This window comes from Abrus precatorius, unplaced genomic scaffold, assembly GCF_003935025.1.
Source record: "Abrus precatorius isolate BTA unplaced genomic scaffold, Abrus_2018 Scaffold7, whole genome shotgun sequence".
Lineage (NCBI taxonomy): Eukaryota > Viridiplantae > Streptophyta > Magnoliopsida > Fabales > Fabaceae > Abrus > Abrus precatorius.
The window spans coordinates 21007122-21078992 of record NW_020874417.1 but is presented as its reverse complement, the minus strand read 5'-3'; the positions used below and the strand labels follow the sequence as shown (position 1 = coordinate 21078992).

The 71871-nt window shown below is 34.0% G+C and overlaps 6 protein-coding genes, 2 non-coding genes and 1 pseudogene across 8 annotated transcripts; 4 read left to right on the top strand and 5 right to left on the bottom strand.

Annotated features, from left to right (window-relative positions):
* Window positions 1-1106: 1106 nt before the first annotated feature.
* On the top strand, window positions 1107-7254 carry LOC113872923. The gene is made up of 4 exons (XM_027510813.1): window positions 1107-1286; window positions 5603-5952; window positions 6185-6519; window positions 6907-7254. Exons 1-4 carry the CDS (start codon window positions 1169-1171, stop codon window positions 7034-7036), a joined length of 933 nt encoding a protein of 310 aa, XP_027366614.1. The 5' UTR covers window positions 1107-1168; the 3' UTR covers window positions 7037-7254.
* Window positions 7255-30264: 23010 nt separating this feature from the next.
* On the top strand, window positions 30265-32880 carry LOC113872561 (60S ribosomal protein L18-3). The gene is made up of 5 exons (XM_027510199.1): window positions 30265-30356; window positions 30447-30536; window positions 31308-31436; window positions 31537-31719; window positions 32511-32880. Exons 1-5 carry the CDS (start codon window positions 30354-30356, stop codon window positions 32667-32669), a joined length of 564 nt encoding a protein of 187 aa, XP_027366000.1. The 5' UTR covers window positions 30265-30353; the 3' UTR covers window positions 32670-32880.
* Window positions 30582-30681, top strand: LOC113873969. Its single transcript, XR_003506033.1, has one exon. It is a non-coding gene; the product is annotated as a small nucleolar RNA snoR69Y (small nucleolar RNA).
* On the top strand, window positions 31008-31091 carry LOC113873970. The gene has a single exon (XR_003506034.1). It is a non-coding gene; the product is annotated as a small nucleolar RNA snoR53Y (small nucleolar RNA).
* A 6236-nt stretch (window positions 32881-39116) lies between the features above and the next one.
* On the bottom strand, window positions 39117-41191 carry LOC113872416 (epoxide hydrolase A-like). Its single transcript, XM_027509954.1, has 3 exons — window positions 40709-41191; window positions 39875-40119; window positions 39117-39366 (listed from the first exon to the last, which is right to left on the bottom strand). The coding sequence occupies exons 1-3, from the start codon at window positions 41180-41182 to the stop codon at window positions 39117-39119; spliced, it is 969 nt and encodes a 322-aa protein (XP_027365755.1). The 5' UTR covers window positions 41183-41191.
* Window positions 41192-53379: 12188 nt separating this feature from the next.
* Window positions 53380-56051, bottom strand: LOC113873556 (annotated as a pseudogene).
* A 1904-nt stretch (window positions 56052-57955) lies between these two features.
* Window positions 57956-60027, bottom strand: LOC113871609 (probable pectinesterase/pectinesterase inhibitor 21). Its single transcript, XM_027508704.1, has 2 exons — window positions 58998-60027; window positions 57956-58665 (listed from the first exon to the last, which is right to left on the bottom strand). The coding sequence occupies exons 1-2, from the start codon at window positions 60025-60027 to the stop codon at window positions 57956-57958; spliced, it is 1740 nt and encodes a 579-aa protein (XP_027364505.1).
* Window positions 60028-61377: 1350 nt separating this feature from the next.
* On the bottom strand, window positions 61378-63366 carry LOC113871608 (pectinesterase-like). The gene is made up of 2 exons (XM_027508703.1): window positions 62463-63366; window positions 61378-62078 (listed from the first exon to the last, which is right to left on the bottom strand). Exons 1-2 carry the CDS (start codon window positions 63364-63366, stop codon window positions 61378-61380), a joined length of 1605 nt encoding a protein of 534 aa, XP_027364504.1.
* A 2156-nt stretch (window positions 63367-65522) lies between these two features.
* Window positions 65523-68932, bottom strand: LOC113873143. The gene is made up of 8 exons (XM_027511141.1): window positions 68706-68932; window positions 68520-68637; window positions 68025-68426; window positions 67563-67841; window positions 66611-67131; window positions 66388-66512; window positions 65683-65848; window positions 65523-65589 (listed from the first exon to the last, which is right to left on the bottom strand). The coding sequence occupies exons 1-7, from the start codon at window positions 68885-68887 to the stop codon at window positions 65757-65759; spliced, it is 1719 nt and encodes a 572-aa protein (XP_027366942.1). The 5' UTR covers window positions 68888-68932; the 3' UTR covers window positions 65523-65589; window positions 65683-65756.
* Between the last annotated feature and the right edge of the window lie 2939 nt (window positions 68933-71871).

The following is a 71871-nucleotide window of genomic DNA, read 5'->3' as shown; positions in this document are numbered from 1 at the left end:
AAAATTAACTTTAACCAAATTAAAATATACAAACTTTGACAAAAACATGCAATTACTGTTTGGATCAAAAGTAGAACCCACAATTTCCAACCGCACGTATGAAGATTATTTTATTGGGAAAAACTGTATCTACTTTAATAATCTCTCCTCTCATCTAAAAAATATCTAAAAGATCCACACACACACGCAAATAAAAAGCCAATTGAAAAATCAGAAACTACCAAAACTTAAGATCCACTGCTCTTCTATAAACACATTATTTGAAAGTTAATCAAATTCTCATTGGAGTTTCATTGAAAGTGAAGGAATTAATTTGTTAGAAAACTAGGAAATTTTAGTTCAACTTTTTATTAGGAAAGAGACATTGATATTTAATATCTTATTATATCTTGAACAAAATAATTTGACGTATGAAAGATATATGAAAAATCAATGAAATATAAATAACTAACGCCATCAAATTTTTAAGCACGTTAATTAATGTCTATCAAAAACTTTCTGTCAAGAAAGAGATATTATACTAACTATAATTGAGAAAACAAATTGTTAACTTGTTGGGATAGTTTATTGTAAGTAACAAATTTTAACAAGTTGAACAATAAATGTTTAAATCTAATTTAAGTTCACAAAAATTATATTTAAGCCATATTAAAATTTTAATTTTTTGAACTTTTTGTAAGTCTAGCTGACATAAAACTTAATTAGATGAAGTTAAAAAGTTTTCATTTTAATTTGAATTCAAATTTAAAATATAAACTCTACATTTTATTTAACAAATTGGAAGACAAACTTATTTTGTTGCAACTTTGCTAATTTTTCTGCCTTAAAAATGATTAATTCTTACCGTCAGTTAGAGGGTATTTTTTTTAAGAAAATAATAAAATAAAATAAATAAAATTGACGGGTTTCGTTCGGTCTTGACTGTGGGCTCGCAGGTAATATATATAGTGGCCCAAATCAGTGGCATTTTCATTATCCAGGATTAGAATAAACGACCAACACACAATATTTCGCTTAGTTCCGTGGGTCCTCTTGTTGGGTTCAGCCTTGGGCTGGGCCTATAGCCTTTTTAAGCCTTGATGTATTAACAAAACAGAAAAGAGTTGAGAACTTCGGTTCGGATTCAATTGCACCGTGTTTGGGTGCAGTCGCAAGTTTTGGAAACCCCATGAAATCAAGGTCACACTATGGTGGTTTTGCGGGTATGGAGTTCCACTCCCGGCTTGGACCTAAGAATATGGAATATGGCTTCCTGATTTTGCTCCTCTTCTTTCCTCACACCTCTGGTTACCTTCTCTCTCTTTTAACTTTTTTTCTTTTAGATAAATAAAAATCATATTGATTTGCAAATTTTATTTGTTATCAACAATTGTCTTTTTATTCATTATTTAATCACGATAAGTTATAAGCAAGGATACACGCAGGAAAACAAGAAAGGAAATTTTTTTTCTCCTTTTTGAAATAGTGTGTAGTTTCAGTAGTGAGTAGTGTGATAGTTTAGGATCGGGGCAATTCTTAAATTTGTTCCTTTCTGATGCTCTGGCGTCGTGGTTGTGTGAAATCCCTTCCTAAGTTGTTTTGTCTTCTTAGAGAGACACAGATTTTTGTTTTTGAATTGGTGTTACAAGGTTCAGTTTTTATCAGTAGTAATTTGACGCTCACAGGGAAGACATTGAGTGGTTTATTCTTTGATCTCATTTTCATGATTGATAACGTGTTCTGTTCTATTAGACCCAAGTCATCCAATGCTATTTTGGCGGTCCATTGAGTTGGTGAAGTATACTCAAAAGTCAAAACTCAAAGGGCAATCTTAATGGAACTAATTGATAAGCTCAGATTTGGATATAAAGCTTGCATGGGCTTGTGGAAGCTAGTTATATAAACTGGCTTTAGAACCAGAATCCCGAATAATGTCGAGATAAACTTTTGTACCCTGGGTTTAAACTATTTACGACTGTTTCTGCCTTCCTTCTCACGGTACCAATGTATATGTCATTCAGCTTAGCTTTTAGGGATCCTTTTTTCATCCTAGTTTCTGCACTCTTCTTTGTTCAACTAATGCTAAAATGGGCATGCTTAATGTATATCTATAACAACAACAAACAAGTCTTATTCGACTAGGTGAGGTCGATTATACAGATCACATAATACTATCAATTAAAAGATACTTTTTAATAACTTCCTCTAGGATTCTTCTAAGTCTCTTTTGTCCTTTTTTTTACTAGACTAAAAGTTATGTCATTTCCGTTATTCATTGATGCCTTTAAAGGTCTTATCTGTATGTGACTAAACCATTTAAGACAATTTTCATTCATCTTTTTCACTATAAGTGTTATTTTAACACTTTCATGTATATAATCATTTCTTATCTTGTCCTTTCTCGTGTGATCATTTATCCACCTTAGTAACATTATCATTTTTTTCACTCTCATTTTTTTCTTGTGTTGTGTTTTTAAGATTTATCATGCATTACCATATAGGATAGATGATTGTATTATAGTACGAGTACGTTCAAACTTTATTTTCTGCATAATGAGTACTTTATAGTCTCAAATAATTTATTTTTTTCACTTTAACCACCCAACTTTTATTCTATGAGTAACATCTTTATTAATTTTTTCGTCATTATGTAGAATTGATCCTAAATACTTGAACTTAGAGACGTGGTATAATATCATCTTTAATTTTAACTTTCAACGCATGACCTTCAAATTGTTTTTTGCTCAAACAAAAATCGTTAAAGTCTCTCTCCCTAACTAAAATTTAACATTAACCTTTTCTTTGAATCCACAACCAATACTATGTTGTTTCTAAAGAACATGCATTTATGGGTAATCTTTTTAATGTCTCTTGTAAGTACATTTAGGACTAGGTTAAACAAGTAAGAACTGAAAGTGAAGCTTTAGTCTATCCCATAGGAAATTTTTATATACACCTTCAAAAATTCTTACACATAGTTATCCCTTTATATATGTCTTGTATAGCTCAAATATATGCACATAAATCCTTTTATGTTCTAAAGCCTTCCATAACGCTTCTCTTAGTACACAGTCATATGTTTTTTTCAAGTTAATATAAATCATGCGAATCTCTTTCTTTACAGCAATACCTTTTCATCAATTTTTGTGAAAGATATACAGTTTTTGTTGTAGACCTTCCTTGAATAAAACCAAATTAATTTTCTGTAATTCAAGTTTTATTCTGTAATCTATGTTTGATCACTTTTTCCTACAACTTTATAGTGTGATTCATAAGTTTAATCTCTTTATAATTTGTACAATTTTGGATATCACTCTTATTTTTTTATATAGGGACCAAAGTGTTCTTTTTCCATTTATCTGACATATTCTTAGATCTTTATTAAAGATCTTAGTAAATTACTCAATTCCTTGTTTTACCAAATTTTTTCAAACTTTAATAGAGATATTATCATGGATAACTGCTTTATCATTATTGATCTTGTTAAGAGTTTTCTTTACTTTTCCAACTTGAATTCTATGTTAATATGCCAAAGTTAGATCATTCACTTGAATTTCTAATTTTTCTATGTTTCCATTTAGTCCTCGTCTATTGTTAAAAATTTATAGAAATAGTTCACCCATCTATCTTTGATATCTTGATTTGAAATCAATATTTTTTTTTTCATTCTTAATATATTTAACTTGATCCAAATTTCTAGATTTTTTTCTCTACTTTTGGAAAACTTATAAATATTTTTTTCCCCATATTTTGTCCTAAAATCTTGATAGAACTCCTCAGAGGCCTTAGAACGTGTTTCATTCACTGCTTTTTTTTGTCTCATTTCTTGTTCCAATACCTTGCCCAATTTTCAGCATTGTTACATACATGCAAAGTTTTAAACACATCCTCTTATTTTTCTACTATTCTTTTGCACACTTTTATTTCACCATCATGATTTCTTATCTTTTGGTCCATGATGGTAACACTACCTTATGCATTCAAGCTACCCTCTTCTAGTAGTATCTGCTTCTAAAAGTTCAATTATTTTTCACCTTTAAGTAGCTATCACTTGATTTGTGAAACAATAACTTGTTAAATTCTCTATTTACTAGTCTTGAAATGAACATTAAGGACGAAGACCCTATACTGTGTAGTAAGACTCTCTTGGAATCACTTTATAATCCTTGCAAATTCTTTTGTTTAGATTTCTTACCAAAAAAGAAATCGATTTGCAACCTTGAGACCCTACTCTTAAAAATGATAAGATGTTTCTCTCTCTCTCTGCTCAAAAGAATTGTTGATAATCTTGAAGTTGTAACCTATTAAGAAATTAAGGATAAATCATCCTCCCTTGTTTAATTCTTTAAAACTAAAACCATTATAAACTTTTGCAAACTGTCTTGTCTCACAACCAAACATGACTACTTAAGTCTCCGCCTATGAAAATATTTTTGGCTTGTGAAATGTCTTAGATTGACCCCTTTAAACCATCTCAAAACTTTGCTTTCAAAAGAGCTTTTGAGCCATCTTATGGGGTATAAGCACTAATGATATTAATAGTATCTTGTGCAACCAATAACTTCAAAGATATGATCCTGTCTCCAAATTCTTTTAAACTCTAACACATTATTTTTCCAAGTGTTATCCATAATTATGCTTACTTTGTTTTTTTCTTTGACTTTTTCTGTATACCAAAGTTTAAAATCTATAATATTGAGTTCCTTAGCCTTATATTCAACCCACTTTGTTTCTTAAAGGCACATGGTGTTAATCTTTTTACAAATCATAGTCTCTACCACTTTTAACAACTTTCCTATCAAAGTACCGATATTCCACCAACCAAACCAAAACACTCATTCCTGAACTAACTTTTTTTATCCACATTTGTCTAGCCAAATGTGAGGATCGTTGGTCATTTTAACACTACATCTAAGGGCCAGTGCAGTGGCTCTAGGCTCTAGCTCATTTGACCCTGCGCCTGAGCTATACAACAGATTGCTTTTGCGTAATGTAATGACCTAACCCTAGCATTATATCATCGTCAGTGATCTGTGTAAAAGATTTTGACAAGTTTTACTTTGGCTGTCGAAAGCCTAACATAACCTTTCTCCTTTACTCAGGATTGGGATGGACTGTGGGGCCATAGGCGGAGTTATAATGCACATTTTTGTTGAAAAATTATCATGGGAAGAAATCCTGATAAAAGAATTCATAATGAGAAGTGAACAACTTCATCTTGTGTAGGCATATTGTAATTCATATTTGGCAGAATATTGTACAGGTGTTACTTTTCTGTTATCACAACCTGCCTTGTAATTCAATCTTTATTCCATTTTCCACATTTTTTGTTTGCAAGAAATAATGTGTTTAATGTACATAGTAACTGAGTAGAGTTTGCCTCTATAGAAAATTTGGGGTTTTAATGCACCTTGTTATCAAATGTTGTAACAATCTGCTGGTTGTGCAATTGTAAAAAGTATCTACTCAAGTTAGGTATCTTATAAATTATTTTGGTAGGTCAAAGCCAAAGTTTATCATTTCAATTTTGCTTGTTACTGCTTCTTTGTTAAATGAAATTATAGCAGAATAATATTCGTGTATGCCTGCGGTTTTCAATTCTCTTTCTCTTTTGTGGATGCAGGTAAATCCAGTGGAGTGTGTGTTTCTCAAGGGGGTCGTTTCCCTCCATTCAAATTTGAGGGAAACCCTCCCAGAAAGGGTCCTAAAGATTTGACCCTTTGCCGTGTTTTTCGTAAAAAGACTTGCTGTGATGTAACCCATACATATCCTGCACTGCTGTCTGTAAGGAAGCTTGCTTCTACTGGGGAAGCTAGCCAAGAGTGCTTGCACTTATGGGAACTGTTGGAATGTTCCATATGTGATCCACATGTTGGTACCGAGCCTGGACCTCCTCTTATTTGTGCATCTTTATGTGAGAGAATTTACGACGCATGTTCAAATGCTTACTTCTCTATGGATGTTAAAACACAGGTATATGGGCAATTATTTCTCTTTTAAAATTTTTATGTAAGATTATGCAAATAAGTTGAGAGTGCTGCATCTACTGGTATAAGAACAAAAGGTTACATTTTTTCTTCTGTTTTGTTTGGAGTCATTTGTCAATAAATTATAGCAGAACATTGTTTAATTTATTAGATCACCTGTCTTTAGTTTATTTAACATGTTTCCTTATGTCCATTTTTTTATTGACTTGAAACCCCAGATTCTAGCACCTTGTGGAGTAAATGACTTTGTATGTGGTAGGGCTGCTGAATGGGTCTCCAATGGTACAGATCTTTGTCTTGCTGCAGGTTTTCGAGTGAAGCCATCCGGTATTGTACATATTGCCTCAAAAGAAGATTCCTGCTATGGTGATAAAGCAAGTCTAGGTTCAGTTGCTGATTCGTGGAAGGCTTCACAGTTTGAGTTGACCAAGCAAGGTGAGGGCTTGAGGATGTTTGATGATTTCCAACAATGGGTAAGGGAAATGCCATTCGGTGAAAGAGTTTCTTGGGCTATCGGAGGGATGGTTCTGACAGCAGGGTTACTGTTTATAAGGTCAGAAAGCTGTCTTTTTCTTTCCTATTTTGAGTAGCTGTGCATTTTGTATGCCCTTGTCAGGTCAATCTTAGGCATGTTAAAAAGACACAACTTGTTACACGTGAATTATCAGGAGTTGTTCTCCATGTTCGTTTTCTATGTATCGTTTTAATTCCATATTCGTTTTACTCTGCATATTTTGTCTAACTGTGAAAAGCTGTGATGGAATTAATATTTCCCCGTAACATATTACCAAAGTCAACCAATTACAGTAATACAGTTGCATCTTAGCTTAGCAAGAATCTTGGAATTTGTTATCTATTTTGTTTGTAGTGTACATTCATTTTCTCGATTGTTGAAATGGTGCCTATTTTATATTTATATCTATATATGTTAATGTTGCAGCCAAAGGAAAAGCCATAGCCAACGCCAGAAACTAGCAGCTATAAAGCGAACTGCAAGGAAGTTGGAAGGCAAGATGGCGGAGCAACGGTCTTCTAATGCACAAGAACATAGGAGAAGAATTTCCAGATGAGTGTTCCTTGTATGTGATATTGTGAACATACTTAATCGTGCTAATCTGTGGGTGAATCTCGAGTTCTTATTTAAAATAATTAAGTGAAGTCTTACTTAGTATGTGCTTTCAACGATCTTCCCTTCTTTCTGTTCATATATACTTTGATCTTTGATTTTTTTCCCCTTTAAAATGGGTTTTGTTTAAAACAATGTATAAATTGGTTATAAAAGAGTTCGGTATGGTCTTGTGGCTTTTCTCTGTAAGGAAAAAATACAACATAAAAAACTGTTTCCCCTGTACTGTACGACTTTGGCAACTAAGTGAATGTTTGAAAACAAGTTAAAAATTCTGTAAATATAAATTTAATGTAAAAATTATAATTAATATCGTTAAAGTAAAAGTAAGTTCATGTCCATTTAAACGTGAAACCAAACACGCTCTTAGAAGATAGATGAAACAACCATGTCACGCACTGCCTCTGACCATGTATTCCTGTGGTGCTTCTATACGGCTTAACCTTTGAACCTCGTGATTGCTTTCTACTCCATGCCTATTTGCAATCGGTTCTAATGACGGCAGCTCCTTTTCAAACGCTGGCAGTGTCGGTATGTGAAGTATAAAACAATGTTTGAAAGAACGGGAGAGGAAACATTTGGGATTAGACTTGTGGTGAGGAGTTAGTATATTTTGTACACGGATCAGGATCCTCTCCAAGTTTATGCAGGAAAAGGAACTACTTCCGGTTTTATTTTTACCGTAGCCAACAATGACCCTTCCTTCTCCCTCTTCACATCCTTCCCAAAGTTTCAAACTTCACCATCTCCAACAACTCAGAAGTTTTCTGTTGTCTCAACTCCAGCCACCACTTCACATGGTGTTCTGTGGCAGTACCGCAGATATTCAGAATTTACCCGTACCCGACAGTGGTCATAACGGAAGAACTGCTTTTCAACAATTTGGTAGAGTTTTGAGTGCTAAACTATTTTGTAGACCTTGTAACAAAGAAAGAGAGATGTATATTCTTCACAAATAACAAATCTTTTATTTTGCCCGTCTAAAACTGTTAGTTTGCTCTATTCAAAGAAACCACCTTTTTTTTGTGCTTCCATCATTCAAGCAAGCCAATAAATCAGTCACAAAACCAAAGAGCTTTTGATACCACTCTCATGAGATGTCAATATAATAACACAAACACAATATGAGAGTAATAAGCAGTGAAAAAATACTCTCTCAAACTTGCAAGAATAAGTGAGGAGCACCAATAAAAATAGAGAAAAAATTAAACCACAAAATAGCATAAGAGACAAACAATTGTTAATGTGAAAAAATCTCTCGAGATAAAGGTAAAAAATCACAAGTTGTATAGACTAAAGAAATAATTCACTATAATCAATAAAAGATACAAGAATGTCTCCAATGAATGCACAAACAATGCTTACAAACAGGCAGAATAAATAAAACACCAATGCTCCCAAACAAGATGATGAAAAAACTCACTTGCAGAGTACGAAATTGCATTCTTTCTCTCCAGATTTTTTTTAATAATCCAACCAATAAAGATTCACGTGTTATGAACCTGCTGTAAAAAATCAGCCCAATCTAAACCCTAAATCCTAAAAAAATCGGCCCTATCTAACAGTGAACGAAGTTGTAGTTGCAATTTTTGAACTTTTTTTCACATAGGAAGGGAGCTGAGAAACCCAACAGAGCCAGTATCTAATTTGCTTTAGTTTGCAGGGTTAGTTAGTTCTGATACTCCAAAAGATGTTCAAGCTGCCATTAGAACGATGAATGGTTGCCAATTAGGTGATAATAAATTGAAGGTTTAGCTTAAGAGGGATAACAAACAGAGTAAGCTTTACTCATGACGGTGGAGAACAAAAAGTTGTATAAATCTCATTGTAATTCAGATAAACCATATGATAATAACATGCGGAGGAGATTGCAATGCTTTCCATGTTGTTGGGTGTGCCAATGAAGAAAAACTTGCATGTGGAGTTCACTGTTTTTAGTTCCTCCGTGATGGCCACTATCGAGTACACGTGACTGCTGATGGTGCCGCCGTAGAACACCACGCTGAGAGGGGGTTGGAGTTAAGACATCATGAAACACTTTTGAGTTATTAGAGGATGGTAAAGTTTGAAACTGTGGTAAGGATGTGGAAGGAAGAAGGAAGGGTCACAGATTCGCTTGACTGAATTAGAATTAGCTTAAATGAAAATAAAATTAGAAATGCAAATTCACATAAATTGGAGAGGATTGAGATCCTTTCTTACACAGGCTTTTTTCTATTTAAATATTGTAATTTAAAAATAAATTTTTTATTTATTATTTTTTTCAAACTATTTTTTGTCTAAAATGAATATGCTATGCAACAAAAAAAATTCACCAACTGACGAAATTGTTAAACTTTATTTTTTTTTTAAATTAAATTTTTGTTGTCAGAAACACAAAATAAGTAAGATGTTGTCACGTGTCATCATTTCTACAATTTTGGTACATGTGTTGGCGAAATTATAAAGAAGTTTTGCCATAAATAGTTGGCAACTTCTTGATGACACGTGTCATCATTTGGATGAATTTCCAGTGAAAATGGCTCAACTTGTGCTGAGTTAACACATGGTGCGAGTTTAGCAAAATGCGCGAATAATATAGCAAAACTTGCGTATCCTTTAGATTTTTCAAATATTATTAACACATGGTGCAAGTTTCGTCATATTATTCGCACATTCTGTTAAGTTCACACTACATGTCAACTTTTCAAAAGTTGTATAATTTTTATAGTGAAACTTATTGATAGTGACATGTGTTATCCTTACTTTTAATTTCTCCAAACATATGGTGAAATTGTAGAGACGATGACATGTGACAACATCTTGCTTATTTTGTGCTTCTAGTAATGAAATTTATTTTTAAAAAATTAAAATTACATGATTTCGTCAACTATATTTGCAAAACTTTTGCTACATGGATTCACCCAAACAAGGAAATAGTTTAAAAAAAATAATAAATAAAGAATTTATTTTTTAAATTATAATATTTAAATAAAAAAGTTAAACATGCTTAAATTTCATTACTTTGATTATGCTTAAACAAGGCATAAAATTTGATGGGAGCCTTTTTAATCGCTTTCTTCAAAGAAACCAATCATGATTCTGAAAAATAAATATATATTTGATAATAAGTGAAAAAAAATTGAAGCTTTCATGTTCTATTTTAAATCTTGCATTAAAACTAGTAAATTTAATTTTAAAATAAAACTTTTCCATATAAATACATTATTTTAAATTTATTTTTAATATTCTTTTATAAAATTATAATTATTTATAGGAATAAATTATGTTTTAGTCCCTGTTCAAAACTATGTTTTATAATTAGTTTTTATAAGTAAAAAATTTGTATCTCATTCGTTATATGCAAATTTATTTTTATTTTATCTTTGGATACGTTGTAACGACATTAACTCTCTTTCTTACATGGGAAACAAGTATCTAATGTGACAAGTTTAAATTGTCTTTTAGTTCTTGTATAGTAGGGTTGTCCAATGGATCAAGTCGGGCGGGTTTAGGTGTGGTTAACCCAAGAACAACTCAAACTGACCCTTGCATGGTTAAGCCTATAACTGTTTGCCTAGAAATTTGGGTTGAACGGGTTGCAGGTTAAGTGGATTGCAGTTTGAGCGAGTCAGAGAATCGGGTTGGGCTAATTTGGGCCCAAAATGGTTTTTGTTGCTCAAAACTATAAGAAAATCTTATTTGTCCTTTTTTTAAGCCCAATTTCAATTTTTTTTCTTTATTAGCATTTTTTTCCTAACAGAATACAATGCAGAATTAGAATTTTTGGAAAAACAGTGTATGACAAATAATATATTAGAATAAATTTTTATATTGAAGTCAAGTCATAGTTCAGTTAAAAAAAATAGAACTAAAATCATAATAAATCTAAATCTAGCTTTACACGACAAATTTTAAATAAAATAAAAATAATCAATCAAAATCTACTCATTCACATCACATGCATTTTAAGAAGGGAAAATTAGAAATATCAATTGGGTCCTAAATTTAGTTCTCAAATGCACAAGCTACAATAACAAGTCCACATGACATATTTTTTCAAACTATGCAGGAAAATAAATCAACCAAACCAACATAAAAATATGAAAAAGTATTGATTGGCAACAACATTGATCAGTAATAGACAAAATTTTCTCCAACTCCTTAATTAGCTCTCATCTCCTTCCTGTTTGTAAATCCATGGAGGAACATTGCAAAAAAGATAAAAATTCTTAGTCAGTTAATGAATTTAACTTGCAATAAAGTTAAGCATATGAAGAGAATGAATATTAGAAGGGAATATCATATACCTATCCATGATGGTTGCAAATGATGAAAATGGTGATTTGATATGGTGAGACAAATCTTGACTTGAGTTTCAAAACTACTATCAGATTGAGAGCATAAAAGTAAAATTTATAAGATAACATGAAACAAAAACAATGACATGAATATTGCAAATTAATACGTGAATATATTTAGTGGAGAGGGAGCAACATCTTACTATCAATAACATAAAATAAAGGGGCTTAAATGGTTATGGTCCAAAATAATTCAACAAAAGTAAAAAATATCTACACAAAAATAAATTATAGATCAATTCAGAATTAGTTCAAAAAATCACTTTGCTAAAACATTTGACAATGTTAAAATAAAAAAATAAGAACCTGCACTTTGTCCTCGAGGATTCCATATAGTCCTTGATCCAAAATAAACCTAATTGATATTCCATCCCAAAATTAGCATCTATTCAAAATAGCTTTTTTATATCTCATGCTCCAAAAAGTCATTGCTAAAATAGAAAAAAAAATAATACCAAGGCACAAAGTTACAAAAACAAAGTTAAATAAAAAAAGTGAAAAAATAAACAAAGGCAGTATGTTAAAAAAAAAATACACAACTTACCTTATAAGCAATCTTAGCTAATATTAATTGGCTTAGATAGATCAATAGAACTTTCAGGTCCAATCCCTCCAGTCACAAGTGCAGCTCCTTTAACAATTAAGAAGTTTTAAATGCATGAGATCAACCAAAAAAATATTAAAATACCAAAAATAACAAGTTGTTTATTTATTAAATTACCAAAAACAACAACAATAAACTACCTGCTATAATAGTCTCTAAAATCTCAAAATCCTCATTGATGTCCTTATCCTTAAATTAGAAAAGAGAGGATTTTAACCAATTTTGGGTACAAATGAGCGTTTTAGTCATTTATGGAGATAAGGAATCTCTGAAGCTATCTAGGACCCTTCCTCCAATGCTAAACGCACTTTCGAATGCAACAGTTGAAACTAGAACAACAAGTACATCTCTTGCCAAAGTGGACAGTATTGGAAAACGTGAACTATTATGTTTCCACCATAAAAGAAGATCAAATTTATCATTAAAACTCAAGCATGATTCAGCAAGATACCTATTGTAACACATTAAATTTAATTTCGATTTAATAATAATTTCACAAATCAGAATAACCAATTTTCATAAAATACTTTGAAATAAGGGAAGGTTTACAAATTAATATCAAATGACTACTACAAGACTAGTTTAGTTACAACAATTTCAAAATAAAAGCTAAGTCCTATAGCAGTCCATCCATCCTTTCACTGAGTCCGGTGCTAATTATCTTGATTACCTGAAAAATGAATGTAAGTATGAGTACTCTACACTACCCAAAAGCACACAATCAACATAGAGTCTCAACTCTAAAACATTTCCCATACATTAAATAAACATAATCACAAGCAGCATTATCACACAACTCAGGTCAATTTAACACTGATGCACTCACGGCATCGGCAACATTTCACATCCATAAGTACAACACATAAACCCATGCACATGCACGCCAGCCACATTCACTGTGACACTGTGATCACAGATTTATACCATGAATGGTCGTCGATTACCCCCGCCTCACGGATACTACGTGGGCAGTCACGGATCGCTCAGCAAAGATAGTAGTTAGAGGTCTAGTCAGGAAGACAGTGTGTGGCCCGTGGTGCACCGGTTCCGCAGTCGGTGTCACCACCACTCCCTCTTCCCCAAGGTATTTCTATCGTCCTCATCTCTCACATCCCCAGTGTATCTCTGAACTATTCACAGCACATTACAACGACGCTAACACGCCCATTCACACATATTTCATTCCGCATGCAATAGTCATGCTTACACATGGCACACAGCTCACATCCCATTTCACAGTACATGACACATAGCCTACAATGATCGTTCATATTACACGGCCCTTGAACCCACATTTCCACAACATTCATTTAAATACACGCACAAGTGCCTATACTCATTCACAACACTCGACATGCATGCCCTCATTCTATCATACAACATTTACATACAATCCATCAATTTCAGGTCAACACACATAATGTTCACACATCACAGCACATGGCCCACATTACATTTCTCAGCAATTTCCTATCCACTAACTCAGGCACAACACAATATTCAGCAAAATAACAACAATTCATGCACAAAAGAGTAGGATAGAGTCCCCCCTTACCTTGGATTGAAGACCTACATGCTAAATCCACCAAGGAAACCACGGATTTCGTCTAAACACATGGAGAAACTCCATGAGAACCCAAGGAAACCACGAAAACAGAGAAAAGGGGATGAAAAACCAAAACCCTAACCATTAAAACTCACCTCCAAGCGTCCCTCACACTAATTCAACCTTCAATCAAGCTCCCAAACAGCTTTGGAGGCAATTAATCAGTGGAATAAGGTTTTGGGTCAAGAGGATTAAAGAGATTTGAGAGGGAATTTGAGAAATGAATCTCAAATCCCTAAACCCCCTTTTAAAACTCCTCAGATCGCGATACTCTCGTTACAGCAAGAAATTCTCGATGTAGCAAGGCATCTCTCACTGCAACGACACCCTCTATCGCCACAGCGAAAATCTCAGACGAAATTGCATCCTAGTTTTTGCAAAATCTCGCTACAGCGAGACTGCACCCAAAAATGCGCCCCAAATTGTTGCTCTCTCGCTACAACGAGAAGGCAACAGTTCTGGTCCTTCCTCCTAGGGCCCTCTCGCTACAGCGAGAACAACCCAGTATCACGCCCTGCACTTAGGCACTTAGCCCATTTTCAGCTCAACCAGTCATGCATACCTATATATATTCACATATTTACAACATATATCTGAAAATACACACATATATATATGCATCTAGATTTATATAAATAATAATAATTAATATTACCAAAATTCAGGGCGTTACACCTATCAAGTTCATTTTTTTATCAATTGAACTTTTCTTTCTTAAATGTTGTTGGTAAGCATCAGCCCTTGTAGAATAGGCTGTAACTTGAGGAGTAGAAGTTTGAGTTGAATTCTCTCGTTAAGAAACTTGAGAAGATTGTATAGCCCTATGTTATCCCTCATGGAGGGCAACATACTAAGCATACAATTGAAAAAGCTTATGTTTAACATCAACAGATAGTTTTCTTACCAAATCTGTCTTTTGGGTACATGTCTTTAAAAGACCAATGATAATTTTAGAAAATTGGTGGAAGACAATAGGAATAGTGACATGGGTGGAAGCAAAAAGGATCTTTGTTGCATCATGAAAGATATTTAGAAACTTAACAAAAACTCTTGCATTCTCCCAATTACTACTACATGGAGGGGCTACACTTGTAAAAAAAGGTCTAAAACAACTATCTTCAAGATCTAACTTCTCAAACGCAGCTTGAAACTTTTTAGCAGCTTCTACCATGAGGTATGTTAAGTTCCAATGAGTGGAAACATCAAGACATACTAGCTTCTTACAAGGAATTTTTTAAAAAAATAAACACACTCCTTGAATTTGGCTAGCCTTTGAGGAGATGACCACACATATCTAATAGCAGTTCTGATAGTAGATATAGAGGCATGCATATCCTTTAAACCATCATTCACCACTAAATTTAAAATGTTTGCACAACACCTCATGTAAAAAAAATTCTCCACCTAAGGTTAGCACATTGAAGAGCTTCAACCTATTCTTGAAATAGTTGACAGCCACATCATTAGAAGATGCATTGTCAACAGTAATAGTGAAGACATTTCTAAGACCCCACTCTCTCAAAATTTCTTCAACATGCATTCTTATGGTCTCACCTTTATGATTGGAAGTAACTAAAAAGCTAATGATTTTTTTATGGTAGTTTCACTCCTTATCAATATAATGAGTCGTTAATGTTAAGTAATTTAAATTTTGAATTGAAGTCCAACAATTAGTAGTGAGTGCAACTCTACTATAATCAGACATAAAAAAAAAGCTTTAAGTCTAATTTTTTTCATCCAAAAACAGTCGATAATAGTCCCTAGTGAGTGTTTGGCAAGATGGAAGGGTGAATTGAGGCTGAAGTTGATTGATAAGTAACCTAAATCTGTCATCCTCGACTATTCTAAAAGGTTGTTCATCTAAAATCACGAACTTCACAATAACTTTTCTACAAGCTTCTAAGTTGAATCTTAGGTTGGCCACACACAACACATTACTATCAGACCCAAAAGTCAAAACGGTTTGGTTTGGATCACTAGTAAGGACGTACATATTTATGACAAGTACGAAGATGACTTCTCAAGCTAGATGTTTCATGAATTTTAGAGTGACAATAGAAGGCTTTTTTGCAATAGTTGCATGCAGCCTAGAAAATGTCATCATTATTTGCCAAAGGTAGTTTGGTGAAATTACCCTAAACATCTAAAGTCAACTTGGAAGCATTTGCATTTGCTCCCCTCTTATTCGTAAGAGCACTTGCATCTGATGGATTTCCACCATGATCTACACAAGTTGATGCAAAAATAGTGGGAACAACCAATTGGTTTACTAGCTGTTGAGTTTCAAGAGGCATGTGCTGACCAAACTCCTCCATTCTATTTCAATGGAAGAGCATAGGTCAACAACTACTAGTTATACTTAAGTGTTGAATGACATTACTTAAAGTTTTATCAATTATTAAAAAATTCTTATGTATTCATATCTCATCACTGATCTTAGGCATATTAGCTCACAATAACTATCTTAGAGGTCATCACTTAACTTACAACGAGAGGAAGAGGGAAAGAGAAGGCATAATAAGTAGGTAGAAATCTCAAAAAACATCATTGATTACAAACAAATCAAGAACTTGCAGTATACATAACACAAAAATCTCAGACTGCAGCCATCATTGATCAGAGAGAAGAGCAGGTATTAAAATATGACAAGATCTCAGAAAACATCATCAATCAGAAAGAGATTAAGTTCTCAAAAATCATCACTAAACAAACAATAGAGGAAAATGGGGCACAATAGGTAGGTGAATGAAAATTTTAGAAAACATCACTTATTAGATTGAGAACAAAGGCATTCAACATACATACATAGAATCATGGTAGCAGCCATTATACATTAGTGAGACAACAACATGCAATAATCTCAAAGAATACATCATAAATATGTAACACAATAGTATACATGTATCTTAGCTCAGCCATTATCATACAACCAACCAACAATGGTAGACAACATTAAACAATCAACAAATAACTAAACCATAAAGTATGATAATAGACAACCTGAACACCAAAATGCTAAAGTTTACCTTCCAACAATAAGGGCTTAAGGTAAACAATGAACACCCCAAAACCACCTTCAGCCAACATCACCTTGCATCAATTCAACATAACAAATTGAAAAAAAAAATAGTAATATTAGAAACTAAACTACTCAAATTTTGTTTCAAACAAAGTAAATATTATTACCTTGAGATACAAACGATTTGGCAATTGATCTGAGAAAGAGAGATATAAAAAAAAAGAAGCTATCAGACCAATATTACAAAGTAACAAAATACTTTAACACAACTTAATAAAATACAGAGTATAAGTCTATTACCTCACTCAATAGGAGATCGACCGCCTTCAATTGCTGACGGTGAAATTGTAGCCCTAAAAACCCTTGTGACCAAACCGTACAATAGGAGATGAAAAGCATGACTAAGAGTGAAAAACCCTACCAAAGCATGCCACTTAAGAGTGAAAGACTATGCGCCTTAGCCTTAGGGTTCCATGACTAAGAGTCTAAGAGATGAAAACCCTAGCAGAGGCTCCAGAGCACTTGGTTTGGGAACGAAATAGAAGAGCAGATAAAAAGAGAGGAAAGACCGATAAAATGACTTGCATCGCTGAAGAATAGAGGGAGACTTACTACATTTTAAGTTAAGCAATGACTAACTATGTGTCCCTAGGATTTTATTTTTTTAATATTAATTTAATAAGCGATCTGGTTAGTTTGTTGTCAATCTTTTCACCTGAGCCCGACTGCTTCTACCCTTAAAACCCCAATTTTTAATGACCCGCAGTTTCCCTAAATAGGCTGACCCAACCCCATCTGCATTTTGGGCCTCCGACTTGTAACGTCCCAAATTTTGTAATATGATTTAATGGTATGTAAATATAGGTAGATACGTGTTTTGCTATGTGTTGGTGTATTGATTGACTTAATGGTGATATAAGCATGCCTTAGTTGATGGGAATGTGTGTGTGAATTGATGGGAATGTATGTGTGAATAAGAATATATGTGAATGTATGTATAGGTGTGTGTGATTGGAATTTGGACTAAAAGAAATAGGTTAAGTCTTGGTGCAGGGCATTCTTGCTGTAGCGAGATAATTCTCGCTGTAATGAGAGGTCCTTAGAAGGAAGACATGCAACTGTCGCCTTCTCGCTGTAGTGAGAGACATCTTGCTGTAGCGACAAAACGACAGTTTAAGGTGCATTTATGGGTGTAATCTTACTGTAGCGAGATTCTGTAGAAACCAGAATGCAGATTTGTCTGAGTTTTTCGTTGTAGCGACAGAGGGCGTCGCTGCAGCGAGAATGTCGCGATCAGAAGGGTATTTAAAGGGTTAGGGTTCGAGGAGAGGGTTATTTTCACAATTTCCCTCTCTCTCCTTTACGATTCTCTCTACCCAAATCCATTCCAACCGATTAAAAGCCCTCCAAGGACGTTTGGGAGCTTGATTGAAGGTTAGAAATATGTTTGGAGTCTTTGGAGGTAAGTTTTATGGTTAGGGTTTCGATTTTCGTCCCTCTCCTTCATTTTCTGAAGTTCCCCCTAAGTTTCCTCTGGATTTTTGTGTGCTTTAGGGACGAAATCCGTGTGGGGAGGTGATTCCATCAACGTTTCGTGTCGAGCCTTCGTTTTGAGGTAAAAGGAGAACTTTACTCTAGTTAGCTCTGTTTGGAATAAGTTTATTTGAATGAATATGGCAATGTGATAGAAATAGGAGATGAGGTTATGTATCTTGATGGACTGTACGAGTTGGGTTGAGTTCGGAGGTGTCCGACCTCCGGCACATTGTGTGAATTGTGTAATAAGTTGAATGTGGTAGGCATTGTGTGAGAAACCCATGTTGCATGTGATAGAAATGAGAATATGAATAATGTTGAGTAAAATGTGATTGTACATTTGTGTTGGCATGCTATGGGTGAATGATTGAATAACTTGAATGGTTGAAAATGAGTGTAATGGTATGTTTGGATGTGACTGCGACGTGTTTGAATGTGGAAACTATGAATGGTTCAGAGATACACTAGGGTGTGGAAGATGGGGGCAGTAGTAATACCTTGGGGAAGAGAGGGTGGTGGTGACACCAACAGTGGGCGTGGGTGCACCACAGGCCACACACTCTCCTCCTAAGTCGGCCTCTGACTAACACCTTTGCCTAGGGGCTCAATACTGCACATGTTATATCCGTGGAGCAGGAGCTATTCGAGCGACCATCCATATTATAACTGAGTAAGTCCCTGAGGTCGACGGCATCAGGAATCTGTGATCACAGTGCCACAGTGAAAGTGGCTACGTGCAGTGAGCACACGTGTGTTTGTGTAAATGTGTGGATTTGTAATTAGTGTAGTGAGCGAACCTATAGTGATTGAGAATTTGGATGTATGATGGTCGTTGACGTATGCTCCTAATATGATTAGAATTTATGTATAATGAGTCAGGTGAGTCTAATGCTTGTCGGTGTGTTTATACTAGTGTAAAGGACTCACCCTTACGTTTATTTTTCAGGTAACCAAGACGATCAGCACCGGAACCCCTGAAGGAAGGAAGGAAGGATGAAACTGTTATAGGACTTAGAAATTTATTTTTAAAATATGATGTATATTTAAGTCCTGTAGCGAGTACTGATGCAAATTGTACTTTAATTTCATATTTAAAACATTTTATGAAATTGTGCTTGAACAATTATCTGAATGGGAAATTTTTACTACTCTGAATTTTGCTAAAACTTATTTAGTCAGAAATTTGAAATTAAGGTGTTACAATTTGGTATCAGAGTAGTTCATCCAACCGGACTGGGGTAACGGGCTGAAGCGTCCAAGATAAGTGTTGATTGTTTTGTTTACCTGAATTATAAATGTTATAATTGATCTGATGTATTGGAATATTGTTTGCTGATTGTGATTAGCTTAGATAAAGCATGGCTAGTAGAGGTAGAGGTAGAGGTAGAGATAGGGGAGCTAGAAGCATTGAGGATCCTATGGAGCACATAGCTTAAATGCTAGAGGCCTTGGTGCACAATGAAAGATGAGAACCAGCGGAGTATAGAGGTTATCTGCCTTCACTAGGCATGATTCTCTAAAGTTTAAGGGAGGATTTAACCCTGAGGGAGCCCAAAGATGGGTGGCTGATGTGGAGAAAGTTTTTAATGCCATGGGATGCCATGAGGAGCATAAAGTCCCCTATGCTACCTACTTGCTGTGTGGAGAGGCTGAAGATTAGTGGAGGTTTGCTGGCCAGACCTTATCCCAAGAAGATGGCTATGTACACTGGGAAGCTTTCAAGACCGTCTTCTTAGGGAACTACTTTCCCCAGGATTTAAAGAAGCAGAAAGCTAGGGAATTCCTTGAGCTGAGGCAAGAGAGTATGATCGTGGGGGAGTATGCTGCAAAATTTCAAGAGTTAATGAAGTACTGGCCCCACTACCAGCATGGGAATGAAGAGGAAGACCTATGTTCCCTGCAAAATTCCAGCTGACGGATTTACCCACTTTGGTGAGTAAGAGTAGAATTTTTTAGGCCAACTCAAAAGGCCAGATCGTGGACACTAGAGGGAGTGGTCCAATGAGGCATGATAGAAGACCCCCTAGATTTTCGAAGGGACCATATTTAGGCTCAAGCAAGTCTCACTTTAGAGGAAGTTCATCCCATGAGAAGAGTAGCAATGGGAGCAGTTCTGGTACTAGCTCTTTCAGAGGGCCGATTAAATGTTTCCGGTGTGGAGGGCCACATATGCTGTGGGATTGTCCACATCCAAGAACAAACTGCGGGAATTGTGGGAAGTTGGGGCACACTGCCAATGTGTGCTGGTCTCCAAAGAAGGGCGGCATTACGAGTTCAGCCCAGAGACCTGAATCCAGAGGGAGCACTGGGCCGAAACTAAGCATACCTGGAAGAGTTTTCGCTATGAGTGGAGCGGAGGCATCACAGTCAGAAGAGTTGATTTGAGGTAAATGCACTATTAAGGGTCGGTTGTTGGATGTGTTGTTTGACTCGGGTGCTACGCACTCCTTTATTTTTGTGGATTGTGTGAAGAGTCTAAATTTGTATGTGACTGAATTGTCGTGTAACGTCATAGTAACTACCCCTACGGGTAAACTGGTTGTGACGTCGTGGGTGTGCTTGGGATGTGCAATCATGGTGCATGGTAGGGAGTTTGAGGTAGATTTGATTTGTTTGCCTCTTTCTCAGCTAGACGTAATCTTGGGGATGGATTAGCTAGCCGCCAACCATGTGTTATTGGATTGTAGGATAAGACGTTGATCTTCGGTGCATCAATGTTAGAAGTTTCGAGACTTTTGAGTCGAGGGGCGTGAGAGAATGCAGCGGAAACTAAGGCCTTCATGGTCATGTTTTCAATGGAGGCCGAGAGTGCGGTGGAACCGGAGTGTATACCGGTAGTGAGAGAATTCTTGGAAGTGTTTCCAGGGAATGTTTCTGAGTTACCGCCCGAAAGAGAGATAGAATTTACTATTGATCTCATTCCAGGAGCAAATCCGATTTCTGTGGCACCTTATATAATGTCACAGGTGGAGCTGGCAGAGGTTAAGAAGCAAGTGGAAGATTTGCTGCAGAAGCAGTTTATGAAACCAAGCGTATCACCATAGGGAGCGCCAGTACTATTAGTGAAGAAGAAAGATGGAAGTATGAGGATGTGTGTAGATTACCGGCAGTTCAACAAGGTCACAATTAAGAACAAGTACCCATTACCAAGAATTGACGATTTGATGGACTAGCTGAAGGAAGCTGCGATGTTCTCAAAGATTGATTTGAGGTCGGAGGACCATCAGATCACGGTGAAAGAGGATGATGTCCCTAAGACGGCATTTAGGACACGGTATGGTCACTATGAGTATTTGGTAATGTCGATTGGAGTGACCAATGCGCCTACGGTGTTCATGGACTACATGAACATAATTTTTCATGAGTTTTTGGATAAATTTGTGGTGGTGTTCATCGACGACATCCTAATTTATTCAAAAACTCAAGAGGAGCATGTCGAGCACTTAAGAATTATTTTGCGAATTCTGAAGGAGAGACAGTTGTACGTAAAATTTTCTAAGTGTGAATTCTAGCTGACAGAGATTCAGTTTCTGAGACATGTAGTGTCAAAGGAAGGAATCAAAGTAGACCCTACAAAGGTAGAAGCGGTAGTCGATTGGCCGAGGCCGACAAATGTGACTGAGGTCCGTAGTTTTCTGGGATTGGCAGGCTATTACAGAAAGTTCATTGAAGGGTTTTCCAAGATAGCTCTGCCCCTAACAAAGCTGACCCGCAAAGGAAAGAAGTTTAAATGGACCAAGGGGTGTGAGGCTAGTTTCTTGGAATTGAAAATAAGGTTGACTTCAGCATCAGTGTTGGCTCTACCCGACCTAGAGCGGAAGTTTGATGTGTACTGTGACGCATCCGGACATGGGCTTGGGTGTGTTTTGATGCAAGATGGGCGAGTGGTTGCTTATGTCTCAAGACAGTTATGCCCACACGAAGTTAACTACCTGACTCACGACTTGGAGCTAGCTGCAGTTGTTTTCGCCCCTTAAGGTGTGGAGGCATTATCTCTACGGGGCAATATTTGAGGTGTTCAGTGATCACAAGAGTCGAAAGTATCTGTTTGATCAGAGAGAACTGAACATGAGGCAGAGGAGGTGGATGGAATTCCTCAAGGATTACGACGTCGTTTTATCTTACCATCCTGGCATGGCAAACATGATAGCCGATGCTTTGAGCATAAAATCATTACATGTGGCTGCAATGATGGTGAAAGAGATGGAGCTAATTGAGGAGTTTTGAGACATGAATTTGGCCACGAAAGTGAGGCCGGGGAGTCTATATCTTGGGACGACAAAGATTCATAATGATCTCCTAGTGTACGTCCGAGATGCTCAGTAGGGAGATACTTTCCTGCAAGACGTGATGAGGCAAAAGGGTGAATATAAGAACTTAGAGTTCCACTATGACGAGAACGAAGTGATTAAGTTTCAGAACCGAGTATGTATTCCCCAAGTAGACGAACTGAAGCGAGTAATACTTGAGGAGACACATAAGAGTAGAATGAAGAGTTTTTTGTGGAATGAAATGAAGAGAGATGTGGCCGAATACGTAGCTAGATGTTTAACTTGCCAGAAAGTGAAGGTAGAACACCAGCGTCCACCTGGATTGATGCAACCATTGGAAATCCCTGAATGGAAATGAGACAACATTTCTATGGACTTTGTTTATGGGTTGTCGAGAACTAGAAACAACCATGATGCCATTTGGGTGGTAATGGACCGATTGACCTAGGCCACACACTTCCTCCCGATCAATATGAAGTACAAATTGGAACGACTTGTAGAATTGTACGTGAGGGAGATAGTCAGACTGCATGGAGTGCTGACTAGTGTAGTGTCGGATAGAGACCTGAGGTTTACCTTGAGATTTTGGGAGAGCTTACAGAGGGCGTTAGGCACTAAGTTGAAGCTCAGTTTGGTATATCATCCGCAAACTGACGGCCAAATTGAGCGAACCATTCAATCTCTAGAGGATTTGCTAAGAGCTTGCGTACTTGAACAGCAAGGGACTTGGCAGGAATGCTTGCCATTGGTGGAGTTCACGTATAACAACAGTTATCACGCCAGTATTGGGATGGCACCGTTTGAGGCTTTGTATGAGCAAAGGTGTAAAACTCCATTATTTTGGTATGAGAACGGAGAGGCTACTCTATGTGCACCAGATATGATCCAGAAACAGAATGAGCAGATCAAAATGATCAAAGAGAAAATAAAGGCTGCACAGGATAGGCAAAAGAGCTACGGTAAGAGGAGGAAACCCTTGGAGTTCCAAGTGGGTGACCACGTGTTTTTGAAGGTCTTGCCTATGACGGGAGTTGGGAGAGCTCTGAAATCTCGGAAGTTATCTCCTAAATTCATCGAGTCGTTTGAAGTGCTGAGTAGGATCGGTCCAGCTGCATACTAGATAGCATTGCCCCCGAATCTCTCGAACCTATATTCGGTGTTTCACGTGTCACAACTCAGGCAATATGTGTCAGATCCCTCGCACGTAATCGATCTCGACCCAGTTCAACTACGGGAGGACTTATCATACGAAGTATATCCGGTAAGGATTGCAGACCGTCGTATTAAACAGCTAAGGGGCAAGGAGATCTCATTAGTGAAGTTGATATGGAGCTCAAGTGACGAAGGAGACGCCACATGGGAGACGGAGAGCCAAATGAGAGAGTTATGTCCACACTTGTTTATGTAGTTTAATTGAATTTCAGGGACAAAATTCCCTGAAGGAGGGAAGAGTTATAACGCCCCGAATTTTGTAATATGATTTAATGGTATGTAAATATAGGTGGATATGTGTTTTGCCACGTGTTGGTGTATTGATTGACTTAATGGTGATATGAGTATACGTTAGTTGATGGGAATGTGTGTGTGAATACAGATACATGTGAATGTATGTATAGGTATGTGTGATTGGAATTTGGACTGAAAGAAATAGGCTAAGTCCTGGTGCAGGGCATTCTTACTGTAGCGAGATAATTCTTGTTGTAGCGAAAGGTCTTTAGGAGGAAGGCATGCGACTGTCGCCTTCTCGCTGTAGCGAGAGACGTCTCGCTGTAGCAATAGAGCGACAATTTAGGGTGCATTTCTGGGTGTAATCTCGCTGTAGCGAGAGGGTCTCGCTGCAGCGAGATTCTGTAGAAATCAGAATGCAAATTTGTCTGAGTTTTTTGTTGTAGCGACAGAGGGCGTCGCTGCAGCGAGAGGTGTCTCGCTGCAGTGAGGGGAGTCGCTGTAGCAAGAGTGTCGCGATCAGAGGGATATTTGAAGGGTTAGGGTTCGAGGAGAGGGTTATTTTCACAATTTCCCTCTTTCTCCTTTACGATTCTCTCTACCCAAACCCATTCCTACCGATTAAAAGCCCTCCAAGGATATTTGGGAGCTTGATTGAAGGTTAGAAATACGTTGGAGTCTTTGGAGCTAAGTTCTATGGTTAGGGTTTCGGTTTTCGTTCCTCTCCTTCATTTTCTGAAGTTCCCCCTAAGTTTCCTTAGGATTTTTGTGTGCTTTAGGGATGAAATCCGTGTGGGGAGGCGATTTCATCAACATTTCATGTCGGGCCTTCGTTTTGAGGTAAGGGGAGGACTTTGCTCTAGTTAGCTATGTTCGAAATAAGTTTATTTGAATGAATATGGTAATGTGATAGAAATAAGAGATGAGGTTATGTATCTTGATGGACTGTACGAGTTGGGTTGAGTTCGGAGGTGTCCGACCTCCGGCACATTGTGTGAATTGTGTGATAAGTTGAATGTGGTAGGCATTGTGTGAGAAACCCATGTTGCATGTGATAGAAATGAGAATATGAATAATGTTGAGTAAAATGTGATTGTACATTTGTGTTGGCATGCTATAGATAAATGATTGAATAACTTGAATGGTTGAAAATGAGTGTGATGGTATGTTTGGATGTGACTGCGACGTGTTTGAATGTGAAAACTATGAATGGTTCAGAGATACACTAGTGTATGGAAGATGGGGGCGATAGTAATACCTTGGGGAAGAGAGGGTGATGGTGACACCAACAGTGAGCGTGGGTGCACCATAGGCCACACACTCTCCTCCTGACTCGGCCTCTGACTAACACCTTTTCTTGGGGGCTAAATACCGCACATGTTGTATCCATGGAGCGGGAGCTATTCGGGTGACCATCCATAGTATAACTGAGTAAGTCCCTAAGGTCGAGGGCATCAGGAATCTGTGATCACAGTACTACAGTGAGAGTGGCTACGTGCAGTGAGCACATGTGTGTTTGTGTAAATGTGTGGATTTGTAATTGGTGCAGTGAGTGCACCTATGGTGATTAAGAATTTGGATGCATGATGGTCGTTGACATATGCTCCTAATATGATTAGAATTTATGTATAATGAGTCAGGTGAGTCTAATGCTTGTCGGTGTGTTTATACTAGTGTAAAGAACTCATCTTTACGTTTATTTTTCAAGTAACCAAGACAATCAGCACCGAAACCCCTGAAGGAAGAAAGGAAGGATGAAACTGCTATAAGACTTAGAAATTTATTTTTAAAATATAATGTATATTTAAATCCTGTAGCGAGTAATGATGCAAATTGTACTTTAATTTCTTATTTGAAAGATTTTATGAAATTGTGCTTGTACAATTATCTGAATGGGAAATTTTTACTACTCCGAATTTTGCTAAAACTTATTTAGTCAGAAATTTGAAATTAAGGTGTTACATGACTAGCCTGATTTTGGCATTTTTGGACAGGCCTATTATACACAACCTTTTTTTTTGTAATTTAGTCTCTATAGGTAAAAAATTGTATTTTAGTCCTTAAATAGAAATTTATTTTCAATTTGTCCCAATCATTATAGTGATATTATTATATTAGTGTCAAGTGACATTTTTTTTCATAATCTTCATAAGTGTATTCCAAATTTTCATCATCTTCCGAAAAGTATTTTAAATTCCTCAAATAAGTCTCCTATTTTGCTTCATATTTTGATTTGTTTATGCATGAACATCACATATATTATTTTTATTTCCAATATCACTAGTTGTATGCTCCATCATATTTTATCATAATCATCATCTATTCTCCTATCATACTTGTCTTAATTTAGTCTTTATAGGCATCATATTCTGCTTTATTTGTTTACGTCCAATTTCATGTCTTAATTCATCTTTACATGAATATCATGTCTATCATTTTCATCTTCCATATCACTATTTGTATGCTCCATCATATACATTTGTAAAAAAATAAAAATCACTCTTTAAATCATTACTATCATCATTATTTGTGTGTATTTCTATAACCATATATTGATTATCTTAAAAAATAAACATTTGGATAAGGATGATACAATAAGGGATAAGGATTATTATGAAAATACGATGAAGAAGACAAGTATTGATATTTAAGATGAAAATACTAGAGGTGTTGCCCATATAAAGACAAATTAAGAAATAAAGTCTTTTTAGGCCACATGTTTGAAATAAAGTGACGCTAACTTATAAAGTTCAAAATCATGAATTGAAAATGTATGAAACGAAATATGAAGTTTCTTTAGACTATGTTTGGTTGTCGTCATGTTTAAGAGGAGAGGAGGGGAGAGAGAAGGGGAAGGGAAGAGTTAGTGGAGTTTACCCCTTGTTTGAAAGTTAATTAATTAGAAGGGAAAACATTAAATGGTTTTTTCTGAACCCTCTACAACACTTCTAATGTTGGTCTTTTGAGTTTTCTACCCATTTCGTAGGTTTTTCTCTCTCCCACTCTCTTCTCTCTCGTGCTCTTTCACGCTTAAGATTTTATTTTTTTAATTATTAATTTTTAAAGTGAGAATTTTCTTTGAAAGTTTATAAAAAATAAAAAAAATATTAATTTTTAGAGAGAGAAAAATATTTAATTTTTAGTATTTTTTTGAAAATATAAATAAAAAATATAAATTACATGATTAAACTCTCGTCACATTCCCTTTCAATATTAAACATCCAATCAAGAGGAGAATTTAATCTTCCTTCCTCCTTCAAACCATTTTCTTTCCTCCTCCTCCAAACATTCAAAATAAACTTTAAGAATTTGGAATAGTCCTTTGAACATGATAAAAAATGTTATTTGATACTATTATAAAAATGTTACTTGAATGATAGAAATGAAATTGAAAATAAATTTTCATACAGAGATTGATATGAAAAAAAAAAATACCTATAAAAACTAAATTATAAAAAGTTATCTTGTAGAAACTAAAAAACAATTTAAATATATCACTTTAAATTGTCATTTGCCACATAAAAGAAAGAACTAACAATGTTATGATATATCGAAATGACATTAACAAAAGTGAAAATAAACTTTTGAATTCAAATTAATACACAAATTTTTTATTTATAAAAATAAATTAAAAAATGTGTCAGACTAAAATATCATTTATCGTTTATTTATAATTAAGTTCCTAATTGCTGATTCAACATGCACTATTTCATGATAAAGATGGGGCATGATTCATGCAAAATTTTTGGTTGCTTAGGATGGAAAATTATTTTCTACAGTAACTGCAAGCTATAGTAAAATTTTACAGAGACACAGTTACTTAAAAGAATTACTTTTCACTTAAACAAAAATACAAAAAACAACTATCCGCCCCCTTCATTTACATTTCTTGCAAAGGATCCATGTTCCCTTGGGATATGCTTCTAGAATTGTTGCATATTTAGAAACGGGTAAACCCCACTTGAGCCCCTGAAATATATAACTTGTCTATAGTTAGTCCCTTAAATTTTAAATTTTAGCCCCTAAGATTAACAATTATTAATCACATTAGTCCTTACCATAAAGAGACGTTAAAATTGAGTAATAAAATAATAATTTATTACATTAAGTGACACACGACAGTAACACAAAACGATGTCATTTTAGCATCTTCCAAAAATAGATCATTTTCATCCTGAATTTTAACATTTATGGACAATAAGGTCCTTCCTCATCTTTTACTTCTCCTTCTTCCCTTAGCGACTGGTGCAATAGATTGTCAGGTGTAGGAACAATAAAACTAGCATTTCCATCAACATGTTTAAGAAAAACTACAATAATCTATTCCTTGTTAGCCTAAAAGATGTTTTGAACTCTAGAGAAATCATTGTAAGGGGTTATGAGGGTTTCATAATTGACAACTTTTGCAAGAACCCACTGTTGTTAATGTCCTACATATGAGACCTCTTCACTAAATCAATAACAATTGGTTGTCCACTCACATATTTAAGGTTTGGATCTGGCGGTTCAAGTGAAAAAACTCAAGATGAAGGAGTACTATGAACATCATATCAATGGTCAGAAGAAGGAAGAAGATTCCATAAAAGAAGAAGTAAAAGACGAGAAAGGACCTTATTGTCCAAAAATGTTAAAAATTCAAAGACAGAAATGATATATTTTTTGAAGATTTTAAAATGACATTGTTTTGTACCACTACCACGTGTTACTTAACATAACAAATCATCATTTTGTTACTCAATTTTAACATTTTTTGAAGGTAGGGATTAATGTGATTGACAATTGTTAATTTTAAGGACTAAAATTTAAAATTCAAAATGTAAGGGATTATTTTGACTTACGCTGCATATTTCAGGGACTAAAGTAAAGGTTTACTCATTTAGAAACTATCCAATGAAGCCTTGAGGAAACTTGGAAAGCAGGCTTTTTGGAAGGTTCAGTTGGAATTCACGGATTCTTCAGAAAGCTTTCAAAAGATACTTGGAAGTGATAATGGTTTCGAGCCACTTTCTATCTTTAACAAAGACAAGTATAGTTATCAATAAAATTTTCAACAACTTGTAAATTGAAATATTATATAAATTTTGTATCATATATTATATTTTAATTGAATTCAAATATGAATTTAATATATTGACATATAATCATTTATTATTATAAATTGTCTTATAAAGGGTTTTTTTTAGTCAAAATAGGGTAGAAACAAAAAAATTACTAAAATAGAGTATTTACGAAACATTTTCTCTATATAAAGTTTTTTCTGTCACGTCATTGCAAGTGTCGATACTCTTTTTTATTATTAAAAAAAATAAATTTAATGATTATTGGATTGAAAGATAACAACACAGGTATTAAATGTTCCTAATATATTTTGCATTGTATCTTATTTTAGATATGAATTCTAAATGAAGGATATGGAACTCTTAAAAATTTGGACCTAAGGGTAACTTGCATGAAATAAGATGCTCAAATAGGTTGTTTTAGAAAAGATAATAAAAGACTTGAACTTCAAAATACATAATTTGACACCGTCTAGATTGGTTTATCAGTTATTACCTCTTTCCTGTGAAAGAAGTACAATATTCATACTCAACAAAACTTGTTAAAAAAATAACATTTTTTTCTTGGTAATGATAAGGTAGTTCTAGAACAAGGAATAAAAGTACCACTACCCAATTGGCCAAAAGACTAAAAAAAGAGAGAGATACAACATGATGTATTAAAAATTATATTTGAAAATCTTTAATACCTCTACTGTTATCTTTCAATCTAATAATTATTAACTTTATTTTTTTATAATAATAAAAAAGTGTTAGCTTTACATAGCTAGCATTGGCTATATAAAGATTGACATTCTTATTTTATTATTTAAAAATAAATGTTAGTCTTGTAAAGTCCAAAACTTGCATGAAACTTATAAAAACGTGACAAAAAAATTTGAAACAGAACAAATGTTTAACGAGTACTTTATTTCGGTAATTTTTTAATTTTTACTTTATTTTGACAAAAAAAACTCTCTTATGAACAAGAATTTAACTTTTGTGATAATCAATATAAATCATTTATTTTAATTAGTTGATATTGTAAGATTTTTTACATTCATAACCCAAAATCAAACTCTTAATATATAATTCTAAAAGTATGTAAATGTTTTTTAGTGGATAGCATATAGTATTTTTCGTACACAATTTCTCACGTGAAAAAGTTTTTGGGTATCTTAAGTCCATGGATTTAAAATAGGGCCGAATCGTTTCCCTTGCTTCCGAACTAAACCCGGCCCATATGCTGAGCCCAGATCAGGAGGACGAAATATCAAAGCAAAAGGAGTAAAAAACCCTAGCATTCTTATAGAGGGCAGTGGCATATCATATCTCAGGTGCAGCAGTGGCATATCATATCTCAGGTGCAGCAGTGGCAGCGTCGTCCGAGACCAGAAGCAGCAATGGTTCTTTCTTTCTCTTACACTTCTTCTTCTACTTCTATAGGAGAAAGCTTCTCCTGTTTCTTACGAATTGTCATTTGAATTCACACACAGGGAATCGATCTCAAAGCCGGAGGTAAGAGCAAAAAGACGAAGAGAACAGCACCAAAGTCCAATGATATCTATCTCAAACTCTTGGTCAAGGTCCGTTTCACGTTACTTCAATTGCGCCTTTTTCATTGTTTATTTTTTGTGGTCGATGATGATAAATGTGATCCCAGCTCATTATGAGGCCTTCACCATTGCAAGGTCTGGGAATAGATTTTTCCACATTTGTCTGAGCCGCTTGCTTTCATTGTTAACGAAGTCGTTTACTTTTTGTTTTAATTTTCGATTATCTGAGGTGTGTAATGATATTAAAACAAATTAAGTGCGTTTTATTTAACTTTTCTTTTTTCTTTTTTTTTTAGTGAAACTGCAATTCTTCTTTGTTGTATGCTTTGTTACTATTACGTTAGTGCAGATCCGCTGTAACCTACGAGATTAATTGATTCAATGTTAAGTACTTGAAAACTGTGGTTCATTTATTGAATTTTAACGTCGTTATTTTAAACTCAAAATTTGTTTGAGTGATATGTAGTTTTAATGACAATTTTGTGTTTAATAGGAGAAAAAGTTCCCAATGATGCCTTTTTAAAACCATGCTAATGCTGATAAAAGATGATTGATTTTTTCAGTTTATTATATACTGAGGGAACTATTTCTCTATTTCATCGTTAGTTCGTTACTTCACATTTTGATGTACAAGTTTACTCATTTTCGTGGAGATACCTTCCATTTGTTTCAGAAGTATTGGTTCTCAAATATTTCTTTTTTCTCATTTGTCTTGCGTTAATACTTATTTGAATGTATGTTTATGTAATTTATTTCTCTGTTTATGCTTTGAGTTATTCTGATTAATTTTTACGTGATCAGCTTTATCGCTTCCTTGTTCGGAGAACTGGCAGCAATTTCAATGCTGTAATTCTCAAGCGGTTGTTCATGAGCAAGGTTAACAAGCCTCCACTATCTTTGTCAAGGTTGATTAAGTATATGAAGGGAAAGGTTTGTCTTATTTTTCTTATTTTGTATATTTTCACAGTAACTTTTGTAGTTTGATTTATTACCATTTCCATGGGTTTAATTTTTAATTTTACCTGTGTAGGAAGATAAGATTGCTGTGGTGGTGGGGACTATAACTGATGATATTCGTGCTTATGAAGTTCCATCCTTAAAAGTAACCGCACTCAGGTTTACTGAGACTGCACGTGCAAGAATAGAAAAGGCAGGTGGTGAATGCTTGACATTTGATCAGTTGGCTCTTAGGGCCCCTCTGGGACAGAACACGGTATGTGCAGATTCCACTACAGACTTCTCTCATTTTCTGAATGATTAACTCTATTGAGTTGCTGGTTTGTTGTTTAATAATTGAAGTTTAAAGTGTATTCAGCCTATCTCTGTATCATGAGTTCACAGTTTGGTCTCTCCTTTATAAACTTTCAACGTAACCCTCTTAATTTCTTTCTTTCTTATATTGTGCGGAGTGCCTCTCATTTTATCTTTTGTTTAGGTTTAATTAATTTTTGCTTATTCATTTGGCTTTTTTAAATATCACAATTTTTTCATATTATCTTTCATTTTTAAGTGACACATAGATACCATATGGGCAAAGGAAAATTTTACATGGACTAGACTAAACATTTTTTTTTTAAATTGCAGGACCAAATGGGAAACTAGACTAGTGATATTTAGAAAACCAATAACATTTAAGCCTAGAATTTGTTCTGTCATTGATAACTCAACATGCTTTTGATTGAAGCTTTTAGATTATGGAACCTGTTGTCTCTCTAGCCCCTAGCTAAGGAACTGCCACCATCTTATTGCAGTAATTTAGTTCAAACATTCAATTACTGGATCTATGGAATCTGTGCTTAATATTAATCAATTTTGACCAGTTGTACTTTGGATTCTTTGTGCTAGCTGAAAGATTTCTAGTCTGTCTGCACATATTTTGTTTGGTTAGCTGTATGTGATTTGTGTAAATATTGTGGATTTGTGTGTATTTTAATAGAAAGAACGTGGATATACTGAGGTTATAGGTTTTCTGGATGTGGTTATTTAAAAGTTTTTTGGATGCAGGTTCTTCTTAGAGGCCCAAAGAATGCACGTGAAGCTGTGAAGCACTTTGGTCCTGCTCCTGGTGTGCCTCATAGCCACACCAAGCCTTATGTTCGTTCCAAGGGAAGGAAGTTTGAGAGGGCTAGAGGAAAGAGGAACAGCCGAGGATTTAGGGTTTGATGAGATAGTATCCTTTTCTCTGCTGTTATTATTAATTAGACGGTGAAGGCAGTTTTCACTTTATTTCTTGTATTCTGATAATGATTTTCAGCATGAAGTTTTCATTCTTGGCTCCTTTATTATCCATTATGTTTTGTGGAACTTCAACTCAGTTTTGATGCTAGAAAACGGATAATCGTTAATTATGTGATGCATGTTTGTGCTTTTTAATGCAAAACTCTCTAATACTGAGTCACCAGTCTGATACGCGGCTCGGCCGCAGTTAAAGTGCTCATTCTTGATCTAATTTAAAAGGGTTTTGATGGGCTAAGAATAAATTTATAATAGTAAAATTTTATTGAAAAGGGTAGTTATTGCACTTTTATAATTTTAATATAATAAGTAGATATGTTCTTTTATAAAGAATTTTATTTATGGATGCTTAAAATTAACAATTTAATTTAAAATGTCTGAAAATGATGATGTACAAGGGCAATTCACGCTGCTGAATAGTCATTTTTCATTATTGCTCAACATAAATTGACTTCAGACGTGTTTGGAATTGGAATTGCGCTAATTCAAGCGTAGACATGAAATCATTGAGGGATAGACATGTTTTAGCTTTCAGACGTGATTTCAAACATTCGTATCACACTCTTAAATGGGCAAATTAATTCCATGAAAATTGACATGACATTAAGCAATACAAGCTATGAAGCTTGTAAATTTTGCTGGCGTTTTTATTTTTTTATAAGTTTTTTTTTTCAAATTGTATAAATTTAGTTTTTTTGTTCACTTAAATATTTAAACTCTTATTTTTTAAAATATTAAATTAAATTGAAATAATTAAATTATTTTAAATTTTCAAAACATTTCAATTTAAACATCAAAATTTGATAAAAATATTTTTTAAACATAAATAACACGTCTTAATTTTTCTAAAGCTTTACAGAATTTTATTAATTTTAACATTTAAATTATATAGATATAAAATAAGTTTAAAGTTAATTAAAGTTAAGTTTAATTATATTTTTAGTCTTTATAAATATAATTTTTTTTGTAATTAGTTTCTACAAATATTTTTATTAGAGAGTGATCCTTCTAATATTAGTAATTTAGAATTTGATATTTGTTCTGAAATCAATTATTTACGTGACTTTTTCTATTTTTTTAATTTAAAATTATATAATTATAAATAAATTTTTAATTATAATTTTTTATAATTACATTAAAGTCTTTTAATTTTTTTTCTTTCTTCTTGTCTGTTTTTTTCTTCTCCTCTCCTACAACTCAGATCCAGTTCTCTCCCCATCTTCAACAAGCCAGCCTTGTTGTCCGCAAACACTGTTCCCCTTCTTAAGGCCTCATCATCACAGTCCTTCATTGAATCCTTGAAGGAACCACCAAATTCAAATGAGCACCAGCCTTCAAAATCTCCCCCTTAACAAGGGGTGTCTCAAAATTGGTGGCACAGCTCACAATATTCCAAAGCCCAACAACCTCATCTAAACACTCACAACCCTCAAAGCTCAACTCTGACCCTCACATGCCATCACAAAATCATGCCTGCGGGACTCATATTATCTTGCATCCCCTCCCTGTTAGACAAATTATTCGGTAAATTTTTAAAAATAAAACATTTTAAATAATAAATTACGTATATGTCTTAAAAAAATATTTATACATAGATATTCTGAATTAAATTACATAGAAGTTGATTAAAATAAATTTTACACACGTATATAGAAATTGATTATAATCATTTTTTATAATGCAATAAAAAAATTGATTATAATAAACTTTTGTCAACTTTAATGTTAAAAGAAAGTTAATTATAATTATTTTTTACAATGCTTTCAGTATTATAATCAACTTCTGCACACCAAATTTCCACTCTTTGTAGGTCCTTGTACCAGTTGTGATTCTAGTACCATTATTGCTTTCTTAATCAATTTTATTTGCTCCTCAGTCAGAACCTCCATCACCGCCCACGTCTCTCCATTCTCCTCCTGAAGTTCAAATCCAATGAAGCTCAGCAACTCAGCTCCACCAGTAACCTCACCAACAGTCTCTTTTATCTTAGGATTATTCATCCTAAAGACGTCTTTCCATTTATTCTTTTCTATGGGTTGCCCTTCCCGCTAAATTGGCTAACAGTATTTTCTGGCCTTGTTGTGAAATGTTTCAATAGCCAGCTTTGAGGGATCTTCATATTTGTGACTTTCATCTCCATCCCCAAGTTTGTTCCTTCATTTCTGTAAATTTGCCACTATTTCTTTTTTAATTATCTGACAATACTAAAATCTTTTTAATTGATGTATTTTGTATAATTTTCTATTATTACTATTGGAAAATCATAATCATTGATGTACTTCTTTTTATTTGGCAGAATTATTCGAGATATAATTCAAAACCATCTGCTGCAGGTGGGGCCTTCATTTTAAACTGAAATTGCTTTCATATTTTTTTGACATTGACATCTATCCCACTTTCTGGTTGATATAACAATTGCAGGTTCTTAAGTACTTCTAATTAAAGACGATGAAGTTGTTCTTGGACAATATGAAGGCTATAGAGATGATCCAACGTACCTGACCATTCAAACACTCCTACCTTTGCAATTGTTATTCTGCGAGTACACAATGAAAGATGGGAGGGTATGCGAAAAACTCCAGCAATCTTTTTCCAAACAACAAATTTGTATTGTGGGTTCAGGGCAGGCTATAGGGGAATTTGTCAGACCTCCCTTTGATTTATTTGAGTTGAATGTTTGGAATATAATAGTTTATTCCGTCTGGTTATTTACTTCTTCTTTTTTCTGTGTGTATTATTTTTAATTGTTTGTTATATATTTTTGTGCATTTGATCAATTAAATCACAATTGAGACATTTTCATACCAATTTCCTTTATGCTGTTAGGAGTTCCTTTCATTTTACTTTACTGAAATTATTATAATCGACTTTTTTTATTACATTGTAAAAAATATTATAATTGACTTATTTATATGTGTGTAAAATTTATTTTAATCGATTTCCATATAATTCAATTTAAGATATTTATGTACAATTTTTTTTTAAGACATACATAATTTACTATTTAAAATGTTTTATTTTTGTAAATTTGTCCAAATTATTCAATTGAAGAAAAAGGAAAAGAAAATCACAAAACCCGTTTTTCACATTTTTCTTCCGTCCAAAATCAGCCTTTCCAAAGCAAAGCAGGAGAATAATGATTAATGAAAGTGTGCTAATGATATTAAAAATGCATAATTGTAACTTTTGGGGGCAAAAGAAGAGCTTGAAACGTGCTCACCAAGCAGAGACATGAGAAAAAATTATAAAAAGAATACAACGAAGGATTTGAATTTTTAGACAGGAGGAAGAACATTGTAGCAAAGGAGGTAATGCTCTGAAATGTACAAAAAGTCATAATATGCCACTTGTTTCATAAATAGAAAGCAAAATACTTTGCGAGAGATTCAATAGTTTCTTTTTTAATGGTTTTTTGGAGAGTGCACTGTGCATTTGGTGTAGGAAACTGTGGTTTTTAGTTGTATGAGGTGAACGAGAAGCTAAGTTAGGTTTTTGGATTGGGGTTTAAAGGATTTAGGGTTTGTGCCGTTTGAATTTTGAGGATGAATCGTGGTTTCACTGTGTGTTTATTATTGCAAACGTGGAGTGGTTGTCGTGTTTATTACTGCCAAGCCATGAATCTGAATGAACATTGATCAATTAGAAAGGGTTTCTGGGAAAGAATAAGGGGTGAAGGAAGAAGGAGGAGTGAAGAAAGAAGAAAGTATTTTTATGCAATTAAATAAAATAGATTTAAAAGATTTATCTGTAAATTTTAATTTTAAATAAAAAATAATAAATAATATGAGATATCATGTAAGCTGTAATTGGACATTAAAATGGCCATGTAACGTCACATAGAATGTTGAGCTAACAGTTCAATACTTACCAGGAACAGTTAACGATTTAGAACTAATTTTTAAGTTATCTATTTTAAAATAATTACTTCTTAACAAAAATATTTATAAAAATTAATTACAAAATGATCTATATTTATAAAGAAAAAAATATAATTAAGCCTTAAAATTAATAGAGAGAAGTTTAAAGTTACATAATTTTAAAAGTATAGATTTAGTTAACTTTAAAAAAATAACAATAAATCAAATTTACACACCGGCGAAACGTACTAACACTAAAATTATAATTAAACCTTTTGTATAATATGTTTCTCAAACAATAGTCAACTGGAAAACTTTGTTCTAGATTTTAACAATGGTCACTTTGCGTTCATTATTCGAGTTTACTTGAACACTAATTGCGAGTTTATCCTGTTTTTACAACATTGTGGTTTTGTTTTTTTTTTTTGTGTTAGACAAGTGCTATATGAAACTAGAAGTTACTTTAAACTCAAATGTTTTCTTTTAATAACAAAATGGAGTTAAATAAATATATCAATAAATTTGAGGACTTGAATCATTAATTTTAAGGCCAAATAAATGTAGACAGTTTATCTCGGTCCAATCAAATATGGGTTATAATGATGTTTATCTTTATTTAACATTTTAATTTAAAATGTAACTTTAATTCAATGATTTCATCTTTATTGTAAAAAATAATTTGTCATGAGCCACGTGCATAGGCCATTTGTGTAATATTATTTAAAATACTATAAGAGGTACGAGTGCAAAAAAGATTACTACAGTCAGCGTGTGTTTGAATCAATCTTTATAAACTTAAGTTTGAATCAATTTAATTTTGTAGAATTGATTTTCTTTAATAGTGAATTTCAACTAATATAATTTTTGTTTTTTCTTTTAAAAATAAATTTATACTAAAATATAATATAAATTTTTTAACTCTGCAAAAATTATAATTTATTATATTTACTTAAACGTCTAACGAGTCGTAATCAATTTTGGCCCATCCCTATTTAAGTAATCTTTAATTTCATATAAAATTAATTACAATAAATTATATATACATACACATAATTATTAATCTTAATTAAGAAAATTTAATTTTTTAAAAAATTATTGATACAAATGTCAATTTAATTAATTTATATTTACCCATCTTACATACAAATGTAACTTTTATTACAACGAATTATATATACATACCCTACGTACAAATACCTATTACGTCATCTTAATTAAAAAACTATAATTATTAACAAATTTATTAATACAAATCATTACTAAATAACATCAATTATATTTTACATACTTTCAATACATATAATTTTTCATAATATGTTATAATGAATTTAGTGATATTGTGTAAATATCAATTAATATAATTAAACTAAATATAATTAATTATTGTTATAATTTTTTAACTAAATATAATCCAACTATTCTTTAAATCCTAAGAAATTTAAATTATATAATATTCAACGTAATACTAATAACATTCTCGATGAAATACATTCATCTTAATAATAATAATAATAATATCAATAATATGAATATTAATGATTATTCTTAAATTTACTTACATTTGCTACTTAAAAAAAATTTAAAATCAAATATCAAATGCGTATTGTTCTTTATACTATGCAAAAGAGCAACTAAATAATATCAACAAATTCTAATTTTTCTATATAATATTTGTCAGTAAACTATTTTACAACCTATTTTTTTAACTAAACTAATTTAACAATTATCCTAAATCTAAATACATAATTTACATTAAAATATAAAAAATGTAAAATCATTTACTTTTTTCTAAAGAATAACACTTTTTTGCGGATGAGCACTCCCGAAAAAAGCCACGGTTTTTTTTTCAACCTGCAATATAAATAAATTACATTTTTATTATATTTTTTTAGAAAATCTAAATGACAAAAAAATTAACAAAATAAAATATCAAAATACATACAAAATGATTAATGCCTCAACTAATAAGTAAAAAATAGCAAAAATTAATACATACTGTGAGCAACTAAAAAATAGAGAAAAAAAGAAACACAAGTAAAAGAAGACGTATACGTGGGAGGAAGAGGGGAGGGAAAAGGGAGCAGTGGAGTGACTGTTACCGCAAACCCAATTTACATAAACGCGTTATGAGTAGCGGCCTCAGCCAACTGGTAATCGAAATTAACAGTTAATTTATACCAATTGAATATTAAGGGATGGTACTGTGTGAGACTTGGCCTTGTTGTTTTATGGACTTCAAATTTGCAATTCCCATTCAACATTCAATTGAGAAAATGTTTAGGAACATTTAGGAGAAGCCACCGCATGGTATCCCCACGTGTTTTAACTCAAAATGTAAACATAGGGTGTTCAAATAACTAAATGTTCGACGATAATGGCACAAAAGAGCGTAGAAATGGAGCTTGAAACAAACGAGCTTGCAAACTTGGACAAGAGAATAGCGCGGGGTGATCAAATTTTATTCCTCAACGTCAGAGGAGTGGCTCCACTCTTAAGCTGCGAATCAAGTGATTGATTATCAGAATTTGTTAATGAAATCATAGATATGTTTGCTGACGTCATCTGCTGCTTCTTGGTTGTTGAAGTGTGCCACCCCTTCCTGCACCACCACCTCCTCCAACGATGGCACATTTTTCTTGAAACCACCGTTGTGGATATACTCCTTCATCCCTGAGGATGTGTATACCAAGTCAACACTCCCAGTAATGAACTTTACAGGCACACCCACGATTCCTACTCCTGTCCATGCTGCTGTCAGCTCCCAATTCCTGCAAAGCATTCAATATTCTGTTTACCATTCCTTTTAACTCTTTTTAGGCTGTTTCTAATTTAATTCTAAGGATCTTCAAAACATAAATTTGAAGGAGTTGAAATGAAAAGAAGAACCCCCGTCAATTATTGGAACGACCTCTAAAGATTTATTGATACAAATTCTTGGCGGTCCTGTCTGTCTACTCATAAGATTGAGGGACCGCAAAAACAAATCTCGTGGGACTTACCAAATATCTTTTCCCTTCTTCAAGCGGAGAAAATTGAGGGGAAAGATAATTTTTTTAATATTCCACCAGACCCTCTTTTTCTCTACCTAATGCTATATCGTATAGTTTATTTATTTTAAAGATTGTCTTTTCATGAAAAGGTTGCTTTTTTCGTTTTCTTTCTTCATACTTTATGTCAAATGATTTCAGAAAATTGTTATTTTTATCTAAATTAACTTTCCCTCTCTTGTCTTTTTCAAAGAACAAAACAAAGTGCAGAAAGAAAAAAGGAACTGACAAGTCGAGATTTCTGTAGTAGTTCAAGCCTCCAGTGAAGCCGGTCTTCTGAAATTTGGAAGCATAATAAAGAAGATCTTGTTGGGAGAGCCAAGATGGCAAGGTTTCAGGAGTATCGGGGTTAAATCCAGTTCCATACTCCCCTTTTGGAAATATTGGAGGACCGGTTTTGCGCGTCGTAAGTATGTTCTTCAACAAGTATGTTGTGTCAACACGAGCCAGCTCAGCTTCCATCTTCCCCGGTTCCTGTTCACAACGTTATTTTAATGCAAATCACAGTGACCTCAACAGGTTTATATAAGTCAACTGTTATATTCTTTTTATTTTATCATCATAACAACTTTATGTTACAATCTATATATGGCGAAATAACAGAATGGTTTGTTGAATCAGTATCTGATTAATCTGCTGTTTGTCCATAATATACTCAGATCTGGAATTATAATTCACATTCACAATCAGCTGTAAAAATCCAGGTGCACCACATAAACCTTTCTAGCTACACGTTTATCAGATTCATAAAAGAATTTTTTATATATAAAATAATTTTTTATTGAAATTTATAAAATTTAATATGTTAATATTATTAAATATTATAATTTATAATAAGCAATATTTATTAATTTATTATCCTACGTAAACTTATAAAAAAAAATTGAAGTAATGATTAACAGCAAAAAATTAAAAATATCTAAAAAAAGAGAATCGCAGATGTAAATTATTAAGACTTTTTAAATAAATTACTTAAATTTAAAGGTCGGTATTTTCTAATCCTAAGTATTGAATCTGGCTTGGACTCAAACTTGTAATAAAGTTATGAGATTTTGGTATTTACCTGAAATCTGCATATGTAGTAGTCATCTCCGTACAAGTCGCGAAAAGCATCAACGGTTTTCTTGCGAGGGTTTCTTCCGAGGAAGGGTCGGAAGGGGACACTGAGGCAAACGTAGGCTTTGATTCTGTCTGGTCGGAACAAACAGAGATACCAACCGATGATGGCACCCCAATCATGAGCTACCAGAAACACTTTGTCGACACCAAGAGAGTCTATGAGTGCAACTACGTCACCAACAAGGTGAAAGCAGGTGTAGCTTGTAACCGAAGCAGGAGCTTCGGTGTCACCGTAACCTCGGAGATCGGGTGCGACGGCACGGTAACCGAGGGAGCTGAGAGAGAGAATCTGGTGGCGCCAAGAGTACCAGAGTTCGGGGAAGCCGTGCAAGAACAAGACCACTGGTCCTTCTCCTTTCTCTGCGACGTGCATCTTTATGCCATTCACTTCCACCGTTCTGTGTTCTATGCTCTCCATTCGCTCTGTATCTCTCTTTCTCTTTCTCTCACTTTCACTCTGCAATTGAAGAATCCCCACGCAATTACTTCATTCTATATTAGAGGTGGGCGGCTATTTTTTTAATGAGAAAAACAAAGGTGCACCGTTTACAATTCACTAAACTCTCATTTTATTCTATTTAAATTTTTGTTTAACATTTTAATCAGTTAAGTTTAGACATATGTTAATAAATTATAACATAACGTTAAAGTAATATTTATAATATATGATAAAAATATATTGATATGATATATAGTTTTATTTTTTAAAAATTATTATAAAATATTTTAATCTCTAAAATTATTGTAGATAAATATTTTTAAAATTTTATATATATGTCTCTTTTTTTAATTCTTTATTTTTAGTATACTTGAAAATTGAAATCATATATAGACAGACGAATTTGATTCATTTATAATATAAATGGATATTTAAATTTTCTATATTACAGTCCGTTATTAGATGTGAAAATTATAGAAAGAATTATTGACAATTTTTTTGTAATCTAAAAATTAGCAAAAATTTTAGAGTGAGAGTTACTGATAAGAAAAATTTATCTATAAATATGACTATTTTAATTAATTTTTTATTTATTTATTTATAGACAAAAAAATCTGTCTGTAATTGTCTTTGGTAGATTAACAGACGAATAAATTTTTTTGTAATTAAACTTGTAAAATATACTATTTCACTAAACTATTTACAAACAGATTTTTTCATCTGTAACGAGCGAAACCTATTAAAATCGTGCCTCCTCCTTCTTTTTTCTCACTTTCCATTATTTCTTCTCTCTCATCTCCTTGTCTCTGTTTCTCTCTAGCATCATCAATTTTTTTTACCTTTATGAGTGGTTGGAACATCCATTTAGAAAATAATTTACATCATTGTGTTTCTGGTACGATACTTTAACTTTTAATCGGTTTAGTTTTTTAATTTTTGATATATAATAGAGACTTAAAATTTTCTAATATAGAGTTGTAGAATTGAAGATTGTATGTACTGAAGGGATTGTTTGTATTTGTGGAGATTGTAAAGTATGCATGTTGTGGAGTTACAAGGAGATAGAACGATTTAGGATTGTGATGTGTGTAACACCTAATTTCTATCAAGATTCCTTCTTATTATGTTGAAATTTAAGGCTTCTATAAAATGATGCAGCCAAGATAAACGTGTACGAGAACTCATGCAAATCAACATCATAGCGACTCTACTTACTAATTACAATCCATCTTACCAGGGAATAACTCCTACTTTCAATTCTCATGGTTCATTCAAAGGCACCTCCACGGATAGTCATAATAAAATCCCTTCTCATACTACTCAACCTAACCATGTCAATCCACAATATTCTCAATTTAACCATAATTCAGTTCATCACACAACTCAAATTAAATTGAAGAGATAATAAACGCAACAAAGCGACTCCATTGAATCCGTTCCTCACAAAATTATATACTTTAATTAATTCAGTATCTTAACAACATGCTTATCATTTTTGTTAATCATCCAAATTATTTGTAGATTGATTTTATAACAACAATATAGATAAACGCTTAGCATTGCACACCGATGGAAATAAAAGTCTGAAAGTATGACGAGAAGCATATAGATAAAAGAAAGTATATACATAAATCCTCCAGCCAATATGTCCAAGGAAAAAAAAATCACAGTAAAACAAAACCCCAAAGTTTAGTATTTCAAAGGGTAACGAAACAACCCAAAACCTATGAGCAGTGTTCATCCATGACAAAATAAAATAACAATATATAAATAAAACTCTAACGGAAAGGAATCCTCACTAGGGTCGGATTCCATTCCATTAGAGTCGGGAGAATCATCCGCTGGCTGAGGGCGAGGAGAGGGCGCCAAGTCATCCGGGTCGCTGTCAATCCAACCAATGGTAGGTGGTGGTGGTAAAGGGCGTTGGGTGGAAGGTCTAGCTTCATTGGAAGAGGGTGCCTGAATTTGTAGGGAGTGACGGGGTACTGGCCTGATGGAAGACTCAACAACTCTGATGTCTTTCCACTCAGGCATAGGAGTAGGGCTGGGACAGGGAGTAGGCTCTGGGTCGAGGTTAATGATGGTCTTACTTTTGTCAACAAAAGTTTTAAGTTGTTTGGCAGGGGGTTCTTGAGATGATAGAGAATGAGGGGGTGAATGAATAATGATACTTCATTCAGGTGGTAAGGGTACGGAGATATCAGCAAAAAGGTGGTCGCTCCAATTGGGCTTCCATCCATCTTTAATGAGAGGTCCCATGGTCATGGAGATCATCCCTTGGTACAGGAGGCGGCGCATTGCTGGACCGTACGTCCATGCCTCCTTTCCTCCAGAGTCCTCTCCCCAAATTATCGCTCGCTGTGGGTCCATCTGTCACACAATCATGCAATACATACAAAAGAAACAATACCAGGACAAAAACAGAAAGGGTGAGCTCCAATACAATTATACATCAGTAATTGAATAAGCAAGGTAATTGAAATAACATAAAAATATTCACAAAATCATATTCCAGTAAACACATAGTCTCAATTTGATATCCATTAGACAGCCGCAAAGCACAAGCAAAATCACAGAAATTCATCAACAATATGATTCAAACCAATGCAACTTAGGATATCCCTACTTCCTTAATTTTTCAACATTCCTCCAATCAAGGTGATCGGAGACCCTCATTCCCTATAAGCACATACTTTAAACAATATCCAGGGATATTTCCCCCCATTTTCATCTCTGTTCTTCAGGAATGAGTTCTTCAATGATCCTCAGCAATGCTTGATCACGTTAGGATTAGTGAAGGCTTTGATGACGAAGTGTCCTGGTCACAGTGAGTTACTCCGCGTCATTGGGGCAACCCCCCTTCACTACCCCCAAGGTTCTTCTCTTGAACCTGAACACTCTACATTCCCTAGTCGTGCCAAACTGTGATCTTGACTCTCCATCCTCCTCATCATGCATATGAACAGTTTCGTAATCACACCCGCACTTCATCATTTTTGGGTCGCACGTGTAATCCCAAAATCACAAATCACGGATTCAAATCACACTCAAAAGAGCTAACACATTCAAGGAAAGTTTGATCGGGTGCACACGGTCTAAGAGCAAAAGAAAAAGGAGGGAAGATGGAAATAATTGCAACAGTTTCAATAAAGTACCTAAATCAAAAATGTATTTTCTAAGTAAATGTTATTAGAGAAACCATAAAAATAATCGCAAACTCAATCCCTCATGCAAACCAATTTTTACCACAAAATTTTGTAAAATTACAGTTAAGTGGTGGAATAATTTTCTCATGGTTAAGGGAAAATGTTCATTGGCTCTCGGTCAGGCAAAATCAAAGGGGAAGGATGAGTTCTCTCTTTCATATACGTGTTTTTCATTTTTGAAGAGTGTGGAAGAAAGGAAATAAGTGTTTTCTTAATCAAAATGATCGAGAAAGGAGGCAGACAATAAGAACCAAAAAGAAAACGAAGGATCTATGTAAAAATTTAACATGCAATGACATATTCGTTCAAAGCCATCATTTTTATTCAATAATAAGTACAGACAACCAAGAATCATGTAAGGATTTCGATATCCACGACATGCAAAGCTATCTCAACCTCAATCAAGTACATGCAAGCCCCAAAGCATGGATTTTTACAACACCATCCAAACATAATTACCATGAGATGAAGGAAAATTGTTTGCATGCAAATTTTTGATGAAGGTCGGAGACAAAAAAATAAGAGGAGAAGAGTGCATGCAAGGTTTGCAAACCAACGAACAACCACACGCATTCAAACGCAAACAAGAACTCCCCTAACATGGTTTGGAATGAGAATGAAACAGAAATAGGAGGCTCGATCTTGACATTTGTAAGCACTTGTCCATGCGGTGGCTCCTTGGCAGTGGTGAGAACGTTGAGAAAGGTGAACGCAGGCGGTGTTAATGGTGGTTCGGTGCTCGTTGCCCCTTTTAAGAGGGTGGTGGAAAACGTTATCCACGAGAGAAGAGAGTAGAAGGCACAGTGAGAGTGAGTGGATGCTAAGAGAGAGGATTCGTGATAGGGTTGAGAGTGTTTTTGAAAGAAAGAGAGAAAAAAGTGTGTGGGAATAAAGGGTCTTTATATAGTGCGAGTACAAAGCCCATGTCCATTCATCTCCAAAGGGTGTGACGGTTAGGGTTAGGCAACTAAACAACATGGCTCTTGGTTTTCTTTTCCTGAACGGTCACGTCTCTAGGAAGCTCTCGGTCATGTGAAACGTCTCATCACAAGCCATAAATGCCATGAGGCAAAAATGAAGCAATAATTTATTGCACTGCACGTTTCAAAAATTTAATCATGATAGTGAGATATGGTGAATGGTGGGTCGTCCTTGGTAATAGTAAGTAATTAAGGCAGGTCGGCTGCGTAAATTTTCTGATGGAGGGAAGAGGTTCTAACTTTCCATATTTCAATCACCTGAAGGGTTGCGGCTCATAGTCTACTCGTGGAAGGGTGGTGCCTCCTCTCGTAGTTGTGGGCGTGTGAAAAGCCTCCATAATGATTAATAATTGTCATAAAACAAGAAACGAGAATATGAAATTAATGAAATGAAATTAAGGAAGGAATTAATGATTGACACGATTTTAGGGTTTTTAAATGCACTTGGTAATAACTTCTCACGTTGACTCATGTACTTGAATTGCAGGTGGCGGTTTCGAGTTCTTATAGGGAGGGAAATAAATTCAAACCCTTTTTGCATTCTATGTATTTGAAAGGTTGAGTCCTTTGAGTGGCTAGTGAAAGAGTAGTGCTTCCATTATGACCGTGCAAGTGTAAGATTCTCCACAAGAAAAGATAATTACAACAAATAAATGGAAGGGAATATGAATTTAATGCTGGGCACGGTTTAAGGGAAGTAAATACTCCAGGTGTGACGTTTTGTATTGATTGGCTCGCCCATTAAAAGTAGGCCGCGGGTTGGGCTATTTGAGGAGGGAATGGGGCAGGCGTCTCTTCACTTCTTCATGGTAATTAATGCAGGTGAGAGGCAAGTTGAATGTGCTGAATTAAGGTGAAGAGTTAGCCCCCTAATTAAGCACATATGACAACAAAATTTTGCATTTAATGAGAAGAATAGGGGCTTAATTTTGGTTGCACCAATTAGGAAGGAAAAATTTAAATAATTATCATGTGTGGCGGCTATAATTAACTTAGGTAACTAGGGAAACAGAATTGCATTAAGTGTCATTAACAAGGTTTTAAATCTACACCATTTAAAGCTGATTCCCTTTCCTCAATTTTCTATTGAACCTGACACTACATTCAAAAGGGAAATTTTCAAAGAATTCGGGTGCCTTTTGAGTTCTCCCACACGCAAGCCCTAGTTCATTAGGAGCATTTTACCCTAAGGATCCACTTGGTGCGCGTGATAGTGGGGAACACAAAGAGACTCATGCAGATCCAATTTAATTTTAAGCAATTATCAATAAGGGAGAGGAAAGGATTAGGGCTCCATTTTTCGGTTACACCATAAATGAGGAATTCTCAAATAATGGCCAATCAAAATGCAACAGTTCATGGGTGGCAGCTGCATTTATTTAGGGTAATTAGGAATTCGAATATTGCATTAAATGCAATCATTAGGATAAGGATTTTCGTCATTAAAACCGATTCTCTCTCTCTCCCCCACATGCATTAAACAAAAATTTGGTTGCCCTAATTAAGAGAGAGGGTATCTCGAATGTCATTAAGGTGTCTCTCCTAATTCCCTTTTTATTCACACGTGGAATATGGTGTGATAGTGCCTCATTGAATGGTGAACCTAGGGTGTATGACATTAGGAGAAAAGACTCATGCATAACTTGACTAGGGTCAAGTAGGTAATTAAGGTAAGGGACTAGGGAGGGCAAGAGTCACACGAATAATCTCCTTTGAATCCATAAATAAAATAACAATGCCACATAATCAATTAAAATAAATCAGGGGATAACATTTAGCAATAAAAATTTGCAATAATATTAATCAAGTGATCAGTAAGGTGGGGCCTATCCATCCAAATCAATGGTCAACTTTATCCCAAAATTTGTCTTACTATCCTAGGGTTACTCAAGGTATTCATCACATGATTTTATAGGTATGTATATACAAAAATAAATAAACATACCCTAAGAAAATAATTATGCAAGCAAGGGACACAATACAATTGGACAGTCAATCACAAAAATAAAATTTATAAGTGAATTTTTTTTTTATCAGTCTTAGGAAACATCTTAATTCGTAGCAAGAACTAAGTTAGAGTAAAGGAAATGAAGCAAAGAGTTACTAATTAATAACTAACAATCCATGCCATGCTAACCGAAATTGGGGATGTTACAATGTGTATATTTTTTATGCATTGATTAATAGATTATTATATAATATATAGATTATATATGAAGGAAATTTGGATTTTTATATTAGCTCTTAACTATTCATATATTAGGGGAGATTTTGTCAAAATTTATATTAGAAATTTGTGTAATCTAAAATAAAAGGTTGATACAACATTGTGTATTTGTATTAGATTTATATAGTTCTTGATCCAAATATTTTTTGACAATCGTCAGTGGATGTATGATAGGTTGCCCCTAAGCCTAGGGGAATAAAACCTGAATTATTTAAGGGTGTTGATGTCGCAATCTTTTTTTATAAAGAATCAATGACATCTCGCATTATCTTTCCTAATTCATTTATTCATTTATGAGAGAGTATGTACATAAGTCAAAGAGTATAAATTTTTTAGAATTTGAACTTCAACCTCTAAATTAACAAGATAACAAAGCCCCAAGGACATTTTCATTTAATACAAAAAATTTACATAAATTTATACATTTACAACACTATTCAATAAGGAGTTCAAAAATACAAGTTTTTCAAATAATGATTACATTCCTTGAAAAGTGTAGTCCAATAATCTAGACCTATTACTACAACTTAGACTGACAAAAATAATTAACACTATAATTTTCCAAAAATGCCAACTTTGTTGTCCCTCAGCCAGACCTTTCAGTTTGAGTAGTAGACACATTACCTGTCCTTTCTGTTCACGTACCACCGTACGATCATTTCAACACACATACCAATATAAGAAAATGCAAGGGTGAACTTATATAATTAACAATCATAATTATAGAGTATAATATATAAAATGAGTTAAACAACTCATAAAGTTCACAACATTTAGCACAATAGCTTCAATCAATTGATACAGCATGTTCAGCCTATTTCCGGCCCATCTAATACAAATACAACGATTCAGTTTTATCTGGTTTCATAGCCTAAGTAATCCAGAGGAACAATTTTCTGGTTTGGGAGCGAACCATCCCGGTATCTAGATTCGGACACAACATAACTCAGCGTCCTAATCAGCTCTAGAATGATAAAAATGAATGTGATGCAGCATAGCTAAATCAACATAATACGGTACAGCTAGATGGCTTACCAGTCTCAGCATTTCAGCTATACATACACTTTCACCCAGTTCTCAGCAACACATCCATATATGTATGTATATTCACAGCAAAACCAAACATCTTGCAGTATTATTTAAGCATTTCTAAACGAATTAAACAACTCACAACATTAAAAAGACTTTTCAACATACTTCAACATTCTCAGCGCATATATCATAATATTTCAACGTATCATGTTTCATTAGAACATTCTAAATACTCATTAAGCAACAGAGAAATCCACTCACTCATAATACTATGAGTTCTAACTTGAGGTCTAACCATACAACGACTTACTCTCGGCTAAAACAAAATTAAATTCATAATAACTCAACATTTACTAAACAAATAAGCCAGCTCAGATAAGCTCCCCTTACTTGGAATGAGTTTTCCTCAGATTAAACTTCACGTGAGTCTCCAAGTATAGAAATAAAGTTCGTGGTTTAGATTTTTCCCACTATTAAGAATTAGAGACTTTAGAGAAGAGGAACTCAAGAAATAAAACCTAGAGTTAAAGATTAAGGTTTTTGAGATCTCACCTAGATCCACACTATATTGCGGTTTTCACTTGGATCGGGAAGAAATTCGATCTTGAGAAGGTTTCTCTAAGGTAAGATGGTGAGAGAACAGAGAAAAAACGAGAGAGAAAAAATTGTCTAGTGAGAAATGAATGTTTTTGGGCACTGAGGCTCCTTAAATACCCCTTTAGGCCCGCACACTCTTGCTTAAGTGAGCTCTTCTCTCACCTGGGCGAGAAAACCAGATAGTGGAACCTCTTAGATTTCTACTATTCTCACTTGAGTGAGGAACACCTCGCCTAAGCGAATTATATTTCGCCTTGGCGAGCAGCATTCTCGCCTGAGCAAGATTGGGTCTAGAGAGCTACCTATTTTTCTGCGACTCCTAGTTTAAGAGAGGCCACCTCTCGCCTAAGCGAGATCCTTTTTCACCTGGGTGAGGGGACAATTGGAGTAATCTTATGTGCTCTCGCTTGAGTGAGAACGCTCCAGAATGTCTAATCCTGCATGACTTATTCTTGCTTAAGCGAGACACCCTGCACTCAGAACTCCAAATCTCTTTCCCAAATGAGGTAATACCAACTCGTGATCATACTCCCTAATTTCTCTCATGCACAACACACTTAACAATCAATCTCTAACTCGCTCTGCACATCAAACTTAACAAAATCATGAGACAACACTTGAGAATATACTGCTCCCTATCCAGTAATTACACAACATTTACATTCACATTCCAATATATGAATAATTCATACACTTTAAGCATACACAACCCAATTTAAATGGAATAATAGATACATATAAATACACCAATATGACAATTAAGGAATTCATATGTGTTTGTTGTAATTCACAACAATTCATTATTGACCAGAAGTTAGGTATCTATGTTCTAAGTGCAAGTATAGAAAGTTTTTGGATATTGATTCAATTAGGTACGATTTGTGTAAATTTAGATTTAAACATGATTATTGGATATGGACTAAGCATGGGAAAGTAGTTAATGTGAAAAATCAAGTAGGTAGTTCAAATATATTACAATCAGGTGAGGATGTAGGTAATGTGAGTTGGGAATAAATTTAGATTTAAACATGATTATTGGATATGGACTAAGCATGGGAAAGTAGTTAATGTGAAAAATCAAGTAGGTAGTTCAAATATATTACAATCAGGTGAGGATGTAGGTAATGTGAGTTGGGAAGAAAGCAATAGTCATTATCAAGAAATGATTTATGATGTTGTTAGTCCCGAATTTAGAACTTTTCATGATTTTGAAGCTGATCAAGAATCTAGTGGAGAGGCTGCAAATAATCTTTTAGAGGCAGCAAACAAGCCTTAATAGGATGAATGTGTGCATTTAGAGTTATCTTTAGCAGTAAACATGTTAAGCATAAAGTTAGAAGACAATCAAAGTCAGAGTTTATTTGATCAATGAGCTACATTAATTAGTGAGCTTAGTCACCAACTTGACTCAATCCCAAAAGACTTTTACCAAGCAAAAAAATTAGTTTTTAAACTTGGATTAAAAGAAGTCAAAATTGATTGTTGTTTGAAAGGCTGCATGCTCTATTACAAAGACGATGATGTTTTGACCAATTGAAAATTTTATGGAGAGCCTAGGTTTAAACCAAGAAAAAGTGGTAAACATAAAGATATACCGTAAAATAAAATATATTATTTGCCCTTAATCCCTAGGCTAAAAATGTTGTATGCGTCTATGAGCTCAGCTCCTTACATGACATGACATGTTGAAAATAGGATGAGTCATTAGCATGACTCATCCATCTCATGGTGAGACTTGATAACATTTTAATCAAGTGTATCCTGAGTTTACCTCGAATCCTAGGAATGTAAGGTTAGGATGTTGTTGATGGGGTTCACTCCAAACAATCAATTTAATAAACCTTAAAATTGAAGGCCTGTTATGGTTACACCTTTTAATCTTCCTCCTAAAATGAGCATGAAAAATTCATATTTGTTCTTGAATCGTATAATTTCTTGTCCAGAAAATCCAAAGGCTAAAATTGATGTATATCTTCAACCTTTGATTCTAAATCCTATTTAAAGAACCTTAAGGCCTACAACTTGGATATCTTAATTTTGACTAGCTGTTAACGATTTGTGTAGCTTTGGGAGCATGTTTTGGAATCAATAACTCTTTCCATTTCTTCTCTATTAAAGAATCATCTAGTTTACATTTACTCTTTGAATGATTATGAATTAATTTATTATTATTTTAATTTTCTATTCTATTATGTTTAGTTAGATTTATAGTTAGGGTTATGATAAATCCTTTGCATGACTTTATGTGACATTTGTGTTTGATAATAATTTTTGTTTCCTTTCTTGATTGGTGTTTATCCTATTACACTATATTTGTATGTTTGAAATTGACAACTCTTAAATATACCATAATTTAAATATTTTAGCAAAAAAAAATAAATTACCATAATTAATTATATTGTAGGCGATCGTATCATGTATAGTTAATGAATCTATAAGGTAAAACAAGATAAAAGATTAGGTAGATTAAATTTAGTTCTTTTCTTTCAATTATTGTTAAATTAATAACTGATATTCTTTTTATGTTTTTTCTTTCTTTTACCTCTGATGATCATTGAGGATAATAATTTAGGAAAATGACTGTTAGCATTATATGACTATTAGATGTTAATATATTTAGTACGAGTAGTTAGCAATCATAGAATTATAACTAATTTAAAATTGAATATAGAGAAGGCCAAAGATAAAATAATATGCCCTAGAATTCATCTCAATTTGTTTATTGTTATAGGTTACACTATTTTAATTTATCTTAATTACTTTTATATTTGAATCCTTATTGTTATAGGTTATACTATTTTAATTTATCTTAATTGTTTTTATATTTGAATTCTTATTTTATTTAATTATGCATTCTTTAAGTTTAAACAATTGAAGTAAGATATTTTTGATACTTAAAAATAATTCTTGTAGAACGATGCTTCAGAAACTTATTTTGAACTTATTATTATTTTTCGATTGATACACTTATCCATGAACAATAACAACTTTATCACTAGTAAAGAACACAGATGGTGGCAAGCAATGATTGTTTTTGATAATAGATAATAATAATAAAAAAAAATAGGTGAATGAAAATTTTTAAAAATTAAAGACTAAATATTTGTTAATAACAATATGAGGAACTAAAATATCTTATTTGAGACATTACCTTATAACATTTATTTATAAATTTCATAGTTATGTTAGTACTAAACGCTAAAATGAAAACTTAAACATTAAAAATCTTTATTTAACATTACGTAGAGGAAACCAATGTCACACTAATCTCTAGCTAATCAAAATATAGGTACAGGAACGTTCAATTTGAACATTATAAAACTTAACTATCTGCTAAAACTATATTATTCTATAATTAAACATTAAAACGACCGATTTAAGTGTTGAAATACTTGACTTTCTTTCTCTAACTCTTAAACTTTTTAATTTATTGATTTTTTTAAACCATCAATTTCAAATTGTCTTATATTTCCTTAACATAAAGCTACCGATATTTCCAATTATCTTATTGTATGATATATTTTCCTTCTAAAGGCAATGTATAGACAGGTACACCAGAGAAAATTCCTTTAATATTTCCCTCGACATTAAGCTACATAACATATTGTATATTTGAAAACGATAAATAATTTAAAACCAATAAAAAAAGTTGAAGTAACTTTCAAAATGAGACGAAAGGAATCTTATTATATCGTATGATATTTTCTTTTCAAAGGCAATGGATCAAATAAAATAATGTATGGTTTTTTGACGTGAGGGAGAAAAAATAAGAAATTATAATTATTAATTGAAAATTATACGACATAAAGTATATATATTTAGTCACAATCTTAATTATTAATTTAATTTATTTGATAATTTAAATTTTCTCAAATATACTTATTTTAATTTTGAATATGAAACTTAAATAAATTTTTGAGAAGTATTTATAGAAAAAGATTAATATAATAATAAAAATAATTTATACTATACAAATTTTGGAGAAGTTAAAGAGGAGAGCTTAAAGAAAAGTATAATTATTTTAACTAATAATCAATAAAATCAAGATGAGATAAAGAATGAAACATCAAAACAAGCAGTAGCGATTAATTAATTATTACAAGTCATTGCATGCACATGCCATGATGATCACCTTCACCAAGTAAGTGATATCTTCTTGTGCCTGTGGTGGGTGGGAACACCAGGGAAATAAGGAATCCCAGTTAACACTGCCATGGAAGAACTTGGATGGTGAGAATAAGTTTGCAGCTTTCGAATTAAGGTTCCATATACCAGCCCAATTAACACGCTTTGATTTGTCTGAACCAGGGCCACTGTTATGGTACTCAGCATAGAAGCAAGTGTCCATATTTGAAGGCCCTTCTAGTCCTTGGCATGGCAAATACCCATAAGAGTGAATCAAATCATCAATGTAAGTGTCCATGATGATAGTCCTGGAGTAATTCTTCCATGGATGAGCTAAGTGTTAGAATTTTGTTTAATCCATTATATAATTTCTATTATGCAATGACTATTATGAAATTACTTTTTTTCTTTATAGATCTTGAATTAATTGCTCTCACAACACAATATATGGTTCTCTTATAATTAAAGGTTTAGAGAGCACTATCCATTGTTCCTTGATGTTACCTCTCTATTTGATGTCGTTGATTTCTTGGTATTTTCTCCAACTCTTCCTTCCTCTTTCAACTCCTCTCAGATGGTTGAGAGAAAGTTCCTTTATGCCTTTGCCGAGTTCACTTAGAAACCGTGAAAAGTGAGAAAACAGAGAATGTCGTAAACCTCTTTTTAATTTATATGAAAGGAGAGGAGAGGGTTTCCTATAATTATATTTACAATTATACCCTTAAATGACTCTATATTTTATATTTAACCACCATCACATTATGTTATTTCTCTCAACCATATGAGAGAAGCTGAAAAAGGAAGGAAGAGTTAGGGAAAATACCAAAGAATCAACGACATCAAATAAAGAAGTAACATCAAAGAACAATGGATTCAGGTTAGTGCTCTCTAAATCTATGAGAACCATATATTATGTTGTGAGAACAACGTAATTCAAGATTTGTAAAGAAAGAAAGTAATTTCATAATAGTCATTGCATAATAAAAATTACATAATGGATTAAACAAAATTCTAACACTAAGTAGGCCTTGTTCTCAAACCTCACTGCGTAAAATTCAGGATCAGATACAATGGAACCACCTTGGATCACTATTCCTGATGGTTGTTGCCTCTTTTTTCTTCCTTGTGCGGTCACAATGCCTTGTTGGTTCTTCAATGGTTTTCTAACCACGAAAGTGCAGTTTTGGAAAACGGCTAATGCATTACCGAAGACAAAGTCGATGGTACCTGAAATGGTGCAATCCCTGTAGAATTGACGCATGGTATGCACATAAAGTGTGTCTTGGTACCCATCCATTGAACAATTGTAGAAGATGGACTTGTCTGCTTGGACCCTTAATGCCACTGCTTGATGCTTTTGAGGGCCAGCAGAATTCTCAAACCCCATGTTGATTGCAACAAAGTAATCTCCTTCAATTGCTACACGCATACAAATGCATAGAATAATTATTTGATTTATTCGTAGATAAAAATCTCCTAGAAATACAAATCGGTTTTGATTTTAATATTAATTAAATTTTATGTTTTATTAATTAATTTATTTATTGTGGGCAAGTTTAAAGGAATTGTCTTGCATATTAAGATTTTTGGCCCTCAAAGGTTGAAATGAAGAAGATCCTAATTATGATATCAGAGTAGTAGTTAATTATTAATTGATTAAGCTTTGTAACATGGAATTAAGAAGACATACCAACAGTGGCTGTTCGATAAGTGTTAATCCCATCTATGAAGTTTTTGTCCCCAGTAATTCGTGTCTTTTTGCCACGTGGGTCATTTGCTTGGTAACTTCAACATACTCTTGGTAAACGCCCTCTTTGATGTAGATCACGAATGGCTTTTCGTTATTCTCAGGTACTTGCTTCAATGCTTCATTGATGCTCTTCAAATCTGCACTTCCATCTATGGCCAGAGTCACATTAGGCTTGTGTTTGAATTCACTTGAAGTTGCATCAACGAATACTCCACGTTGTTGAACCCACGAGGGAATCCGAGAATTATCCTCAAGGAGACGACGCCCAAGTAGTTTTGTGACATTCCAATCCGACACAGCATCAGCAAAATCTGTTACAATGGCAAGAACATTGCTGCTCATGTGCATGCTTGTCGTTAATAGCTCCTTCATCTTCATACCAGCCTCGCTAGTTAGTGTTCTCAAACGCATCCAAACACGTATCTTGGTATGTAACTGCACCACTAAGCCATACCTTCTAATTCATGAAGATTTTGTCGAGATTCGTGAGATTAAATTCACCTATTCCATCAAGAGACCTTGTTAACTCTTGAATTGAAAGATCCATGAGATGCTTGCATGTGTCAAGTGTCATGTTGGCTCAAGGCTCTTTCTCAACCTCATGCATGAGATTAGTTTCCTTAAGTTTATCACCAACTTTGTTAATGGTAATGTTGGAGGCAATTTTGACAAGCTCTTTTGGATCTGTGGTGTTGCCAGCCACTGTTGTGAGGCTTTCCTCACATTCTTTCTTGTAATCCGTGGGATGGCAAAAGGTTTGAACAGCGTTCAAAGTGGTAGCCACGTGGTTCTTTCTGTTGTCCTCTACATCATCCTCGGAACCATTATCATTCACACCAATTGTGACGGCAACAACCATAGCTACCAATAACAAAGTAGACATGCTAATGATGGCAAATCTCTTTCCCCTTTCTGCATTTCCCTTCGACATTTAGAGTTAAACTGTTCCTGCATGTCGTAAATTAAATTTGATTTTACAATAATTTCAAAGGTCTTTTAACGTATCCAAATACAGACAATAGAAGAATTCAATGAAAAATAACTTTTCTCTAAAAAATATAATATTTAATAAGAAATTGTTATACATAAATTCTTATTACGTACTTCTAAGCATACCATTAACAACCACATATCATTTCTTTCTTATAATTAACTTGTAATGTAAATATATTGGTTCCTACGCTTACGTACTATGAAGGAGCACCCCGCAGAAAACTGAAGGGAAACGGGTTTGCTGATTGAGGCAGTGTCAATTGATCTTCCTTCAAAGTCCTCAGGGAGAGTGCGTCTATGATGCTTGGCTTGCAAAGTAGATTGTTATTTATATATACAGCAATTAATGGCATTTAGCACCCATTATTGAACGTTGGTCAGTAACAAATTGTATCTGTCCTAAAACAAATGAAACGCGGAACCCACACCAAATACATGGCTAGCCTTTCTGGTGTGTTTGTTTCTAAAATATTTTAATGTAACTTAATAATTTTATTAAATTTAAACCCAAGCAAAAAGTCTTATAACAAAAACATATAATCTCCTCTAAAAACCAAAACGGTATGAAAAGTATGGCTAAAAATTGAAACACACAAGCCAGCAGGTGACATGCATTAATTTCCTAAATACTTAAACGGTTAAATATAGCTAAAAGTAGAGGTTTTGTAAGCTCTCTTTACTAAATAAAGGACAAGTAGTTTTTCGGTTATCGTGAAGGATAAGATGTACTTGCAAGCCACGCAGCTATTGGAAAACTTCTTAGTTTGTTTCTGAAATGTTATACGATGATTTATTATTTTCTATGCTAAAGTTTGAATTTTTTTATTTTAAATTTTATTTTCATTCATCAACTTTATTTTGATTAATTTTAATTCTCTAACTTTTATTAATATTTTTTAATTTTTCTTGGAGCCTTTAAACACTGTTCATCCTTACTTCCCTGTTTTTCTTGAAGTCCTTGTGTAAATTTCATCATTTCTCTAAATCAACAATACTACTTGAATTAAAAACGTCAATCAAATTAAAAATAAATAGAATAGCATTTAAAACACAAAAACAAAATAATGAATTCAATCACACCATTACACCTTTTAGGGTTGACTATCCTCCTCCTGTAATACCTATTGCCGTCTCATTACTACTTTCACTCTTATTTTAGTGTCATGGCCACGTAACAACACAAGAAAAAAAATACTTTATTATTAAAAATAATACAAAATATAATAACAACACTAATAAATTTATTCCTTAATAAATTTCATTCCACCAAAATTATATCAAATACAAAAGCCTAAGAAAATTAGTTAAGGCTAAGAAATGGCAAACTAAACCAACCTAAGAAATTTCAATTATTGTTCTTCGTATCAAAACATAAATGGAACGACTTTTTACTTGTTAGTACATGAATCAATGGTGATAAAATTTATTCGAACATTTACTAATTTTTTTATTAGTAAATGATAATTTTTTGTTTTGTATACATAATACATGCATCCTTGCATCTTTATATATATAAAATTAAACTCTGAAATTAAATAGAAAAGAAAATCGTTAATTTCATAAAATAAATCATCATATACAAAAGTGGCCTAGTATTTAGTCTATTAAGCAACAAAATGTCCAAAATAGGGATTTAAGCTATTTACATCTGTGAAATTCTGTATCCTGCTGGAGCAGAAGCATGGTCACCTGCAGTTAAGATAATGTGGCAAAATGATAGCACATGCAGCCACATTAAACTAAACGACTAAATGTGAAAGACAAAACTTTAACAACACAAGCATTAGCAATTTTCAGTTGGCATACATACTACCATGCATGCTCCTCGATCCTAAAAAAAAATTATTTAGGGTTCTTGGGTTTGGGGATACCAGAGGAGTAAGGAATCCTAGTAACTTTAATCCAATCATCGCCATGAAAGAACTTGAGCGGTGAGAAATGGCTTGCAGATTGTGATGTGAGGGTCTTGATCCCGGGCCACTTTACACGCTTTGATTTGTTTGAACCAGGACCGGTGTTATTAAACTCAGCATAGAAACAAGTGTTCATACCAGAAAGACCATTTGGTCCTTGCCATGGCATATACCCATCGGGTTGAATCAAACCCCCAATGTAGGTGTCCATGAAGATGGTCCTTGAGTAATTCTTCCATGGACGAGCCAGGTAAGCCTTGCTGTCAAACTTAACCTTATGATCGGACACAATGGAGCTTCCTCGAATTACTATTCCTGATGGTTGATGCCTCTCCTTTCTACCTTGTGCGGTCACAATGCATTGTTGATTTTCCAATGGTTTTCTCACCACGAACGTACAGTTTTGGAAAACAGCCACTGCATCACCAAAGACAAAGTCGATGGTACCTGAAATGGTGCAATCTCGATAGAACTGTCGCATGGCATGGGCATATAGTGTGTCCTGATACCCATCCATTGTGCATTTATAGAAGATGGCCTTGTCTGCTTGGACCCTTATGGCTACTGCTTGATGTTTGTGGGGGCCAGCTGAGTTCTCAAATCCTATGTTGATGGCCACAAAGTAATCTCCTTGAACAGCTGCATGCATAAATCCATATGTAAATTAATATTGCAATACATAATCTAATATTGACAATGTTATTTAATATATTTATAAAATTCGCCTGTTTATCATAAGCGGTTGATATTTTATTTATATTTTTAAAATATAAAACTCAATTGCAGTATTACAGGTGTTTTTATACTGTTCTTTGATCAAAATTAAAGTTTTAATACTGTAATAGAAGTAAGTTTTATCAATTTTTAAAATGTATATTTAACTTATTAAGAATATAGAGCCTCAAACGTTGGAATGCATGAAAGGAGAAAAATAGTAGCTAGTAGCTCTATAAGAACGAGAGAACACGTACCAACAGTGGGGGTTCTGTAAGTGTTAACCCCATCTATGAAGTTTTTGTTACCAGTGATCCGAGTTTTGTTGCCACCATCACCGATAAGCACAACATGGGTCATTTGCTTGGTAACTTCAATATACTCATGGTAAACGCCCTCTTTGATGTAGATCAAGAATGGCTTTTTGTTGTTCTTGGGCACCCGTTTCAAAGCCTCATTGATTTTCTTGAACTTTCCACTACCATTTTTGGCTACAACCACATTAGCCTTAAGTTTTTGTGGACTTGAATGAAGGAGTCTACGAACACCAACACCATCATCATCATCACCCCAAGAGGGAATCTTAACGTCATCGCGTTGATCATTCTGAATGAGGCTACGCCCATCTGTTGTCAAACCCGAATCAGAGAAAGTTTTAGCCAATTCAGAGATGATGGCAAGGGCATTGCTACTCATGTGCATGGTAGTTGTCAATGCGTTCTTCATCTTCAAACCCGCTTCGTTCGTGGTGTTCTCGAAACCATCCAAGCAGGTATCTTGGTATGTGATAGCACCACTGAGCCAAACCTTCAAACTCGAGAGGATATTATCGAGATTGTTGAGATTAAAGGTGCCCATTTTCTCAAGCGACCTCTCGAACTCCCCAATGGAAAGATCCATGAGTTGTTTGCATGTGTCAAGTGCCATTTTGGTTCTGTGGTCCTTCTCAGCCTCTTCCATGAGATTTGTTTTCTTAAGTTCATCACCGATTTTCTTGATGGTTATGTTGAAGGCGATTTTGATGAGTTCTCTTGGGTCCGTGGTGTTACCAGCCTCTGCTTTGAGGCTTTCTTCACATTCTTTCTTGTAATCTGTGGGGTGGCAAATGGTTTTCACTGCTTTTAGAGTGGCAGCAACATGGGCCTTATCGTTTTGTTCATCATCGTTGGAAGTAAGTTGCTTGAGGTTGACGCCAACCGTGAGGGCAATGACCATAGCCACTAGAAAGATGGTAGAGATGCCAATGATGACGATTCTCCTCTTCTTCAGCTTATCTTCCCCAACCATTTTTAATTGAGTGGCTGTGGCCCCTATCAAATAAATGCAATACAATAAGACTTGTAGTGCATCTGAGTTTATAAGAAATTTGTAAACAAATTAAATGATGAGAACTATTGCATGCAAATCAGATAGTACTTTTTCTTTTTGTGTATGCTTTAATTTGTGTGTTGATTCCTGCACGTGTTATGCAAAAGAATGAACCCCGCAGAGAAGTGAAGGGGCTGAGGGTGTAGCAATCCTCCGTAAACCCTTCTTGAATGTGTGTCTCTTGGAACGGCGTGCAAAATAGAAGTTTCTTTATATATAGCTGAAAGAACGGTTTAAAAGTTTGTTATGCTAAATGTTAGGTTTGGGGTCAAATGCATTGTAGATTAATTAGCTATATATCTTTTCTAAAATGGGTTGAACTCCCGCTGAAGCCGCACAATATATAGAACCTTTTAAGGTCCCAATTTTACTGTGGAAAGTAGTCTATTTCGATTCGTCTCAGTCACCAACATTTGCCCACGTTCTTCACTTCTCTCTTGTTCATGCGCAACTTTAGGCGGGCACCGATTTAGCTCTTATCTTGTTTACGTGTTAGTTTGGAAATTTTTTTGGATGGTATGAGATTACCAAGTGTTCACCATCTTGATAAATAATTATTACAAAATATGTAACTAATATTTTTTGTTTAGACACAACTAGTTAAAAAATATGAATATTGTCGTATGTGGCATAACAATTGAGATTACAAACACAGTAGTTTTAGTTAAGCTGAAAATCGCGATAATGTGGCTCGATATTGAATATGAGACACAAGTTCCATCAACCTATAAATCTAGAGCAGAGTACTTGTAATAACATTTAAGAGTATTTCGGTTGTTAATTAGCACAATTGGTGTATTGATTAATTGTACTAAAAAATTATTATTGTTGCATTGAATGTATCGTTTCAATTTATAATACTTGTACACGGATTTGCTGAGTTCTTCTATCACAAGGATTCACGTTTCATGGAAAAAAAAAAGGTAGTATAATTATTTATAGAAAAGCAAAATGCTAAGTTTTTTAATTTTAAACTTAGTGTATGTTTATTTTACTGTGATTTAACCATCGATCTTGTATTTAACAGTAATAATTTCTCATTTTGTCTTTTAAAGTGGGACTCTTCCTCTAAACGAGAAATCTTTATAATCAGTACGTCTATCCTCACGTGATATGGAAAAGAAAAATATTATATATGCATTTCCAAAAATAACACTTACAGAAATTAACAATATTTTCAGGGAAATTATTCAACATAAATAAATGAGTGGCGGAATAAAAGGATAAATATCAGATAAAGTTGAAGTAAACAAGAAGCACATAAAATAATCACTGTAACCCGGCTTTGAAAGGCACTCCTGTCTTGGGCAGCCATTGATCACCTTGAATAAATTTGCTTACCGTGAAATCACCAGCATCATTTTGGTCAATGAGATGGTACCCTTCCCATGTGACCCTGTTGCTAGTATTTGAACCTGGTCCCCAGTTAGCAAACTCAGCATAATACAATGTGCTTAAAGCAAAATCCCCTGACCATTCAACCCAACCCTTTGGATCAATTAGGCCATCCATGAAAGATTGCATGCAAACTGTCCTTGAATACTCCTTCCAAGGCCGACCCAAATATGTACTTATGTCATTATAATTGTTATTAGCATCACTCAACTCACTGGCTGCAATCATGCAACAGTTTTGAATGGAGACGCCAGTGTTTTGGTTAGGATCTGTTCTGCCTTGAGCTGTGATTGAATTGAATTGGTTTGGCATTGGAAGTCTTGGGTACATGTTACAATCCTGGAATACTGCTGCAGCATTGCCAAATATAAAATCTACTGTGCCATAAATGTCACAGTTTTTGTAGAATTGCCTAAGGGAAAATACATACAATGTGTCTTGGTAGCCTTCAAAACTACAATTGTAGAATGTGGACATGTCCGCACCGTTTCTCACAGCCACCGCTTGATACTTGCTGGCCCCCGCAGTGTTACGAAATGTTATGTTCACTGCAACAAACCCTGTTCCAACCACAGCTGCACGCCACAGTAATAGCAATCAAATTAGTTAAATATGTGACAATTTTCTAAATTATCATTTGAAAAATATTATTAGATTAAATAGGGGATGTGGAATTGAGTGTCTCATAAGAAAATATACAGTCTCTAATAACTAATAAGAACATAATATCACTATTGGATTTGAGAACTTTATGGCACGAATATAAATAACTTGATTTTTGTACTTGTCTGACCCCAAGTGCCGAAATTAATGCGCATGCCCGAGCAGATAATAGGTGACATCTTAGACAATATTACTTGTATTTATAAACACATTAATAGTAGAAGTATTCTTAAATACAATCTCAATAGATATATTCCATGCAACATGATCCAGTGTGAACCTTCAACTCGGCTTACCGAAAGTTGCAGATTGGAAAGTGGTCCAACCATCAGCAACGCTGCGATTGCCAGTGATCACAGTGCGGTTGATGCCATCTCCAACGATCATTAGATTCTCCTTGCTCTTAGGAATAGACACGTACTCATTGTAAATTCCAGCAACAACATAAATTGCATGGTACCCGTTGTTTGTGCCGGCATTGTTAGGTGCAGCATCCACTGCTTTATTTATGGTGGTGAAGTCACCAGACCCATCTGGGTTCACCACCACTTTTTGTGTCACCACTACACTGTCAACGTCTGTTTGCAATAGCTTTCTATTAATAATAGTCTCAACTCTCTTCTCTGTAGTTGAACTTGCTGTGGCATCACTAACCCAACCGCGTGTGAAAAGGGCCAGTGATATGCTATAAAGTTTGATCCCATCAGAGAGAGGGCTTGATAAAGCACTGGTTACTCTAGAATAGGGAGTTACCTCGAGAAAACCATCCAAGCAAGTTTGTTGATTGGTCAAAATGGCACTAAGCATGGTTTGCAATTCATAAACCTGATAGCTACTCAAAGGGTTTTCAATAGCTTGGAGTACATTGGACAAGAAATCAGTGTTAAGTTCAGCTAAATTAAGACAATCTTCAAGGGCATGTAGTGTTGAATCAGGAATAAACTGGTCTCTAAGATAAGAAGAGATGGATTGAAGAATGGTTTTTGTTATTGATAAGGATTGTTGAAGGAAGAAAATGCATTGGTCATGTATGGATATGTATTGAGGAGGCAAGGTAGTTTTGCAGAATGCTGGATAGGGTGTAGTGTAGCACGTGTCATCTTGGGAGGAGGAGAAAGCTGCATGAGAGGATGAAAAGAAGAGGATGAAGAGGAAAACAAAGGTGTATATGGATTTCGATGCTTTCAAATTTGTGGCCATTGCACTGGATTGATGGCTGGGGAGCTTTAACTTAGGGTCTTCCCTATTTATATTTAGCTGCATCATCTTGTATTAAATTAACTAGCTATATCTGCAGGGTTCAAATTATGGTGCTTGGGTTTATTAATTAATTTCTGGTTAATGAAACAACCTGATTGAGAAAAATCTCACATAACAGCTCCAGCACCTGTACTGTATTTTTAAAGTAGCCCCCCCTTTAATGCTAAATTAATTATTCATCTCATTCTTCCAAATAATTAAAAAAATTAGCATCAGTCTTTATTAGAAGTATTAATTTTTATTAAGAAAATCATATTTAGAATACAATAATGTAATGTTAACAAATTAATAATTAAAATTTTAAATTTTAGTGTGTTTAGGTGAGTCCTTAGATGATCCATGCTTTAAGGCTAAAAAACTCTTTCAACGCGTAAGATATAAAATCCTCTATGTTAGATGTATTTTTCCACAACTTGACGGGGGTGTCTAGAAAACGAATAATCAGAGTATTTAAAGGATCATTATATGGCCCGGTAATTGTTTCTCTTAAACCAATAGAAATCCACAACTCACGTTCTGTTTTGATATTCATTTTGCATCTATCTTCATTGTTAGCAAACACCAGTAATAGACATGACGTGTGAATACCAGTAACTCATCAAGTGGCCTTTCTCATTATATAATTTGATTTCAGTCAAAGAACTAACGCTTGAGTTAGTGGAAGGCATGTTTAAGTTCCAACATGCCTAGAAGTCATTCACTTTATGGATGACCTTGTCTCAGTTTCTTTGGCAAAAGAGATCTAACTAATTAATAAGCATGGGTATTTTACACACGTCTACATTTCATGGACCTCACAATCATTAAGTAGGTTCTACGCGTAACAATCAGTGTTGACCAAATGAAAAAACATGCAATCTTAATCAGTTATTAGCATTGTCAATTGAATAACATAATTTTTTTAAACTTTTTACTCCCAACTAATTGACAAAAGTCTCTAGGCATGAGATAACAGATTGACTCAATAGCAGAATTTAAATGAGTAAATTAGGAATCTAGTCCTTAAAATCAATTACATTTTGATTACAGCTTTGCTCTTAAATTTAAATGAGTATTAGAGCTATACAAACTAGTACTCAATTTTCATTTTAATTCTTAAAAAAATCTCATCATATATGGTCCGAATAACTAACATAAGTGGCAGCAGATTAAGATAAAATAAAAATGTAATTTGCCATTAAATACCAAATCAATGAAAATTTGCATTCATTTGAGTTGAGTACTTCTCAAACTTCATAATTTTGTATCAACTATTTTGCATATTATATAACTTGTCTGATCTAAAAAGCCAGACATCAGAATTTTATATATATATATATATATATACACTAGGAATTATCCCTGCAAATAGACTCAGTTAAAAATAAATGAATTGAATAAAGTTTGTACAGGCATACAACCACACGCACCAAAAAATAAAGCTACAGTTAAAAAAAAAAACTCAATCAAACCAATCTATGTCAAAATTTTCACAAATTTTATATAACTTATGTTATGCTCCAACCAAACTGTATGGGCTAAGAATTTTGAATTCCGGTAAAAAATGTGTGAACAGCTTAAAAGCAAGCTAAAACTTTTGCAAACCATGGTAGTAATAGTATTTGCAAAAATTGAAGAGACTTAATTTAAAATTCCAAGCTTGTATAACTTGTCACTGCCTTCCACCGGTGATTGACTAAATGGTGGCTGTATTTTGAGCTGATTTGCTGCATCAGATGTCATGACAACCCCAGCATTCCAATACCAAGGTTGAAGATATGTTGAATCAATGGATGAGGACCATGAAGATGGATGAAGCATCACAGAACCCCAATCCCTACTTCCAAGCCTTGCTTCCTTCAATCTTCTCCTCACCAACAAGCGTCCCACATCTTGTTTTTTCATCTCTGATACACTTTTGAGTATTGAAATGCAAAGGAGAAGCATCAGTACTGCATCTTCTTCTGGCAATACTTCAACAGCCAATAGCCTCCAATTTAGAAGAGCTGTTGCTTTTCCATCTGGGTTATCTTCTGTGAAACGTATTACTGTTATAAAATTATCCCCATCCTCCTCTTCTTCAATCTCTTTCTCCTCTAATTCATTTTTTAGTTCTTCACTTTTTCTCTTTGACTTTACTTTCTTTACTTGATATTGCATTTTCCTTCCTTTCAATAACTTTACCTGCAATTCATGTTTGCAACTTTAGGCCAAATTAAAAGGTAAAGTTCACACTTAATTTCAGGACAATAATATTTAGAGAAGTTGTCACTCTACCGATGACTCTGGAGATGTTTGATTTCTCAAACTAAAGGTAAGACTTGACACAGATTGTGATGAATCCCACTGTATTATAAGCTCATCTCCTGTTGAAAAGCACCATGCAGCTTTACATTGTTCAGCAGGTTCCTTTGGTGTCGCAGTGGCCACCACCTTCTCTGTACTAGACAGAAACAAAAGCAAGAAAATATTTGAGATTTTCTCCAGAAGGATAGAAGCAGAATTATAATCTAGCATAATAATTTTGTCGTCAAGCAAGCAGTGCATCAGATCAAAATGGAAACAGAAAGACATGCAGTTAAGGTATTTAATTTTCCTGTTCTCAAGTAATATTTCACAATACCTAATATAGCTAAAAAATATAAAGAAAGATAGAGGATCAAGGCATAGCAGAAAGAAAAAGTAGTGTCATAGAATACAACTAATTTGTTTGGGGGTTGTTATGGGATCACAAGTAATAAAGGCTGGGACTTCTTCTCAATGTGTTACAAAGAAGAAACTAACTTCAGACAATGTTTCAATCTGGACTAGTATGAAAGAAATAAGACATGAGACCAACATAGTTTCTGAGCAGAAGTATAGTTACTAATGCTGGCTCCTACTTTCTAGTTTCTCTTTTGACTCTAGTCGTCCACATGCCTCCAAAGAAGCTAAGACAAAGATACCATGATTAAATTTATGTAACATGTACATAAAACATACCAGGGGCTCTACCAATGGAACCAGCAACATAAGACCAGGATCCTTCACGTATTTCTATAATCCTATCTTCCCATTTTACAGCTGAAGGAATTTCACCTCCTCTTCTCCAAAATCCTCCTCCTACCCTGCAGTTCAAATATTTGCCAGTAAGTAAGCACAAAGTGGTATCACAGTATTAACTCTAAACTATTCTTAATATTGAAGCACAGTTCTGGAAGTTCACCTAATTCTAATAACAAAACAAACTCTCCCCACATGATCGAGAACTGTGCGAGACAACCATCGCCCTTCTTGAGGATGATAACTATTCATTTTCAGAATCACATCAGATATCATTGCCCCAGAATCATCTGTGACTCGATCCGGCACACATTTTAACAAGTATGGTGCTTGAACCGGTGGGGTAATTGATGTAACAACATTCACCTGTTGACGAACTTCTTTTTCCAAAGTTAAAGAATCTGCTCTCAATAAATCATTCCAGCGGAACGAAACAGTGTCTTGCAGGTTACTTCCTCTCAGACAGTTACTGCCATGCCGCCGATGCTCAAGCAAAAGTCCCCTAGTACCAAATTCACAGTAAAAATGCCAAGCTTTTTTCCATGAATCAACGGTGAAATTGGAGAAGGCTTTGTCTAGCTTTAGTTCGCTATGACACCTTACTATTCGGAGGCGTAGGAAATCATGGCTTATATCCTTTTGGGATGTCTTTATTCTTGGCGTTAGCCTCACAAACACACAGACCTGCATTGAAAAAGTTAGATCCACATTCATTCTCTTGCAATACTCACACATGTTGTTGATGTTCTAAACAGGGATTGTTTAAATATGTTTGTCTACTGTTGCAAAATTACCGCATATACACTATCACGTATAAGCTATAGGCTTCCTCGTACATGTATGAATATACTATAATAAACAGAAACAATTGAATGGAGTATTATACGTAACAAACAAACAAAAAAACAAAAGCAAAAGAATGTAGCAATAGGAATCTACGATTTTTAAAACCAGGTTGACTAAGGTGCCTCCTAACATCAAGCATACAAACTACTTGAGGTCATTTACAACAAAGAGTGAACAGAAAAAAGCAAGGCCAGGAAACAACACTCTAGCAAGTATTAAAGAAAAGACAACAATAGCAAGTGGAGAGAAAAAGAGAATATGAAGTTGACCTCGAGCAAAAATCTTGGAAGCATTGACCTGTACTTGGTATTGACATCTGTGTCTGATTCTTCCCAGTAGACGGGAGATTTGACTGAAACAACTCCTTCCAATGTCAAAGGCACTTCTCCACCGGCTTTCTCATAAGGTTGATTGAATGCCCTGTCCCACAACTTTTTGGTTTCTTCAAACTCCTTTTCCTTCACGGTTTCAGACACAGTTGCGACCTTCTGCAAATCACCATCTAAAGCTAAAGCTTTCATATCTTCCGCATACACTGTCGGATAGCTCTATTCCATTTAAAAGTAAATAAATAAATTTGACAGTAAAATATTACAAAGTCAGAAAATGCAAGGTGTAGAGTATGAAAATATGCATAGCATCAGCATTTAAGAGGGGAAATAGAATAAGGTACGGAAACATGAATAACCCAAAACAAAACAATATGAAGTTAAAGTGAAGTTGAAACAAACCTGGTGGGTCAGCATCATTAACAAAATGTCCGAAGTGGGTACCAGACGCGAAGATTCATGAGCGAAACTTTGCGCCATAAACAAGAAAGCCTTATATCTCTGCCTCGCGGCTATTAAGTAGACCAATTCAGACCTGTACGGTTCTGCAAACAAGGAGCACAACAACCTTTGCTTTTCAACCATCTTGAAAACACCCTCCATCAAACTCCCCCCTTCAACCACAGTACTCGAATAATCCTGCGAATCAGAACTCGCCTCATTCTCAAACGCCTCGAACGGGTATTTGGTGTTCCAAATTTCCCTGCATCGCATCAACGCGTACTCTCTGTTCTCTTCATCGAAGATACGCGCTCTCCCAATAAGCTTCGAGAATCTCGTAAAGCAGTATTCCCTGTAACTTACCTTAATCATAAAAAAGAAGCAAAATCAGATATTGAAATTCAGTTTTTTTTTTTTTATGAAATAAAAAAGAAAAAGAATGATGAGGTAGCTCACAGGGTTGAGAGTGTGACAGAACCAAACCCACTGAACATCAAAGGGAGGAAGAAGCATGGGAGGGGCTGAGTCTGTCATCGTTAGATCAGAAATCAAGGGCATCCAGAAATGGTGGTACCTGCGAATTGGGAAAACGCTCCACCGTCAGATGAGATTACCAATGAGAGTGGAAGCAAAGAGTTTGACCTTCGTATGGCTTCGATCAGAATGGGCGCGTGGTGAAGCCACGTAGAATCTGCCACGCTCCTTAAGAAGCCGATATTTCGCCTGGCTGCGGATACGAGATCGATTCCAAGTCGTATGGTGGAAATTTGCGGTGACTCGGCGAGACTTCTCGAGGACGTGCTGGTTTCAAGATTCTCGGACATGGTTTTGCTAGCAAATGAATGAGTACAGTAGAAGAGTATGGTATTTTTAGTAAGCAGTGCTAAGAAGGAGGGTGGGCAGGAGAGAGAGAGATAGTGGTGGAATGAAGATGTGTTTTGGAACAAAGAGAATAAATGGAGTGAGGGAGGACAAGACTGTGACTGAGTTTTAAGGTGGCCCTGTTTTAACACGTGTAAGGATCTTGTGTCTCACTCACTCACTCACTTATAATGGAAGTCCTTCGGTAATTCAATTCTATCCCAGTCCCATAACTAGTTCTCCAAGGTTATCCTTTTATTTGTTTACGTAGTTTGTCTGCTTAATTACCTATATTGGATTTTTAGTATAAAAACTTCTTCCAACATATATAAAATTCTAATCATTTGTTAATAATCATATTAATTACCCTTAGAGCCCCTCCCCCGGAAAAAAAAAAGAGGAATGAAACGAGGGATATGTTTTATCGTCCTATCTAATTTAAATAAAAATATTTATTTTTTTAAGTATGATAAAGCATTTAATAATTTTTCATATGATAAATTAAAAGATCAATAAAAAATATGAAAAATAAATAAAAATGGTCCGAAAGCCTGGCATAAAAAATTTTTAGTCCGATCCACATGTCAGCACGTGGGTTTATAGGACATATGATGTGTGTCCATAGCAGGAGCAAGACACCACTACATTCAAGTTTTGACTTATTATCAAGTGGTGTTCGGTACACATGACCCACCCACACGTATGATGCATATTGCATACGTCTGTTTTCTTGGCTTCTTGCAATTTTTGCCAATGTCTCACTTTAGTTACAAATACTGTTATGTATAGTATATAAGGTTTAAAGCTATTTATATATATTATTGATGTGTTTAGGTGATTTCAGGAATGTCAGCAAACCAACTAATTTATACTTTTTTTGTACATTTATTATTTCTACCTTTCATCCCATTTTTAATTATTAAAATAAGTTTTAATTTAAAATTATATTTAATAATTAATAGAAATATAATAAAAGCATGACATATTATAAATTTTTATAAACTAATACAATATTGAAATATATAAATTTGGCGAAAGTAACTTTTTTAACTTAATTAATGTCGTATTTTGCATGCATAAAAACTAAATTAATGTCACAGGAGATAATAAGGATTTAAATGGTTTTAAAAAAAGTGAAATGTTATAAATTTTAAAAATGAGTTTTTTTTCATCAAACAAGAAAATGATTATTTTATTTATTTAAATTTAAAGATAAAGGTTAAAGAAGATGACAGATAGGGGCATAACAATAGGAAATTTGGATTTAGAGTGGGGACTATACAGAAGAGGACACTTAGCGTTATGTCAAATGAATATTTGGGGGTGGGAATGTAGTCGACCCAACCAGAAAGAGGGTGTGGGAGTGAAAGTATCATTCAAGTAATCGCAAAAGTACAAAAAAAAATTCTTTTGGAAATGTGTTAGTTAGTTGATGGTGCAGTAATGGTTCAATTTTGAGAAAAGTAGCAAACTAGTTGGTATATTTAATTAACATGAAACTAGTTGATCAATAAAAAAAATATAATTAAATAAGAATAATAATAATAATAATTAATATTATAAATTTAAATATATATTATAAATAATTAATGTCAATCCATAATCACATTAATAATAATAATTTAACAATCTTCTATTTAAATGACATAAATCAATTATCATATATATATATATATATATATATTAAATATCATATTAACATATCAATTATCAGAAAAAAAAATTATAAAAAATAAGTCATAAAAGTACAGTAGAAACTCTTTAAATTAATAATGTCAGGACCAGAGAAATTTATTAATTTAGAGAGTTATTAATTTATCGATAAATTAATAATTATTAATTTAAAGAGTTTTTAAGTAATTATACTGTACATACCAAACAAAAAAGTAAATTAATCTATGCCTCTTAGAATTACGTTGCAGCGAACCTTGAGACTCAACGTATAGTAAATTAGTAACTATACTACATATGCATTGGATGCAATAAGAAAAGTTAGAGATGAGCTCCAAATAGACTTGAACTTTAAAGGAAAACAGACAACTATTGAATCATATTTCAATAGAGTGTAATATATTTTTTTCAGTTTCTATGAATTATTAATTTATGATTTTCTTGGGACTGAAAATTATAAAGGGATCTCCCAAAAAATTATTATCTTATTATTTTATCGAATTTTTCAATTTTTTATATTAGCCAAAGTCAGGACCAGATAAATTTATTATTTTAGAGAATTTATTAATTTATCGAGTATTAATTTAAAGAGTTTCTATTGTATAAATAAAATATTCGATAGAAATATTATATATGTGTCATGTGTTTATACTTTATATAAATGATAATGGATATAAAGTAATGCATAACATATTTAATTTAAAATTTAATTTCAAAAAATGGTCAAAGCATCTAGAAATGTTATACAAGAGATATGCTATAAAATGACGTTGTCTCAGACATATCTCACAATGATCAAAATAAACGAAAAATTTTAGACTCTCACTAACCAAAAACATAAAAAGATACTCAACTACATCTATGAGGGCTACATGACTTTTGAAGACTCCAAAATTTAAGCCTTTGGTTAGTGGATCAACTAACATATTCTCAGTGGGGATATGCACAATCTTAGTCTGAAATTCTGAAACCTTATCTCTAACAAACATATATTTTACATCAAAGTACTTTGAACAAGAAAAGCTTATGTTGTTTTGAGAGAAGTGTACAACAACAGAATTATTGCAATATAGCACAAGTGACCAAGATATACTCTCAATGACTTAAAGTTCAGAAATCAAGTTCTTAAGCCACATGAAGTAATTTCATAGCAAGTAATATATTTTGCTTCCATGGTAGAGGTTGTTGTAAGAGTTTGTTTCACACTCTTCCAAGAAATAATTCCTCTTGTCATCATAAAGATACAGTCGGATGTAGATTTTCGGTATCAGGACAC

Coding starts and splice junctions, on each gene's coding strand:
- LOC113872923 (XM_027510813.1), top strand. CDS start 1,169: ATGAAATCAAGGTCACACTATGGTGGTTTTGCGGGTATGGAGTTCCAC. Junction 5,953..6,184: donor CTATGGATGTTAAAACACAG/GTATATGGGCAA, acceptor TTGAAACCCCAG/ATTCTAGCACCTTGTGGAGT. Junction 6,520..6,906: donor GCAGGGTTACTGTTTATAAG/GTCAGAAAGCTG, acceptor TTAATGTTGCAG/CCAAAGGAAAAGCCATAGCC.
- LOC113872561 (XM_027510199.1), top strand. Junction 30,537..31,307: donor ATCTCAAACTCTTGGTCAAG/GTCCGTTTCACG, acceptor TTACGTGATCAG/CTTTATCGCTTCCTTGTTCG. Junction 31,437..31,536: donor TTAAGTATATGAAGGGAAAG/GTTTGTCTTATT, acceptor TTACCTGTGTAG/GAAGATAAGATTGCTGTGGT.
- LOC113872416 (XM_027509954.1), bottom strand. CDS start 41,182: ATGGAGAGCATAGAACACAGAACGGTGGAAGTGAATGGCATAAAGATG. Junction 40,120..40,708: donor ACTACATATGCAGATTTCAG/GTAAATACCAAA, acceptor CGTTGTGAACAG/GAACCGGGGAAGATGGAAGC. Junction 39,367..39,874: donor TACTACAGAAATCTCGACTT/GTCAGTTCCTTT, acceptor AATGCTTTGCAG/GAATTGGGAGCTGACAGCAG.
- LOC113871609 (XM_027508704.1), bottom strand. CDS start 60,027: ATGGTTGGGGAAGATAAGCTGAAGAAGAGGAGAATCGTCATCATTGGC. Junction 58,666..58,997: donor TTACAGAACCCCCACTGTTG/GTACGTGTTCTC, acceptor TTATGCATGCAG/CTGTTCAAGGAGATTACTTT.
- LOC113871608 (XM_027508703.1), bottom strand. CDS start 63,366: ATGGCCACAAATTTGAAAGCATCGAAATCCATATACACCTTTGTTTTC. Junction 62,079..62,462: donor TTTCCAATCTGCAACTTTCG/GTAAGCCGAGTT, acceptor TGTGGCGTGCAG/CTGTGGTTGGAACAGGGTTT.
- LOC113873143 (XM_027511141.1), bottom strand. CDS start 68,887: ATGTCCGAGAATCTTGAAACCAGCACGTCCTCGAGAAGTCTCGCCGAG. Junction 68,427..68,519: donor TCTGTCACACTCTCAACCCT/GTGAGCTACCTC, acceptor TTTATGATTAAG/GTAAGTTACAGGGAATACTG. Junction 67,842..68,024: donor TAATGATGCTGACCCACCAG/GTTTGTTTCAAC, acceptor TAAATGGAATAG/AGCTATCCGACAGTGTATGC.